Source organism: Cupressus sempervirens, chromosome 5 (genome assembly GCF_028749045.1).
Source record: "Cupressus sempervirens isolate cs-2001-9-10 chromosome 5, ASM2874904v1, whole genome shotgun sequence".
In the NCBI taxonomy this organism is placed as follows: Eukaryota; Viridiplantae; Streptophyta; class Pinopsida; order Cupressales; family Cupressaceae; genus Cupressus; species Cupressus sempervirens.
The window spans coordinates 361,848,659-361,920,747 of NC_143122.1; positions in this window are offsets into that span (position 1 = coordinate 361,848,659).

A 72,089-nucleotide genomic window follows, 5' to 3' on the forward strand; every position below is an offset into this window, starting at 1 on the left:
AGTTTTCTCTAAATGCATTTATGTCATGGCTTTTTGAATATATTTGATTTCAAAGTGTCTTTAAAGCTTTGATTCTTGCTTTCTCAGGCTTCATTCTCCTTGTAACGCTGCATGCAAATGGACTTTGTGTCATTTGTTACTTATTTTCTTTTAGTCATCCAATTTTCCACGTCTACTTTGTATTTACGAGTAGATTTCTGATATCCTTTCGTGCTTTCTGGTAGAATTACCCACATTTAATTCATTGAATATCTTGTACGAGGAGTTGTACCCGATAAAAATTTAGAAGAAGGTTATTAATCCATGATAACCTATCCAACTGTTGGTGTTAGCTTGTCCTTCCACTTGGGCATTTAGGGTTGGATTTACATACATGTATTTCCTCAAGGGACAATCTATTCACTAATAGATAGTTAAAATGTTTAGATGTTAGTTACTTTTATTATTTTGTATAGTTAGTATTAATTTAAGTTATTAATATTATGTTAGTTTAGGATTTCTTTAGTTAGTCTTTATTTAAATTAGTTTTGAGTAATTTAATTTGTATGCAAATAATATTAGCATAATTTAATATTAGAATTTATTTGTAGTTTTAGAATTAAGTGTTGTTAGTATTTAATAATTTTAGGTTTTTTTTAGTATTAAGTAAAGTTTTAAAATTAGTCAGTTTTGTGTTTAGTAATTTAGTCCATACATTTTAAATATAAATTAATTAGTATATGATAATGTTAGAATTTATTTTAGTGTTTGTTATTTTGAATTTTGGAATTAAATAAAGTTAATAGTAGAGATTAATTAATTTGTTTATTTGAATGTAGTGATCTTATTGTTCTAAATTGTAAGTTAGTGTTATCTTATTTTTAAAACATTTGAGTTTAGTAGTGGTTATAAAGTTAAGTTAGAATTATGACATATTTTAATATGTAGATTTAAGCTATGATTAGTTAATTTATTTAATTTTAAAATTATTAGATTATTAGATTAAACTCAGAGTTTTGAATAGACAACTAAACTCAAATTTATATCTAATAATGTAGACAAGTTGTGTGTTAAAATATGATAGATGTTAGATGATGTAATTGGTTTAATTAATTGATTGGTATTATGTGTTGGGTCTAGTATTCTATTTTCTTGTGAGTGAAACATTTTAAAGGTTTATAACAGTAATAACGAGCTAGATCTTTTAATTAATTTAATTTGGATTTTTTAAATTAATTAAGTGGTTAAACAATGAAATTTTAAATTTAACGATCTACTCCTACATTTTGACTTTAAACTTAAATGGAAATGTTAGGACATTGTTAGGGTAATTGTGTTGTTGTCTTGCATTGTACCTATGTCTTAACTGAATTAAACTAATCAACTTAGTGAATTTAATTATTATGGCTTTTGAAAAAAAAAATTGTGTGTTTTTGCCCTTGTATTTTGGGCATGACATTAAACATGTTTCCATTAGAGAATTCTTTAATCATGTCTTCCTAATATCTAATTTCATTCATCTATTAGGAAATTTCCTTCCTTCTACTTAGTGACTGCTTCAGTGTGTCTTTCATCTTATTATTTTGATTCATGGCAATCCTTAGCTCCTTTCTAATTCTCAATGGTTTTTTCAAGCTTATACCTCTCCATGGTTTAGATCTTTTCTCTTAGGTGGTAAAACCCTTGGTAAGAGAACTATGCTCTTATACTAGATGTTATTTTATTAGGAAAGATAGGATGTCAAGAGGGGGTGAATAAGTATCCTATAAAACTTTGTCCTTAAAAAAATTAGTGATACCCTTGTCTCTTCTACAACTCGGTAAACTCTAATCACACAATACTCGTAAATGAAATAACTTTATCTAATCTAATTCTCCATCAACCATGTAAACCATAAGCATAAACTCATAACATATAACACATGTATTTTGTCACACATAAACCCTTGGTTAGAGGGAAAACTGTAGTGGAGATGGTACCCACAAATCCATCGCTACTATAGTAAGAGGGTGTCTTGTTAGGTCTAAATGTCTTTTTCACTTCTAATGACTTACTTTGTTAAGAGCATACAATTAGATATACTAAGATTTACCTTCTTCAAGGATTTTATAACTCTATGCCAATTGTGTACTCGATTAAGATATTTTACATAAGATTGACAAGTCTACCTTGTGAAAGGATTTGGACTACTTCAATGGTAAGAAATTAAAACAAAACAATATATATGATAGAAACTTACGTTTCTTGATCAGATCTCTTTTATGTGTAATTGTTTATCACCTAACTGTGAATGATCTTCAATCACTTTCAACTTTTCTTGAATCTCTAATTTGTAATATACTTGACTATTCTCTTCTGTTACGAATCTCTTCTCAACAGTAGTAGTATCCCTCTTTTTCACTTCAACAAGAACTTTAAAATGGTTCCTTATAGGTCCTTTTATAGTTTTCTTTTGCCTCTTTAATCTATGACCTATTTAGAGTTTAGGAACTCTCTAGAATATATCACTAATCAAAATCAACAATCTAGAATAATTTGTGTTCCATACTTTTCCTTTCTAATTTTTTCATTAGCCTTCTTTACCTTGAAATCACAAATTAATCAATGCAAATTCTTTGTCAAATATTTTTAAATATTTGTCTCTATTTAAGGGAATCATGTTTCCTACTTGGTATAATCATTACACATAGTTTTTAGTGTCAATTAAAACATTCAAATGTCCTTTGTACTACTCAATAAATGCTTTGTTCCTTCTCAAAAGATACATTGTCATCGGTGATAACTTTACTTAGTTATATCTGACTTGCTTAGTAATATCTCTACTTGTTGGATATGATAAGTATTGAGCTTGAGTTTAACAATAAACTCATTCATCTCCTCCTTCATTTCTTAGGAATTATAGGAACTCCATTACTATGATCACTGACTAACATTTTCACTTCTTCTTTACCCTTTTTGACACTAATTGGCAATTTGAGTATATATGGGAGTAACACACTTGTCATTTGAGTGAATTTTTATGTGCCTAAAATTTTCGAGCATGTTTCTTTGAGTACAAGTATGTTATGTTGATCTAGTCCTTAGTTTTTGGCAAGCCCATTGATTGGAACAAACCCTTCAATATTTTTTTAATTAAATTTTTTTCTACAATTGTCAATTCTTTTGACCTAGACATAATAAAGTTTGGTATGTCCTCTCTAATGAAGTCTTATGGTTCATTTGGAAGAAAAGAAAAGAAATTCAAGAACCTAAGAGGGACCTTACTAGGTTTTCTAAAATGACCTATCTACTTATCATGTCTTAGGTATTGGTTGTTCTAGAAATCCTAAAGATCATATCTATGATTCTTTTGTAGGAAGGAGCTATGTTAGTCTACAAAGTAGACACCAAGTATGCTTGCTATTTCAAAACCTATAGTGTTATGCTTGAAGAAAAGGAACAAGAAGGTCTAAGATAGTCTGTAGCTAAAGAAAATATCAATGTGGCTGAATAGAACAAGGAGATACTAGAAAACTAGACCCCAAATGCTCCTAACTAGAAGGAATTATTCAAAGACCTCCTCTTGAACCACTAGTCAATGCAAGTGAAGCAGATTGCAGAAATAATATCATTTGAGCTTAGTACTAATTTGGATAGGATAATCATTTTCACTTTGGATGCCATAAATATTGTGATCTAATTTGAAAACTTCATGTATATTTTTCAAAGTTAGATATTTTGAACACTAATTGATGATGTTTAATAGTAGATGTACTTTATAGATTTTTTTGAACCTTTGAGATATTTTATAGTTTTTTCTTGATATTTAATATATATAAAAAAAGTGAAATATTTTGTATAATGCCCAAAGTAGATCAATAATAGTTTGTAGAAGTGTTGGTAAGTGATCATTGGTTTAAGGAATACATGTTTTCATTTATGCCAACATATCTTGTTAGCAATGATCACTTGGTTAGTTGATTTATTTTGTTGGAGATTAAACATAAAAATGCATAAGTCCAGAGTAGGAAACTGGGATACAGACAAATATTTTTGGTTAGCAACCACAATAATGATATCAAATATTGATACAAATTCTGAAATTTGGAATACATTGTTTATACATTCTTCAGGTGTGGTTGGATATAATAATATGATAATTGGTATGATTTTTTATTGAGGAAAGTGAAACTAGCACACTATAATAGGTGTTAATAATAGTTTTATGTAATCAAGAAAATTGGCCTAGGAAATTGACTTGATTGGATAATTTAATTATTTGGAAATCTAGGGATGACATTAGATAACATGACATTATTTTTCTTATTGGAGTTTGTGTTACACCTTTTTTGGAAGGATTTGCAAGTTAACTGAATAAAGAATGTTAAAGGATATAAAATAATATCTTATTTTATATGTGAGAATGGAATATGATGTGATATGTGTGAGCCTATATATTGGATCAAATCATATGTGATCTTCATTGCAGACTAATCAAGAATTGTGATGGCAAGTATAGTCATTTTCTATTGTAATACTTTTATTGTAATTGGATAGTGAGCCCAGAAGGTGGTTGAACATTCATTCTTGAACTTGTATGCTCTTCTTTTTCTATCAACTTGTAAGAGGGTTGCAAGCCTCTGAAAATCTCTACTCCTCTAACAAGGACTCATTTACTAATAATATGTAACAACTTTGAACTATATAATACCTCTTAATAGAGAACTTTTATATTAGTGATAGTTGTGGGTACCACCACCATTGGGGTTTTCCCTTGGCCAAGGTTTCCTTGAAGATAAATCATAGTTTTATGAATTCTTTATTTTTCTATGTTTTAATTTCATGTATTGTTATATGTGGATTCTTATATTTAAGTGAAAAAGTAATTAATTAGTTAGAGAGTGTTAAAAAAATAATTCACCTCACTCCCCTCTCAATGTTGCTATATCCTAAACATGGATATTGGAGCCAATTTCCTCAAAAGAATTCTTGCAACTTGAGTAGGTCTTGATGGATGCAAGAAGCTTACAAAGTGATTTTATGTAGCACTTGAATATTTGGATAGAGAAAATATAGAAAAGTAAATATTGAAATAAAGCTAAAGGATGCCCAATATGATATCAAGAAACTCAATGACTAGATTGAGATTTCAAGAGTAAATAAGAAAGAGCTTTCTTAGAAGATGAATGATCCTAAATCAAAAGATAATAAGTCATATCTAGTTGATAAAATTGAAAAGAATAATTAGTCCCTTAAGCATGAGTTTGAGATCATGTCAATTTAGATGGACAAGGAGATTGAAGATGGAAAGATACAAAGAGAAAAGCATGAATAAAATATAATAAAGAAGATAAAAATTATTTCAGTAATATGAACAATAAAATTGGACAAGCAAGAGTGGAACTTGAATATTCAATATCTAACTACTAGGAACTTGATAAGTATACCAACATTGTCAAGGGAAAGCTTTCCATCTTGAAAATATTTCCTCAAGAAGTGATAAACTCAATGGGGGATTGCAATAGTAGAAACCTAAGGGTGTCATGGCTAGAATTGGATACCATGATGGTAAAATTTATAAAGAAGAAAAGGAAATATCAATGCAAGATCATATTTTGACGAGCATTCAAAATGAAGAACCTAAAGTGTAGATGAAAAAGATTTAGGGAAGATATTATGCATGCAACAAATATGGACACATGAAGAAAGACTGTAAAGATAATATTTATACTAAGTCTTCGATACCATGATGGTAAAATTTCTAAAGAAGAAAATGAGAGATCAATGCAAGATAATATTTAGACAAGCATTTAGAATGAATAACCTAAAGGGTAGATGAAAAAGATCTAGGGAAGATATTATGCATGCAACAAATATGGACACATGAAGAAAGACTATAAAGATAATATTGATACTAAGCCTTTTACCAGTTATTATTTCAATGGTTTTCTTTATGAGAATAAGTCACATGAATGCAAAGATAGATCTAATTAGAGGACAGCTAGAAGGAAAAAAACAAAGATCTAATGAGAGATTTAATACATGAAGACCTATTCAAAACAATAATGTTATAGCTACTAGATTTACATATTTTCAAATGAAATAATTTTGGACACATTTATAGAGATTGAGAATTATAAGTAAATCAAAATGGACCAAAGTATGGGAATTTAGTTGTTACATGTTATAAGTGTAATAATCTAGGGCTTGCAACTAGATGGTGTAGATTTAATGGATATGTGAACATTGTAAGGATGCATAATATTGGAATGAATAATTATAATGGAAGAATGAATAATAATGTTAATCAAAAAAATCATGAGAGCATCAATATGAATTTTGGGAAAGAAAAAAATGGTCAAAATGAGAAAGTGTGGAGGGAAAGAGATAACAATATTATATCAAATGGGAGAGAATCTATGTTAAGCACTAAACTCTCTTCATCAAACTAATTGGCTATCATAGCCTTAGGGGAACATATTGTACAAAGATTATCCAGCCCCCCAAATTCATAACATTGAGTAGTACAAGCTTGCATTAAGTTGTATCAAGATACAAAAACTTTATATCTCTAATCACAAACCTTGATGTTGTGATATGAGATGTCTCTATGAGGTTTTAAGGATATTGTTTCTGTAGCAGTTTTTGTTTCTTGAATACAACCCAATGTATTAATTATAAAAGAAATTACAAGTATTTATCATGTAAAGTAGAGTCGTTCTTCATCATTTATGTTTCCATAAATAGAGAATAGTGATTTGAGCATTAGTGCAAGAGATTTCAGAAGGCTTTGTGAAAATCCTATAATTATGACATAATAGGTATTCTATTTATCATATGATCTTTGTTTGAAGCTGTTATAAGTTATTTTTGGGTTAATAGAGGATCGACACTCTACAAAAATGTGATTAAAAGGAGAGAACACAAGATCACTTTAAGAAAAATTCATTTAAGTCCATGGAGGACATCTTTGAGGGAGTGTTTTTACAAACCTTCAATGACTTCATGTAGATGATATAAAGGCATACATACACTCTAAGTATGAGACCATAATAAATGTAGAGATTTGGAATGATTTATAAGATGAGTAACCCTAAACATAATGCAAGGAATGAACTTTGAGGAATTTGATGAGTTTGAATGGGTAAATTTTGTGTTAAGGAGAATTCATGATCAATTATTTTGTCTAGGAGATCAACCTATTAAAAGAAACAAGGAATTTATCCATTTGGTCACTAGATTTGACAATAATGGAATCCTACTACAACTAAGTTAGTGAAGGAAGAAGTGGAAAAGAAAATTGGATCCAAATGGATTAAGTGACCGATAGCCTTCATAGATATTAGACAACAAGATGTACAACTAATTTCTGAGATTTTGGGTTACAATGTACACTATAGTAGTAGACATAACTATGTATCAATAGGATTTATACATACATCTTACAAAATAGTTGTTGAACACAAGCATTTTGATATTTATGAGATCCTGAGACTATAGTTTTTGGAGAACATAAGGAGGATAAAGCATGATAAGTCAAGATTCTTTAGATTTGGTTTTTTGATACTTCATTTATTTTTCCACCTAATTTAAAAGTTTTCTAATATGAACACTACAATATTTGGGGTCAAATTACGATGGTAGAGTAATTTATGGTGATTTTTGTAGGAGTTGATAAAATTCAACTCCACAGTCACCAAGATCACCTACATGCAAAATAGCCAGTCAAAGGGAAACCAAGAAGGAAGAGGTGGAGCTTGGAAAAACCCTAAACAGACATGAGAGAGAACACATTGCAAAATAATGAAATTGTATTTACAATGGAAATGAGATGAGAAAATACAACGAGAGAGCTCAAATATAAAGGCCTCATGAAAGCTTGTAGAATAAGCTGGAAAGTGGTAGAAGATAAGGTTGACAACTAAGCATCCACAAAAAGGTGGAATATGCTAGAAGGGAACAAACTCATGTGTTGTCAACAACTCATCACTACATGCATTAAATACTAAATATTAAATAAATTCATTAACCTAAGTAAGCTTAAGTAAATAGAATAAATAATTAATTATTTACTCTAACACCCCCCCTTAAGTACAACTTAGGGGAATGCCTTAAGCTTGAAAAAACTAAGATGAAATGTAGAATGGGTCCTGGCAATGAGGCCATGTTAGCTACCCATGTACAATGCAAAGAGATGCAACCTCTGTAAATAGGGAAAGAGAGAAAACCATGTGGGAAAAACCCTCCCCCAAAAAGAGGTAAGAACCTAGTGAAGAACTAAAGAAGCCTCCAACTAGGGAATGTCTCCATAAAATGTGAACAAGAAGTGATCATGAAGAGCATCACTGAAGCATGAAGAAGCCACAAAATTTTCCATTAGAAAGAAACTACTCATATGAAGAACCTCCATGGAAGAAGAAGGCATGAACTGAGCATGTTTATATGGTAGATGATCTATCTCACCAAAATGCATAGGTAGCCAGCCACTACAATCACCTCATATATAGGATCAACCATTGAATACATAGCTCACACTATCAAACCATCGAACCACAAATGCATTAGAACAACAACATAACCCCCCCCCTTTATGCAGATGGGGTGAGATGATAGGCAACTAAGAAGGTGGGCCAAAATCTTCTGCAGACAAGACCAAGAATGACGAGAGAGAAAGAGGTGCAAACACCTATAAAGACATAGTCACAATGATGTACCATGGGGCTAATGTCATGGAAAAGACACTCACTTGTCAAAGGGAGAAGGTCTAAAATAGAAAATAGCTATCCCCCCCATGGTGCTTTATAAAAATAGTGCATGTACAACTATCTCAAAAATAATGTTCATGAACCCAAAATGCAAAAGTGGCACTTTATCTTAGTGCGTATAAAAAAGAGGTTACAAATGATGTCTACAATGATCAAAAAAAGAAAAAAGCTAACTCAAAAGATAGGACAGCCCAAAAAAAAGAAACCATGCCAGGAAAATGATCCTAAGACCTAAAACACCCAAGATATCCACCATAGAGAAAAAATGCCAAAAACATGATAGAAAGAGCATGGGCTAGAATCTAAGGAAAAAGACCACCTTTCCTGAAAAGGTGACAAAACTAGCTTTCCAAAAATATGACATAAAAAACTAACATGGGACATAAACGATAAGCTTGTCGGAGTCAAAAAAGGAACTTTGGACTTCAACTAAAAAAATTGGCAACAAAATTGCATCAAAACCTAAAAATACCTACACCAATGCCTCTATCTTAGAACTAGCTTTCTAGTGCTTCTTTCAGATCGAAAAAATACATCAGTATGCTCAAGTTATGGCCAAAAAATTGAAGGTAGGTCAAAAAAGACCCTAGAGAGGTGCAAGAGGATGATGCAAGATGATGTCATGCTAACATCAGCAAATAGGTACATTAAATTTGATGGCTTGTGGCTTGTCAAGGCAAAAAGATGCCATGTGGCAGCCACATGGATGCCACATGGTAGACAAGTTGACGTGGCAGGGGCCACATGGCAACCCTACCATGTGTCAGACATAAACTCGCTCAAAAATTTGTTGACTATACAAAAGACTGCTAAGCAGTGCTGATTGGGCTAGAGTGGAGTGTAAGTTGAAGTCTTGTGGTAGGTTGGTTGCAGAACTCGATCATAATCGACAAAAATAGTGGTTGAGCAGCAGAATGGAGAAGAGTCACCGATGGAGTTGAGCATGGGGGCAACAGGAAGGCTGAGGCGATGCCCAAGGTAGCATTGCCTATTGCAGCCACTATGGGCCACGTGCGGGTGGCACAATGGTGGCCCTGTGGTGGAATAGTTGTGGCGTTCGTGTTATATATATATATATATATATATATATATATATGGGTATGTGCAGGATCATGGTGTACCAAACTATGGCCTTAAGTGGTAGTGAAAAATCAGCAAATCAGGGTTATGTCAACTTGACACATAATTTTAAAGTGGTTCTAGACTTTATATCAAAAAGTTGTAAGAAAATAATCTGTAGGAAATTGAATCTAGTTTCTAAAATACAAGGCCTTATGTAGAGAAAAAAATATTTGATTGGTCAAAAGTTTGGATTTTAATGCAGTACTACAAAAATTTTAGGGCGAAAATAAAAAGTAGGTGTATGTCTGACCACCTTAATCATAATGAAATGATAATATTTTTAAATATAATTTTAGATATAAAAAGTAGACTCATGCCTAGATGTGACGCATATTTTTGAGAATTTTTATTCCAAATAAATAATTAATTATGAATTTTCTACTATACTATTTTTAGAATTAAAAAACTCCCGTGTCTGACCACCTTAACTAGTTCAAAAAGAATCAAAATTAAGTTTTTTTTTTTTTTTCTTATACTAGTTGAAGCATAGAATGTGATGCATCTTTTGGATTTCAAAAATCTTATACGGTTTGAAAGTTATAGCTATTTTTCAACCAGTATGTCAATCAGCACTTTGTAGCTAACTCCATTAGAAAATAAGTAATAATTACTTACTGAACTCGTAATTTGACAAACCTTACATTTATGAAAGCTAAGAACATTCTTAAGAAACCCTTTTCATTACATCAAATTTTGGTTTAAAAAAAGTCGTCAGCTACATGCTTGAAGTAAAAAACACATAAGAACATGCAAAAAACACATTTTCGAGATGTTTTAAAGATGACCATATAAGGTTGGTATCGAAAGATATAGTAGGAATTATAAAGGTATTAATTGTTTTCATTTAGTATCAGGATAGGTGGGAAAAAAGTTGGAATAGATTTTGAAATTCTTTGAGGCATTTCAGAACTACATATTTTTCAGATTGCCACTTTTTGGCACACCATGATCCTGCACATACCCATATATATATATATATATATATATATATATATATATATATATATATATATATATATATATATATATATATATATATATATATATATATATATATATATATATATATATATATATATATATATATATAATTTTATTTTATTTTTGTGCTTTGCATCTGTACGATCTGTACGGAAGGCCCTGAAATGAAATTTTTTTTACCTCTCGGAGCCCTATCTCCAAAATTGACAAGTTTTATATGAATCCTGATGACAAACAACCTTCTGAATCCAATGGTAGCATCTATTTGGGTCCAAAGTGCTCCCAAAAAAATTTTTTCCCCTAGATTGAAGAAAAATGCACAAACAAACTAGGGTTTGTTTCTCCAAATCGTGGCTTCAAAAATCCTTCAACGAAGCAGCAACAGGGAGGCTCTGATACCATGTAGGAGTTGATGAAATTCAACTCCACAGTCACCAAGATCACCTACATGCAAAATAACCTATCAAAGGGAAACCAAGAAGGAAGAGGTGGAGCTTGGAAAAACCCTAAACGAACATGAGAGAGAACATATTACAAAATAATGAAATTGTATTTTCAATGGAAATGAGATGAGAAAATACAATGAGAGAGCCCAAATATAAAGGCCTCATGGAAGCTTGTAGAACAAGCTGGAAAGTGGTAGAAGATAAGGTTGACAACTAAGCATCCACAAAAAAGTGGAATATGCTAGAAGGGAACAAACTCCCGTGTTGTCAACAACTCATCACTACATGCATTAAATACTAAATATTAAATAAATGCATTAACCTAAGTAAGCTTTAATAAATAGAATAATTAATTAATTATTTACTCTAACAATTTTCATGTTTTTTTTTGCAATTGTCCCTGACGTCATCGCAATACTATTGTTGGCATCACAATTACTACACCCACATAATTATAAACAAAAAAAAATAAAACATGACATAAATCATTATGCATTTGATCAACTATGATATTGGAGAGATACAAATCAAAGATGCTAGTGGAAAGCTGCAAAGTGTGGAGATAAGTTGGATCAATGCCCTATTTTCCATGCCCATTCCCTTGAAGGTCTTGTTGTGCCCTTGATCTACCATTACCTTGTTGTGCATGTGCCCTTGTCTATTTTATTAGGTATTTTTGTGTTTATTAGATATTCAATTCATTCTGGTTTTTGTTTAGGTATTAGATAGACTAGGTATTAGATAGCTCGTAGTTTATTTAGGCTATTCAACTCATTTTGCAAGGGATGTAGCATTTATGTTTGGAATCTCAACAAAGAAATGTGATAAACATGTTATTTACGACATTATTATTTCTTCTATATGTTTACTTTGTCTGTATGTTCCTATTTATCAATATGCATATATTTTAAATTTGACTATATCATTTATTGACATGAATGTTCTTGTTTTAACAAATCTACAAAATATGTTTGAGCATATTGTTCTCTAAGTTATGAATTTGTACTGTATGGAGAATGGAGATCTTAAATACTAATAGTGATAGGGTCAAATAATTTTTTAAAAAATGACAAACATTAATATTAATAGTGAGAGTTAAATTTATAAAATATATTTATATTGATCTTATATAGTTTGAGGATAATTTGATCACTAGGTTTAATGTCATTGGAGAGATTGTGGATCATTGAAAATATAAAGAATTTTAAAATCTAAGATTGATGCAATTAATAAGTAGAGCATGAAGTTATGAGGACAAAACCTATGATATAGTTGCAATGTCCACTTGTTTAGAATCTTGCCACCAAACATCCAACTAATGTCTACTTATTTAGAATCTTTCCACCAAACATCAAATAAAGCTTTTATAGATAGAAGCTCCCATCAATTATATATAAAGAACAACAATGATTCCTTTGCATGATTCTTTTAAGTTATATCATTATAAAAGATCAAAGATATTATGATTTGTTGAGATTAATTGTTATTTTATATGTCAAGATTGAGTAGACTCAAACCTAAGACCTCTTGAGAGGCTCACAAGCTACCATTGTGCTATAGGCTCTTGCCTAATAATTTTTTTTTTTTGTTAATATGATTTTCTTTTATTTTTACTTATAACTACTTTGATTTTATCCTATTGATTTGATCCCTTTCAAGTTAACTTCTTTTCCTCAATACAACTATTGAAGTTATATTGTAAATTTAGGAGGATTTATTATTCTTATTCATTTTTAGAAGCCTCTTCACTACATACTTCTTGTTTCTAAATTCAAGTTCCTTTCACATTCCTATAAACATAGTTTAGAACTATCAAGGTATAGGAGGTAGTAACCATGACTGCCCTAAAAAAATTATAATACTTGAGAAATTGGTCATTTAGGGAAACCTTATCTTTTTTACCATGTATATTAGTAATGGAGGTATAAATTATTAGCTTTGACCTATTCATACCTAAGGATGCTTGGAATATTCTACAAAAATGTTGTAGTCAAAGCCAATTGTATATATAGCTCTAGATTAGTTGTGGAAGAAACCTCATCTCCAAGCATTGAGGCAAAAAGAAGTGATACAACTGCCACTGTGCCCACTACTATATCCTTGGATGTTCCCAACATTGCATATACTAGAGGAGGAACAGAACTAGAATCTATACAAGCATTAAATTCCTTGACTAAATTAAATTGGGACTCTCAAAATATTATATAATTTTTTATAACATTCCTTGCAATGATATGTTATTGGAGTAGAGAAATCAGTTCAACAAATAGGTTGTCTAGATTATCTCCAAGCGAGAACATAAGTCTAATTATCGTAAAGTAAATTTAAACCATGAATAACCTTATGGAAGTCAAACATCATAGTCAGCTAAACCATGGCAAATTGGACAATATAACTTTTTTTAAAAGATGATACAACTAAAAAAATATAAATGTCTATAATAAAACTAATTATTAGAGCCACTTTTCAAGTACGCCGAATTATCTATCTAGCTTTATATTTAGAGATGATATAGCAACTAGCTTCACAATTTGAACTAGGGAAACATAGAGTCTTAGATCATAAGACAACAACATTAATTTTGATGCTTGAGATATAAAATTCTACTTTCTTTGAACAAGGAAAAATAGACTTCCAAAAGGCAAACAAAAAAGTTACTTAATTATTGGATCATGGCAGTTTATTAACTTAAGTCTAAAATGGTCTCCTTTGATAGTATCTTGGGCTCTTCATTAATTATATTTTTTTGCATGTGACCATGTCTATTTATTTATACTTATAGATTACATCTCAGATAGGAGTGAATTCCTCTAAAGACTAGGATAGTCATTGGGACTGGTGTACTAATGTGGGTTTACATATTGCAGTTATACAAGAATAAGCATCTCTAGTAGTTAGTTTAGTTTAAGGACTAGTGTTTAGTTTAGTTTAAAGACCAACATGAGAACGTCAATTGAGATCAAGAACTTTAGTTGAATTCATTTAGAACATATATCTACTTTCTAAGAGAAATCTAGAGTAATATAATGTCTATTAATTTGTTTGAGGACTTAGCCATAGTCTTCATACAACCTACCTTAATTGCAAATTTTTCCAATCCTGAAACTGAAAGCCAAAATATTCCATAGAATTTAAATGGATTTCACAAAGATTGAAAGTTAAAAAAGAGTAGACCTACTTTCATAAATTAATTTGGTGAGAGGGGAATGTGGATATTAATGTGGGGTTAGTGATTAAATTATAGAGAAAAAGAACTTAATAGAATAATACTAACATGGTCCCATCAAGGGAGGCAAATTAAAAATATTTGCATAGCTTATGCCTTGAATCAATCATGGTAAACAAATACATTTAGCATACTTAAATTGAGAAACACAAGCACTCTAAGACACTCACACAAAAATATCTAATGATTCTATGAATGATCTGCACATTGAAAATATCCACAAATAGTTTATACAACAATTGAATCGAATAAGACCTTACTCACGAATACAAGAAGGAATCAAATAGTTTATTTTCTCAAATGATCAAATGTGTGAGGGGATATGAATTGGAGGAAGATATTCCAAATAAGTAATCAATATAAACTGTGATTTGTGTTGATGTGGTAGATGGAGATATAAATAGAGCATATTTATAGGGGTGGGATGCGATCATTGGGTGAGAAATGTGACGAATAAAGAGTGATAAAATAGATAATTCTTTGTGTTTGATCACACTCTATGATTAGTAAGAAAGAGTGCTTAAGAAGAAGAAAAATGAAAAATGAAATTATTTGTAGTTATCATTTGTTTATTGCACACATTGTATATAGTGTTTACACAAAATACATTTCATCTTTATATCAATTTTTCCAACTTGCTTATTGGGATTCACAAAAAAAATGTATATTTACAACAAAAAGAGCTCAAATGATACTGTATGGTCAAATTGTGTTTATATGTCAAGTGCCTTGCAGTTCATAGGCACATTTTAATGCAATTGACTAAAGAAATACATGGCAATTTTAATGCAGTTCAGTGAAGAAATACCTTGTTCAATAATTCTACCATCCTCAAAATCATATGTGCAAATATAAAAATGAAGCACAACATGTCCAATATTTTTGTAGATATACACATTAATTACACCACTTTTTTCTTTCAAAATCATGTGTAGATAAAAATATTAAGTACGACATGTCCAATATTTTTACAGATATACACATTAATTACATCAATTTTTTCTTTCAAAACCATATGTGCACATATAAACATTAAGTTCAAAATGTCTAATATTTTTGTAGATATACATATTAATTACACCAATTTTTTCTTTGAAAACCATATATGCTGATATAAACATTAAGTACAATCTATCCAATTTTTCTACAGACATAAACATTATGTACACCAAATGTTTCTTTCAAAATTGGCTCAATAAGGGTACAAGAATAAGGTATTCTTGTAAAGAAGGATCATGTTAGATAATACAAGGAAATTTGATCAAAATAGGGATACAATCATTAGATTGTTGTCTAACTTTCAAAGAGAAGGTGATGACAAATGTTATTGTCCTTGCAAGAGTTATATTAGCTTAAAGACAAGAAGAATCAAAATTGAAATAGCTAAGAGACATTGTAGGGAGAATGGTCACATAGAAGGGGGTTGATTATCATCCATTGGTAAGTTGTTTGTTATATTATTTTTGCAATTAATATACATATGAATCATAGGATGAGGGTTTGATTATCACATTGAAGGGGGGTTTTATTATCATCATTTTTATATACATTGATCTCCCTATTAGGTTTAAACCACAGACAAAAATAAAAATTACATGTAAATATAAACATTATCATAAATTAATAGATCACACAAAAAAGAACACAAGACACAAATTTAATGTGGTTCACCCTATCCCTAGGCTACATCCACCAAAAAACAAGTCTGATATTATTACGATCTAGTAATTATAGTCTGATTACAATCTGTAATCCCTTACACCTCAATACTACTGCAAGAACCAATTTTCGCATCACCTTATAAATATAATCCCTAACCCTAAGCCCTTTTATACAAGTATTAAACTGCTTGAGGGTTATAATTAATAATTACATGTTGGCGCAACATTTAGATAAAATAGGGCCCAAAAAAAAAGAGAATTTATGAAGTATGTACAATACTTTCCTGATTAATCACCACAATCTAACACTCCCCATTGTAGTACATGATATAGAGCACCACATCTTGAAGGAACATGGAGGTGTTAATATGGAGAAACATGGAGGTGTAAATATGGAGGAACATGGAGGTGTGAGTATTGAAGGAGAAGATCATGACCCCGTGGAAGATGATGATCATGCACCAAAAAACAAACTTGAGATGATGGTACAAATGCATTGATCCATGACACATTTGGTACTGGTGTTGTTGCTACTAAAGATGATAATTATTATTATGGTGAGGATGGCATTGAGGTCATCCATGATATACCTCTACTTGAGAAGGAAAATATGGCCCTTTATGATGGATCCCAATCAACTCTTCTCTCTATTGTATTATTATTGGTGAATTTGAAGGTTATGAATAGTACAACCCTTTACGATGGATCCTAATCAATTATTCTCTCTATTGTATTATTGTTGGTGAATTTGAAGGCCATTTCTTATAATGATGTATATGAAAAACCTTAGCATACATGACATTATTATGTTGGATAAACCATTCATAACCTTCAAAGGGTCGTACAAGTGAGCAAGAATATTTGATGGTACCAAGAATTATGTGTCACCATTTGTTACCACCATCAAATGTTCTCACTTACTTGTACCAAGAATTATGTGTCACTATGAAACATATTGGAATATGGTATCAAGCAATAGATGCTTGATCATGTTATTTATCATAAAGAACACAAAAATACAATAGAATGCCCTGAATGTCATACAAGAAGATATCAAGATGATCAAGTGAGAAAAAATGTGTCTCATAAGGTTCTTCATTACATCCCCATTATTCCATGTCTTAAATGATTATTCAAGTGTAGTAGCTTGGCACAATTTATGGATTACTAGGCACACAATAAAAGTTGAAATGACATTATTCAAATGTTTACAGATGGTTCAACATTTATGGACATAGAGTAAAAGTGGCTACACTTAAAGGAAGAACCTCAAAATCTTAGGCTTTCTCTGGCAATTGACAGTGTCAATTCATTTGGAGAGATGAGATGTGTTTACTTAGCATGACCTATTTTTGTTATCAACAATAACCTTCCTCCATGGATGTCAATAAAGAGGGAGCATATTATGTTGGCAATGATTATTCTAGGTATTTTATTATTTTATTGTTATCTACACGTAATTATAATCCTTGGAGTGAAATAACAACAATACTTAAATCTGATTTGTTCATTCAACTAAGCAAGTACCAAGTGAAAGATATGAATTTATATATTATGCCTCTTATCGATGAGTTGCTAGTGTTATAGAATGGTTTCACTATGTATAATATCTCTAGACCAATTGGACAAAAATAATTTTAATTCCATGCAATGCTTGTGTGGACAATTCATGATGCCCCAAGGTTAACATATTTATGTGGTATGTTATGCTGAAATCTAGTTGTATGCAATAACATTAATTCCAAAAATGAACATATTTAATCCAAATATATCATTATCTTGTAGGCCTTGAAACAAAGAGTAAAATTACATGTCCAATGTGTGGTTCAAATATGAAATATCGTCATTCCAAAAGTTTAAGAAAGTAGTTATTTACTGAGTATAGGCACTTCCTCTACAAAAATCATTACTATCAAAGTGTCAAAAAATATCTTTTCAATGGGAAAGAAGAGACTACATCAAACCCATGAAGAATGACATCTCTCCTATGATAGTTGAAATATAATAGAATTTGAGGTAGTACTACTCTGCCTAATTTTTTACGTTTGGAAATTATATATTTTGATTGTGTTTTGCTAGCTAATTGTGTAATTGATAATTGTGAAGGTCATCAAGGCATCACCGACCACCTTCCAAAGGGACTAAAATATTATCCCTAAGAATTTAGTAGGATTTCCTACTACGATTAGCTACAAATTTTGTATTTGTTTGATACTTTGTATATTGGAAAGAATGTAACATAGACACCATGGAAAATATTGGATGGAAGGCATGATAAAGAAAAACTTGCCAAGATTTGTAGTGACATTCATGATTCCAATCATGTAATGAAAAATATCATTGAATCAAATAGAAATGGACAACAGATTAATGCAAGTGCCCTTCCTTGGTTATTAATGGAGCAGCAAAATAATGCCATAAAAGAAGTCATACAAATAAATTTGATTTCCTATGAGTAAAAGCACAAGTTGATGTCACCTTTTGTAAAGAAAAAGGATCTTGGAATGTAGATTGTCCAACTTAAACAACATAAAAATGGTATTTGTGCTTAGAGTTTGAAATTGGATTAATTTTATGTCTATACTTTTCTTAATGTTTTTAATGAAGAATTTATTCAGTTTTTTAAATTTTGAAGTGCCTTTTTCAACTATGAAAGATATAGGGTGTAGCACCCGTCAAAAAAGTATATGCAAATCATCATTTTTCCTCTAATTTGAAAATATATTATAGATGACATGTATAGCTAGGGACCATAAAAATAAATATTGGTTTTTTATGTATGTTTTATTTTCTATAAGTTCTCAAGTTTGACCTTATCAAAAACTCGTAGCTTTTACTTCCCATTAAAACTTCCCTATTAAATCTATACCTTTTTGAAAAAAAAAAAAACATATTCTTGAAGATGACTCTCTCCTCTAGAGAAAACTATAAATTTTAAATTTTTTTGATATGATTTATTATTATTTTTTAATTTTGAGTGAACGTCTTCTCAAATGTTAAAATACATACTTATAATATTTTTAAATTATAACATATTATAACTAATAAAAACACTATAAAATTTATATAATGATGATATTGATGCTGAAATCTATAAAAGGGCATTTCTAGTTTTTAAAAAAAGTTAAGTTTTGATAGAGAAATGAGATTTGACCAAAAAAAGGTTTATAGATCCTAAAAGGTAACACAGATCCATGCTTTTACCCCTACAAGATTTGTTGTGAATATAAGTGTGAATATAAGCAATTTCATATCAAAGAAAGTAAATTCATGATTGCAATACCTTTATCAAGGTAAGTTAAGGTATTTTATATTTACAATATATTTGTGAAACTACATTCACTTTTCATTGTATTGTGTTAGAAAAGAATGAAATGATCAGTTGATAATTATTTCCATATGTGCTAACCATATCACTCCTAGAAAACTTCAAAAATAATATCAAACAAGTGATATATGATCTTGGAAAATATATGAGATAAGAAATGATATTTGTTCAATATATCAAACAAGTAATATATTGTAAAGTCTCGTATTTATATGCTTTTGTGTCTTGAATCCCTTGTAGGTGGTTGTCATCTAAGGAATTCCAAAGAAGATATAAAAAATTGGAAGAAAATAATTTTTCTACTAATGTGTAAAATGAAAAAGTGTTGACCTTCAACTTTTTCAATGCACAATAACACTACATCATACACCAAGTTGAGGAGATTGAATTGTCTGGACCTATATAGTCTAGGTCAATGTGGATGGTTGAGAGACACTTGAAATTTTTGAAGGGTTTGGTTTGACAAAGAGCATGTCCTAAGGATTATATGGTTGAAGGATATATGGAATACTAGATGGTGGTGTATGTTACTCAATATCTTCTTAATCTTGCAGCAAAGACCCATATAGATTGCACTTGGGATCTCGACTCCATTAAAAAATTTGAAGGGGAGTACTTAGTGAGGAATGGTAGATTTAGGAAAGTGAAAGGTAATAAATTATGAGATGTTATTGTAGTCAATTAATTCTTAATATTAAAAATAAATTTGTAGTAAGTCATCTATTTCCTTGTGTATAGTTGTTGAAGAGTGATATGCAAAACATTTGTTTATTACAAATAATCAAGATTGGATGATGATATAGATTGAATGATGTCAACATTTTGGACATATATTAAAATGAGAATCCATGTCTTCATTGGTTATGCAAGCTCATTGTAATGGAGATTCCAATGTTAAACAAAATGAAATAGATTTAGCATATGGTTTAAGAGATCATCAAGTACTTATAAGTTTGTTAATCAATTGTATGTTTTTGAACTTGTGATGCAATAATGTATACATGTTTGACATTATTGTAGGTAAAACACCACAAGGATATGTTATGAAATGGTTATAAATTTTCCATAAAAAAATTTGATGACACAAAGAGAAATTGTGATTCAGAGATAAATGCAATCTTCCAACTGACCAATATTTCATCTAGAAATGACTTACATCCTTGAGAATCTCAAAATTAATACTATGAAATTTTGGTTGATATACTTGATTTTGACTTTAATTCCTTCAAATTAGTTATCTTCGTCATCAAATGGTATAGACTACAATTCAATCAAAATGACACTAATAGAACTATTATTGAGCATGAGAATGGATTTCCAATGATTAATACAATGTTGTTTGAGCTAGTTGGGGATGAGCTCTATGTTCTTCAAAGAAAATGTGAGTAGGTATTTTAATAATAAATTCCACATGAACTGAGTTGTACATTTGTTTCTATACATGATCCAAGAGGAAGGCTAATAAAGTATAATGTGATGGAAGAAGTGGATCACAATTGGGAGTTAGTTGATGATGCTTTTGATGCAAATAATGTCACTACTAATCATGATGATGATGCTTATACTAATCATGATGAGTGATGATGATGATGATGATGATGATGACTATGATGACCAAGATAGTGGTGGTTATGATGTCAATGAAAATGATGAGATGTATGAAGAACAATATCAATGATGGGGGGTTTTGATTATCAATAACAAGAACACAATGTATAGTTATGTGATCAATTCCAATGCTATTCAATATTGAGTTATTGATAGATCAATGATTAAATTGATTAACTTTTCATGTACCTTTTACTATTTATAATTCATATGTATATGTATCATGAATTTTTGAGCTAACATAAGACAATTGATTTACATATGCAAAAAGTCAAAGCCCTTTCATGAGCATCCCACACAATCTCATGGATCATTAGGTATAAGTCAATACACCCCATAGAGGTTAACTTTTACCATTTGTAAAATATCTCTCTCATTGTCACCTACCTCTTTATTTCATGGAGTGCAAGTACCATTGAATAGGTATTTGTTAGATGTCTTCCTCAAGTGAGGAAAATATAGAAATGGAAGAATACAGTGAGGCAATTAGTATGTCTAAATCAAGGAGATCAACTCGAGGTCAAAATATCAAAAAGAAATTCAATAAGCGCATAAAAATTTTCCTTGCTCAAGGGGGTTCATGTTCTTATGATGATGAGAGTGGAGGTGACTTTAATATTCCCTTTAGGTACAAACATCTACAGAAACAATGGTTCCCGATGAATGTCCTCCAATAAACATTGAATTTTATATTAGAGAAAGGATATATTGCATAGCACTATCATCATTACATGGTTTGGGCCTATTTTCCATGGATGACATAAAGGTCTCTTACAACAAGGTTGTTGAATTGATGGAGTATGTCAAACCTTTCTATGATTATAGTAGTTGGATGTAGATTGTTTGATATAAAAAAAGTATGTGTAGGTATGCACTCACAAAAAATTATACAAAATAAATTTGTTATGAAAAAAAGTTAAAATAGTAGCTATATACATTGACAAAAGGCCAAAAGCATCATGGAATATTGTAGGTTTTATAAATATTACATGACCTACATCAACTAAGAAGTGACCCAATTGCATATTTGAGGTGCACGAGGGAAATTGTGTATTTGTATGTGCAATAAAATCAATATGTGGAGGCAAAGTGATTCTTAGTATTACAATTTGAATCGCATAGATACAAACAAAGCCACTATCATGAGCGAGGTGGTATGTACTACGTACATATAAAATAAACTCCAATCAATGAATCCAACACACAATTATTTTTATTTTTATTTTTTTGCTAACTCAAAATAATAACACATATTTTAAGATGTCTCAATGATTTTTTGAAATACAGGGCTATAGTTTGGATCGATAGCCATAGGATACACATGACAGTGATGGTTCTCATGGGACTTCTTCTTCCCAACAAGTAAAACTCATTATTGTTGTACAAATTAGATATAAGAAATATGTTTATGCATATTTTTTATTATGTTTTATTCTTCACTACTATTTTGAAACTATTTTAAATATAGCACTAATAATATTGTTCTCACAAATGAATGTTGATCATGAAAAGGGAAAGGAAAAAGTAATCCTTGAGGAGCCATGTGATGAGCAAGATGAATTCATGATTGATTTTGTGTTAGCCACTAATCCTATGGTTGTAATGTAAAAGTTGCTTCGTGATTTATCAAGATGATTAAAGAAATTGGCATCAATTCAATCCCAGACTCCTAAAATACAATACAAGGAGGATGAGTTGATGCACCTAGTTGAGACATATATAGTAAGTATTAATATCATTTTTAATTATAAAAAAATTTCAATAATGTATTTTATAGTATAGTCTTTTATTTATTTCATTAAATAAAATGCATATGTGTTATTTTTGTAGAGGATGCTGAAAAGGTTCAAGGGCAATGACCTAGAGAATGATACTTCAAGTGGTTCAAGTACATCACATTTTCTATCCTACAGTTGTGTTTTGCTCAAACAATATTTTTTTAATAGTTCTAACAATCTCATTTTTCAATTCCTAGCATTGGTTCTATATTCACTATGTTGCTTGCTACAAGTAACGAAACCAAAGAGGTAATGCCAATTGCAATGTCGACAACATGTAGCATGGCCACATATTTAATGGTAGTGCCTATTAGTAAGTAGATTACTCTTTTTCTCTCTCATTTTTCATGTGTTTATTTCACTTGAACTATTATTTATTAGGGGGAATTTTCTAATATTAGATTCATTTTATGCAGGAAGCAATGAGGACATTCTTGGGTGTACCTGTGTTAGATGTATAAGAACACTAAAGAATTGTGAACAATTTCTCGTGAGCAATGAAGATGGTCTTCCCCTTAGAGTAGCCAAACTTCCAGGTACTTTAAAGATTGATCCTTTCTTTTACTATACAATCTTATGCTCATAATAAAATGCACTATCATTCCCCTACAATAACTAATAATCCCATTATTATTTTGTGAGGCCTCGCCCTGACCCATCGTAGCATAGTGATACATTATTATTATTTTGATACTCACGACTTGAGATGTCGAGACATTATTTGATGCTTTGAACATAGTATATTATTTCATGTTGTGTGATGTTACTTTCTGATATGTGATGTTTGTCATTTAATGTTTTATGTATATGTATGTTGATGAAATAGGTAAATGTAGGATTAACACTTTGATTAAGAGATTTTAATGGTTAAGAATTGAGTAGGATGAGAGAAACCCTGACTGATTTATAGATGTATGTTTTAATTTATGTGATTTCTTGATACGTATCTACATATGTGCATGTGATTTTATGAGACTATTGATGTGTGCAATGAGTGTGCAGGATATAATAGTCGAGAAACTTGACGGAGGAACGAAACTAATCCCTATGTGCCATTTGTAGAAACCTTGTTTTTCGTAACTTAATTTTATTCTGAGATGTATAAATGTATCTTTTCGTGATCAGTAAATGATAATGTTCTTAACTGTGTTCTTATAGTGTCTCTTGACACTCGTGATATTTCATAAGCATTCCAGTGTGCTAGCTAGGGTTAGCTATGTAACCTTTGGACCCAAGTTATATTAAGTTAGTGTCTTTTTGTTAATTTTCTTCTTAATCGAGTTTAGTCACCCCTAATCCAGATTAGTGCTTAATTTGCATTTTTTTTTAGAGTTGTTAGATGGTCCTAAATATTTCCTAGCTTTTGTTTGGTTCCAAATCTATTCCTAAGGTTATTAAACATGAAATATTTATACCCAAGGGGTATGGGTATGGGTTGGAGGAATTTTCCAACCCCTAAGCCCCTTTTATTGACTTTTGAGGTCACTCAAAAAGTCTATTTTTGACTTTGTGTGAAAATTGCAAGTGGTTACCATGAGTTGCATCACCTCAACTCCACTTAGTGGTTAACCTTAGGATGGGTTGAGTTAGAAAATTATAGAATTGTAGGTGAGTGGAGGAAGTTATTATTTTTTTTTTTGTGGTTGAATTTGGATCTTATTTAGAGGCCCTTCTTGGAGTAGTTTTGGTTGTTAACAAATCCCTACTTTTAGAGAGGAGTCTTGGAAGATTGAAGGCAAGGAAGGGAAAGCTCTACTCGAATTGTTCATTTACCATTACCTCTTTGTGAAGGTAGGAGTTCTTCATCTCCCTTGTTCATATTTTTATGCTTGTTTCATGCTTAAATGCTATGGTGTTGTTATTTGGATTTTTGTATGTATGTTGGGTATGTTGGGAAGGATTGAAACCATGTTTCTTGAATGCTTTTCTTTCATGTTTATGTTTGAATTTTGAAGTTTTCTTGTATGGTTGTTTTGGTATTACTCACCCTTGGATAGGGTAGAAGTGACCAATTTTGGGAAAGGTCTTTTTAGTTGGACTCCAACAAGGGTAGAGTCTCTTCTTAGGATGAGAAGAGAGAGAGAGGGTAAGGTGTTATGGGCCCCTACCTATCAACACAAACTTCGTATGAGTTTGGCATGTTAAAATGAAAGAATAGAAGTTCTTGGTTTATAGCCCTGATTGGGCATCTATTTTGGTGTTGTGTCTGACTTCTCCTATTGGAAGAATCCACCTTTCCCTAGTATTGATTCATTGTGAATCCTATTGTGAAAACCTAGTATGAATATGCATGTTTCATTTTCCTTTTGGTCATGCTTGTTGACACCTAATCAGATTATGTTCTCTTCACAATTCTTAGAAATGTGTTGCAAAAATTGATATGGAACCCTTGATGAGGGTCATGAAGGAAATTCAATTAAATTGTTGTAAATTTTGGGGTTGGAATCCTACGTAATTTATATTTCAAAACTTTTTTGTAATGGCAAAGACGTCGAATTTTCTTCCTGATTCTTTCTCGGCTGAGCCCTTGAATCAGGTTTGCTAATAAAATGGTGATTGAGTAATATTGCTTATCATGAGATTTAATCGTAATTTTCATTTATATGGATGCACATCAAAAATAGGATGGAAATGATGTTGATTCAATTAGGCAAAAATTTCAAGTTTCTTTATATGTTGAAAAAAAAAATTATGTTATGAATGAATGTTCAGTTTTCGTGATTATTGGAATTAAATCAATTCTCGCATTGTGGTTTAAATGGATAGTTAAATCTCTTGGTTTATTTAGTTGCAAGAAGTCCTATTAGATTTACTTAAAAATAATAATAATAATCCCCTCTTTGTTATTAAATCAACTTGAAAATTTATACTTAGAAAAATAAAGACCCAAAAAAAAAATGTCCCAAGAGAGTAAAAAATCTCTGGTTTTTGTATGGGAAAAGAATTATTACCTCTTTGGTAACAGAGAATCTAAAAGATTCTATTATTATCTTTTTAGCTTTATTATATTATATTTAAAATTAAAAAAAAAAAAAAAAAAAAACAAAACATCAAAAAAGAAAAGAAAATATAATTAAACTAAATATCCTAAGACTTACCTAATAAACTTTATCACTTAATGCTTTACCCCTTAGTCTTTATCCACCCCTACATACTCCCTAGGAGTTGATTGGCAAGTGTCATCATGATGAGATGACATCACCCTGGCATCTCTCTCACTCTGGCCGATGCAAGTGTTTGAGGGCAAGTAGTTGCCTAAAATTTTGCATTATGTCAAACTCCACATTTACCTTTTTTCATGGAAGGAGGCACTGTTTTTATGGATTGTCCTTGTACTACCCATGTACCTTGACCAAGTTTTCTTGGGCTACATTTTGTAGACCTTGGACCACGTGGAGAAGTTTGGGAATCTGCCCCAAGCTTGTTTGGAAAGAAAGTTTAGGTGGGAAACGGAATCCACTTGTCAAGTGGGTTAGTTTAGTTTAGTTTTTTCATAATAGTAATATTAATAAAGTTTCCTTTTAGTATTAAGCCTAGCTATGTCATTTTATAGTTTTGGCATTAGTTGATAAAGTATAGTTAGTGTTAGTTAGTGGTATTAGTTATTAGTGAGCTTTTATGGTTAGTTTATATCTTTATCAAGGTTTACAAGTTAGATAGATTAGTATATGTTAAAGTTAGGTTTTATTTAAATTTAGTCACTTTATTGTTGTATGTAGTTAGATCATATTTAAATATAGTTAGTTGTTATTTAATTGAATTTAAGTTTAATAAGATTTAGTTGATATTATTTGGAGTAGAATTAGTTAGTAAGTATTTTATTTAAGATGTTTTAGATTTTCGTTTTTGTTTTGTAAAGTTAGTTTATGTTTTTAGTTAGTGTTCTAAATATTTATTTAAATCTAATTTTGTTAGTTTTAATCGAGAATTGGTTAATAATTGTTAAAATTAGATTCTAATTAAAGCAATTTAAATTAAGTATAATTATGTAGTAACATAACAAATGTCAATATCATTTTAATAACGAAAGTTCAAATCTTAATGATGTATTCCTCCACAAGTTTATAAACTTAAGATGAAATGTAGAGACCCTTTACTTAAACTGTGATCATAACCATATCGAACTTAGAGCATTTTAATTATTAATTTAAAAAAAATTGTCTATTTTTTGCCCTCGTATTTTGGGCATGACATTTTGGTATCAGAGTCCATGTTTCAACACTAGGAACCTTAAACCATTATGCTTCTGAAAACTTAAAACTAAACATTAAATTGTGTAGGATGCCTCCTGTTACTCAAAGCAACCGATGAGGCAGAGGTCATAGGGTGAGAGGTGGTAGAGTAGGACAGGGGGATGGACCACCTCCACCACCACCAAACCTAAACCAAGACATTATAGATGCACTTCAGACTTTGATCGATGTAGTTCAGTAGAGAGTAGTACCTATAGTTCAGCCATGTCAGTAGGTTCCAGTAGTGGAAGCAGAGGGACCCAGAGGAGGCAGAACCAGAGTTAGAGAGAGAACTAGGAGTCCCTCACCGAGATAGATAGAGGGTCAAGGTGACCATGGGGGAGAGTCAATACACCAGAGAGGACCCCCACTTGACAAACCTCCTAGACATATAGGAGATGATATCTGGGAATTGATTCAACTTGGGCCAGCATTATTTATCTATTCCACTGAGGGGACACTAGGAGAGGCATGGTTATAGAGCCTATAGTGGTGATTTGGATTACGCCCTCATAGGAGTAATCTAAAGGCATGCCTAATAGTCCATCAGTTGAGAGGAGATGCCTCCAATTGGTGGCATTAGGAGGAGACCATAGGAGGAGTGAGGATGGATACCCTCACATAGGAGTCTTTCTTAGAGAGATTCCAAGAGAGGTACTTGTCAGAGCATTTTTGAAAGAAGTAGATAGAGGAATTTCATTCTCTTTATCAAAGAGGTCTTATAGTAGCTCAGTACAAGAGCAAGTTTCTCGAGCTCCTTCCTTATGTGGAATACATGAAGGATGAGAAACTACGGGTGCATCATTTTATCATGGGTCTAAATTTCTCACTTCAGGGTCTAGTTTAGATGGCCTTCCCTACCACCTTCAGATAGGTAGTGGAGATAGCACTAGTTGCAGAGGATACTCGAGGTAGATAGGAATCACAAGATCGATCTCAGAATCGAAACTCTACCAACCAGAAACCCCCTTGGAAAGGGAATTAGAACTATACACCAGGGTCCTCTAAGGGCCAATAGTCTTAGTAGCAGTAGTAGGAACCCTCATAGGGTTACCAAGGCTGGGAGCCCAAGCAGTGGCAGTTACAGTAGGATCAGAAAGTACATACCCCATAGCCATAGTCAGTGCAGACTCATCAGTCTTCCAGGGGTGGATACAATGGGTCTAGCAGGTCAGGAGGCCCACAGCAATCTGGCTCATAGGATGCACGATCTTATACCTGAGGACCATGCTACACTTATGGTGGCATGGGTCACATAGCTAGAGAGTGTCCATAGGGACAGTCATCGAGTGCTCAGATAGGGGCTTTTTCAGAGCTAACAGTTGGAGACATAGGCAGGTCCCATAGAGTTTTTGCAGTGGTTGACAACCGCTAGATTGAGCATTAGGCTACAGTTATTGAGGCTACAAGTGGATTTGGTCAGCCAGTTAGTGCTAGAGCCTATTCGTATTATTTCCCAATAGACCCTAGCACTTCGAGGCTGAGAGCTGGACCAGGTTAGGGTCCAGTGAGATTATTATGATGAGGTCACAGCTTCATGGGAGGATGCAGCATGGATGTCATCTTAGTACCCTTATCTTTTTGATGAACTCCAGGAGGAAGTTCATGCCTAGTGGGGGACGATGTGAGGCCTCGCCCCGGTCCATCCTAGCATAGTGATACATTATTATTATTTCGATACTCATGACTCCAGATGTCGAGACATTATTTGATGCTTTGAACATAGTATATTATTTCACGTTGTGTGATGTTACTTTCTGATATGTGATGTTCATCATTTAATGTCTTATGTATATGTATGTTGATGAAATAAGTAAATTTAGGATTAACACTTTGATTAAGAGGTTTTAATGGTTAAGAATTGAGTAGGATGAGAGAAACCCTGACTGATTTATAGATGTATGGTTTAATTTATGTGATTTCGTGATACGTATATACACATGTGCATGTGATTTTATGGGAGTACTGATGTGTGCAATGAGTGTGCAGGATATTTTAGTCGAGAAACCTGACGAAGGAACTAAACTGATCCCTATGTGCCATTTGTAGAAACCTTGTTGTTTGTAACTTAATTTTATTCTGAGATGTATAAATGTATCTTTTTGTGATCAGTAAATGTTAATGTTCTTAACTATGTTCTTATAGTGTCTCTTGACACTCATAAAATTTCATAAGCATTCCAGTGTGCTAGCTAGGGTTAGTTGTGTAACCTTTGGACCCAAGTTAGATTAAGTTAGTGTCTTTTTGTTAATTTTCTTCTTAATCAAGTTTAGTCACCCCTAATCTAGATTAGTTCTTAATCTCCATTTTTTTTAGAGTTGTTAGATGGTCGTAAAAATTTCCTAGCTTTTGTTTGGTTCCAAATCTATTCCTAAGGTTTTAAAACATGAAATATTTATACCCAAGGGGTATGGGTATGGGTTGGGGGCATTTTCCAACCCCTAAGCCCCTTTTATTAACTTTTGAGGTCACTCAAAAAGTCTATTTTTGCCTTTGTGCGAAAATTGCAAGTGGTTACCATGAGTTGCATCACCTCAACTCCACTTAGTGGTTAACCTTAGGATGGGTTGAGTTAGAAACTTCTAGAATTGGAGGAAGTTATTATTATTATTTTTTTGGTTGAATTTGGATCTTATTTAGAGGCCCTTCTTGGAGTATATCTCTACTTTTAGAGAGGAGTCTTGGAAGATTGAAGGCAAGGAAGGGAAAGCTCTACTCAAATTGTTCATTTACCATTACCTCTTTGTGAAGGTAGGAGTTCTTCATCTCCCTTGTTCAGATTTTTGTGCTTGTTTCATGCTTAAATGCTATGGCGTTGTTATTTGGATGCTTGTATGTATGTTGGGTATGTTGCGAAGGATTGAAACCATGTTTCTTGAATGCTTTTCTTTCATGTTTATGTTTGAATTTTGAAGTTTTCTTGTATGGGTGTTTTGGTATTACTCACCCTTGGATAGGACAGAAGTGACCAATTTTGGGAAAGGTCTTTTTAGTTGGACTCTAACAAGTGTAGAGTCTCTTCTCAAGACGAGAAGAGGGAGAGAGGGTAGGGTGTTAGTGGCCCCTACCTGTCAACGCAAACCTCGTATGAGTTTGGCATGTTAAAATGGAAGAACGAAAGTTCTTGGTTTATAGCTCTGATTGGGCATCTATTTTGGTGTTGTGTCTAACTTCTCCTATTGGAAGAATCCACCTTTCCCTAGTATTGATTCATTGTGAATCCTATTGTGAAAACCTAGTATGAATATGCATGTTTGATTTGCCTTTTGGTCATCCTTGTTGACACCTGATCAGATTCTATTCTCTCCACGATTCTTAGAAATGCGTTGTAGAAATTGATATGGAACCCTTGATGAGGGTCATGAAGGAAATTCAATTAAATTGTTGTAAATTTTGGGATTGGAATCCTATTTAATTTATATTTTAAAACTTTATTGTAATGGCAATGACGTTGAGTTTTCTTCCTAATTCTTTCCCGGCTGAGCCCTTGAATCAGGTTTGCCAATAAAATGGTGATTGAGTAATATTGCTTATCATGAGATTTAATCATAATTTTAAGTTATATGGATACACATCAAAAATAGGATGGAAATGATGTTGATTCAATTAGGCAAAAATTTCAAGTTTTCTTATATGTTGAAAAAAAAAATATATGTTATGAATGAATGTTCAATTTTCGTGATTATTGGAATTAAATCAATTCTTGCATTATGGTTTAAATGGATAATTGAATCTCTTGATTTATTTAGTTGCAAGAAGTCCTATTAGATTTACTTAAAAATAATAATAATAGTCCCCTCTTGGTTATTAAATCAACTTGAAAATTTATATTTAGAAAAATAAAGACCCAAAAAAAAAACTGTCCAAGAGAGTAAAAACTCTCTAGTTTTTGTATGGGAAAAGAATTATTGCCTCTTTGGTAATAGAGAATCTAAAAGATTCCCTTATTATCCTTTTAGCTTTATTGAATATTATATTTAAAATTAAAATAATAATTTAAAAAAACATCAAAAAAGAAAAGAAAATATAATTAAACTAAATATCCTAAGACTTACCTAATAAACTTTATCACTTAATGCTTTACCCCTTAGTCTTTATCCACCCCTACACACTCCCTAGATGTTGATTGGCAAGTGTCATCATGATGAGATGATGTCACCTTGCCATATCTCTCACTTTGGCCGATGGAGTGTTTGAGGGCAAGTGGTTGTCTAAAATTTTGCATTATGTCAAACTCCACATTTACCTTTTTCCATGGAAGGAGGCGCCATGTTTATGGATTGTCCTTGTACTGCCCACGTACCTTGACCACGTCTGCTTGAGCTACATTTTGCAGACCTTGGACCACGTGGAGAAGTTTGGGAATCCACCCCATGCTTATTTGGAAAGAGAGTTTAGGTGGGAAAGGGAATCCACTTGTCAAGTGGGCTAGTTTAGTTTAGTTTTGTCATAATAGTAATATTAATAAAGTTTCCTTTTAGTATTAAGCCTAGCTATGTCATTTTATAGTTTTCGCATTAGTTGATAAAGTATAGTTAGTGTTAGTTAGTAGTATTAGTTATTAGTGAGCTTTTATTATTAGTTTATATCGTTATCAAGGTTTACAAGTTAGATAGATTAGTATATGTTAAAGTTACGTTTTATTTAAATTTAGTCACTTTATTGTTGTATATAGTTAGATCATATTTAAATATAGTTAGTTGTTATTTAATTGAGTTTAAGTTTAATAAGATTTAGTTGATATTATTTGGAGTAGAATTAGTTAGTAAGTATTTTATTTAAGATGTTTTAGATTTTCATTTCTGTTTTGTAAAGTTAGTTTATGTTTTTAGTTAGTGTTCTAAATATTTATTTAAATCTAATTTTGTTAGTTTTAATCGAGAATTGATTAGTAATTGTTAAAATTAGATTCTAATTAAAGCAATTTAAATTAAGTATAATTATTTAGTAACGTAACAAATGTCAATATCATTTTAATAACAAAAGTTCAAATCTTAATGATGTATTCCTCCACAAGTTTATAAACTTAAGATGAAATGTAGAGACCCTTTACTTAAACTGTGATCATAACCATATCGGACTTAGAGCATTTTAATTATTAATTTTTTTAAAAAGTGTGTTTTTTTCCCTCGTAGTTTGGGCATGACATTTTGATATCAGAGCCTGTGTTTCAATACTAGGAACCTTAAACCATTACACTTTTGAAAACTTAAAACTAAACAATAATTTGTGTAGGATGCCTCCTGTTACTCGAAGCAACCGACGAGGTAGAGGTCGTAGGGCAAGAGGTGGTAGAGTATGACAATGTAATGTCCTCACTTTAACATATAAATTAAATAATTAATAAGTATTATTTATTAATATTAATATTAAAATAATAATATTTTATAAATAATATTATATTATAATCATGTAATAATATCATATTATATTGTATTATAATGGTAATCTGAAAATATAAATCTAATACAAGAATAATGATATTATCATTATGATATATTTTAATATAGTAATACTATATTAATACAATATAATATAAATATAGTTAATATTATAATAATTAAGATATGATTTAATATAGAAACACTATTAATAGAAAGTATTATAATATAATAATATATATAATTGATATATTATTAAAATAATATATGTTATAATATAGTAATTACAATAGTATACATAATGATATTAATTAATTTAACTAAGTAAATATATAATTAATTATATTATCATTAATATGGTTAATATTAATGAAAGGACATGACTATTTCAAATGTGTGTGTGTATATATATATATATAGAAGATCAAATATTGAGAGGGGTGTCATATATCAAATATTATAAAAAATTTATTCAAATTGAAAAAAGATAATGAAATCTATACAAATCAAAGAAAATATGATGCAAAGGATACAAATAAGAGATCCAGTCAAAAATAAACAATGGACCCCCAAATCGGGTTCATTACAAATGGTATCAGAGACTCAGATCCTACCAGCCTGTGATATAGATATTAAAACTATTTTTTTGCATTGAAGCACATTTGGACATTTGACGATCTGAGAGAGTGAATTTGTGGAAAGCGTAGTCAAAAAAGATCACCAAAGACATTAATTCTTTAAGAACGATGAGATTTTGATACAAATCACTTGGTCAAAGATGGCAATCAAACTAATGACACTAAGCCTACAAAAGAAGATGATACTAGAGTATGTGTGCAAGACGAAAGCATATATGTTGGTTTCCCATGTCATTACACATCAAGAGTATAGTATTCCTATAGTGTGTATTTCAGCAACAATTGTTTTGGGATACGGGTAGATACCTACTGTGTACTAAATTGTGAAGCGGCATTTTTTGTTCATAACCATGTTTGATAATTTTTTTTAAAGAACAAAGCACAATATAATTGAACTTAAGTAAAATAGTGATACCCTTTCAGAAGTTAAATAATTGTGTTTGCTGGCCATTGACTGGCGAAGACTATTTATTTTGGCTTTCGAATACAAAAGTTGCAGAGCATTATTATGGAAGAAGTATATTAAGTACAATGTTATCGAGCCAATTTATATTTTAACGTGAGTTTTGTAGTGAGAAGTTGCTATTTTTTGGAGAATAATACAGAAGTTGAACAATATTACTGGAGTAATATTACCATAAAATAATCTTTATGTAACATAGAAGGATTTTATTCAGCATAACGATATTACATTCAACATTCTTAAGCATTGATATTGCAAACCAACAAATGAATTAGAGGAAATAGTTTATTCAGACGTTATACTAGCAAGATCATACAAGACAAGAGGCTCCAACTCAGCACTACTATGTACGATTATTTTTGGAATCATTCCTATGTACATTTAACAACATTAAATATATTGGGACCTCATCATTCTAGGTCGACTATATTAGCAAATCCATATTCCTTGTGATTAAGAGAAGGCAATAGCATTTTTGTCTCAATCACTTGCACCCCTATATTATGATGATTACTCTATCATTCATAGAATTTAGGAGGAGCTTTCTCAACATTGAAATGTAAACAAAGATTTATAAATACAATGGTACTACAGTGGTCGCTCTTGAGTAGTTGAGGATTATATTATGTGGAGAATTAACAGTGGCAAATTGTTTTTATATGATGTTTTGGATAACCTGTCAGAACCGTGGTGTATTACACCATTTTCTCAAGTTTAATTGTAAAAAGTTATAAATTAAAAATCAGTGACTCATGACTAAAAAGAGTTAAAGTTAGTCTCATCACCAAAATACCTGAGCACGGTGTAAAAGGAAGGAGCACATTAAAATGAAATGCTATAATAACAAACATACGAAGGACCAAAACTAGCAGGGAGTAGATTTAAATAGGGCTGACTGCTGTTAAAATATATTCACTCCAAGAGTTATATATTCAATGTTTGAGTGCCAAAATAGAAATCAGTGAATCAAACTTAAACACAATGCATGACATTCATAGAGTACTCCATAGTGAAAGGAACAAGATACTCTCAAACCAAATCCAGTGAAAGCCCACAAAGCATCAATGGAGATCCATAGGCCAAGCCTGATGTGCCTTGAGTGCGAGCCCTCACATTGCTTTACCAAAGACATTTTTGTTTTTCTTTGAGTCTCAAGAAAGATCAATCTCTACTACTACCATGTGGTGATTAAGTTGAAAGGTGGTGCCTACGTCAGATAACAATGAAAGGAAATCACATTATTCGGTCAAAGGAATTACACAAGATAAGAAATTTACCATAGCAAAAAAGTATGTGCTCATATGAATGACTTCTAAACATATTTTATGATTGATAGCACATATTGAGCATGTAAAAGGTATATTGAAGGACAACATATAAGGATCAAACTAAAGGGAGATTTTAAGTGGGATAAGTACAAAGATAAAAGAGTTTATACTTGATATAGAGAAAGAGAATCATCAAACTTCATAGGGAGCCTTGAAGTCAAGAAGATAAATCTAACAATAAAGAATCAACTATATACTAGTTATAGATATTGTAATAGTCCAAAACATTGGGACATTACATATGATCGAGTCTTTCAATACATCAACTAAGAAGTAAGATTTGAAGAAGCCATCAAATAATAAAGTGTAGAGACACATATCATCACTCATAATACATCCAAAGAAGATATTTTTACCTTCCTATTAAATGAAATGAAAAGTGAAGGTATTAAATGAAATGGAAAGTAAAGGTATTACATGAAATAGAGAGTGAAGGTAAGTATGATTATTTATTTATAATTTTACTCAATGTTAATGATAATATTAATTGGAACAAAATTCTAATAATATTATTAGGTATATGAAATAATTCATTATGGTCAGTATTGAATATATAGGTGTTATTTCATGTAATAAGAATAAGTCAATTATATTGGTTGATGATAGTGATGACATTTTTATTTCATATATTCAAGAGAGGAGTCTAATAACAAATTTTATTAATGTAAGAGGATAAATTGATGTGCAACAATCTCTTAAGAATCTAGGTGATTATAGATTTGGAAATTGATCACCTTAGAAAATAATGTGTTAAAACATAGAATAAAAATATATACTTAGAAGATTGAATGTTTATATGCATATATGTTCAAAGTATATATTTTGGATTTCTCTCTATGTTTTAATTGAATGGTCTTCTATTATTTGAATATTCTATTAGTGTCTCTCTTATTTCATCTATTATAAGAGCCTATGTGCCTTGATCCTTTCCTTTGAGAATGTTCGTGCAGGAAAAAGTAAAAAGAAACACCAATTGCAAGGCAAGTTATGTGAGCATACAGGCTCGAGTACACATTACATGACCCTATAATAGTAGAGTACCAAAGTACTAATTGGTACATATAAGGTACATTGACTCATTGAATTATATTAAAAATTTTATTAATGGTAATAAGGTATGGTAATGAGGTAAGTTTATATCTTCTTCATATGTTTTATTAAGAGATAATTGTTAGTGTCTTTCTTATTATTGACACATTTGTTATTGTGAAAAATATTGAATAATCTATCAATGATTCTAGTTACAAAATAAAAAGAATATATGAAAATGAAAAAAATGAAAAATATATATATATGAAAAATGAAAAAAAAATGAAATATAAATAAATGTTGATTTAAGGAAAACATAGTAATTAGAATACATTTCAATTATAGTACAAAGATTCTATCTGTTGTCCAAAATTACGTAATCTTCGATAGGGAGTTGGTGGGGGGAAAGGCAAAGTAATTTCGAGCACTTTTTGGATACACTTAGAGCTTGTTTCACATGCCCTTTGCACCGTCATTCTACCATCAAGATGATCGTAACAAGGAGAGAGAAAGTTGCTTGTGTACTATAAGAAGAAATATTTCAAATGAACTAAGTAAATTAAATTTAATACTCATCTTCTCATTCACATTATGATATCCTAAGGTAGGGAGTTGGTGGAGGGAGAGGCAGAGTAATTTCGAGCACTTGTCGGATATGCTTGGAGCTTGTTTCACGCACCCTCTGCACCGTAAATCTACCATCTTATGATGATCATAATAAGGAGAGAGAGAAAGATTCCTTCCAAAGGATTATGTAAATAAGAAAAAGGAACCCTACCACTTTCCTATGGAGTCTGCAATTAGGAGAGAACACCCCATTGTAGTGCTAGTTAAGGGAAAGATAGTAATGGCTCCTTTTCACAAGAATCTTTCTAGCCAAACAAGCAATCCACTAAGTAGACCACCTCGTGTGGATGCCTAACACCTACCACCAGGGCCAAGGGGGCTAAAGTTTCGCTCGTGGGCTTAGTATGGAACTAGCTTGGATTAACTAATTATTATTCAATTTTTTTTGAAGTTTATATATATTTATATGCATGTACTGATGCTTATTTTGTGGTTGCAGGGTTCATAAGCCTAATGAAGAAGTATAGATATTGCACATTGTTAATTTTAGGATCTAATCAAAGTTATGTATGATGTGTCTACATCATGTATGCTTCGAGTCTTCATCTGTCTACATCTTGTCTACTTTGTGTTTTCATTCATTAAAGATGTATGTGTTATAAACCTTCTAGGCCTTTCATAAGAAAATATGTTTTATATCTATGGCAAAGCTTGTGTATAAAAGATTTTGCTTGAGGGCAAGCAAATTCGAGAGGGGAGGACTGTAATGTCCCCACTTTAACATATAAATTAAATAATTAATAAGTATTATTTATTAATATTAATATTAAAATAATAATATTTTATAAATAATATTATATTATAATCATGTAATAATATCATATTATAATGGTAATCTGAAAATATAAATCTAATACAAGAATAATGATATTATCATTATGATATATTTTAATATAGTAATACTATATTAATACAATATAATATAAATATAGTTGATATTATAATAATTAAGATATGATTTAATATAGAAACACTATTAATACAAAGTATTATAATATAATAATATATATAATTGATATATTATTAAAATAATATATGTTATAATATAGTAATTACAATAGTATACATAATGATATTAATTAATTTAACTAAGTAAATATATAATTAATTATATTATCATTAATATGATTAATATTAATGAAAGGACATGACTATTTCAAATGTACATATATATATAGAATATCAATTATCGAGAGGGGTGTCATATATCAAATATTATAAAATTTTATTCAGATTGAAAAAAGATAATGAAATCTATACAAATCAGAAAAAATATGATGCAAAGGATACAAATAAGAGATCTAGTCAAAAATAAACAATGGACCCCCAAATCGGGTTCATTACAGATAAGGGGATGGACCACCTCCACTACCACCACCACCTCCACCACCATCAAACTCGAACAAGGACATTATAGATGCACTTCAGACTTTGATCGGTGTAGATTAGCAAAGAGTAGTACCTGTAGTTCAGCCAGGTCAGCAGATTCCAGTAGTGGAAGCAAAGGGACCCAGAGGAGGTGGAACCAGAGTCAGAGAGAGAACTAGGAGTCCCCTGCCAAGATAGATAGAGTGTCAGGGTGAGCATGAGGGAGAGTCACTACACTAGAGAGGGCCCGCACTTGACATACCTCCTAGACATATAGGAGATGATATCAGGGAATTGATACGACTTTAGCCACCATTATTTACTGGTTCCACTGAGGGGACAGTAGCAGAGGCATGGTTACAGAGCGTACAATAGTGCTTTAGATTATGCCCTTATGGGAGTATGCCTAGCAGTCCATCAGTTGAGAGGAGATGCCTCCAATTGGTGGTATCAGGAGGAGACTATAGGAGGAGTGAGGATGGATACCCTCACATGGGAGTCTTTCTTAGAGAGATACTGGGGGAGGTACTTGTCAGAGCATTTCCAATAGAAGCAGATAGAGGAATTTCATTCTCTTTATCAGAGAGGTCTTATAGTAGCTCAGTACGAGAGCAAGTTTCTTGAGCTCCTTCCTTATGTGGAATACATGAAGGACAAGAAATTGCAGGTGCATCATTTTATCATGGTTCTGAATTTCTCACTTTAGAGTCCAGTTCGAATGGCCTTCCCTACCACCTTCAGACAGGTAGTGGAGATAGCAAAGGATACCCGAGGTAGATAGGAATCACAGGATTAGTCCTAGAACTGAAACTCTACATCGCAGAAACCCCCTTGGAAAGGGAATTAGAACTATACACCAGGGTCCTCTAAGGGCCAATACTCTCAGGAGTAGTAGCAGGAACAATCACAGGGTTACCAGGGCTGTGAGCCCAAGCAATGGCAGCTAAAGTAGGATCAAAAAGTACATACCCCACAGCCACAGTCAGTGCAGACTCATCAGCCTTCCAGGGGTGGATACAGTGGGTCGGTTAGGAGGCCAACAATAGTCTGGATCATAGGATGCATGATCTTATACCTGAGGACCATGCTACACTTATGGTGGCATGGGTCACATAGCTAGAGAGTGTCCATAGGGACAGTCATCCAGTGGTCAGATAGGGGCTTTTCCAGAGCCAAAAATTGGAGACATGGGCAGGTCCCATAGAGTTTTTCCAATGGTTGACAACCACCAGACTGAGCATCAAGCTACAGTTATCGAGGCTACAATTGGATTTCGTTGGTCAGTTAGTGCTAGAGTCTATCCATATTATTGCCCAACGGACCCTAGCACTTCGAGGCCGAGAGCTAGACCAGGTTAGGGTCCAGTGGGATTGTTACAATGAGGTCACAGCTTCATGGGAGGATGTAGCACGGATGCAATCTTAGTACCCTTATCTTTTTGATAAACTCCAGGAGGAAGTTCATGCCTAGTGGGGGAGGATGTGACGCCTTGCCTCGACCCATCCTAGCATAGTGATACATTATTATTATTTTGATACTCATGACTCGAGATGTCGAGACATTATCTGATGCTTTGAACATAGTATATTATTTCATGTTGTGTGATGTTACTTTTTGATATCTAATGTTCTTCATTTAATGTTTTATGTATATGTATGTTGATGAAATAAGTAAATGTAGGATTAACACTTTGATTAAGAGATTTTAATGGTTAAGAATTGAGTAGGATGAGAGAAACCCTAATTGATTTATAGATGTATGTGATTTCTTCATACATATCTACATATGTGCATGTGATTTTATGAGACTACTGATGTGTGCAATGAGTGTGCAAGATATTTTAGCCGAGAAACCTGACAGAGGAACGAAACTAATCCCTATGTGCCATTTGTAGAAACCTTGTTGTTCGTAACTTAATTTTATTGTGAGATCTATAAATGTATCTTTTTGTGATCAGTAAATGTTAATGTTCTTAATTGTGTTCTTATAGTGTCTCTTGACACTCATGAAATTTCTTAAGCATTCCGGTGTGCTAGCTAGGGTTAGCTGTGTAACCTTTGGACCCAAGTCAGATTAAATTAGTGTCTTTTTGTTAATTTGCTTCTTAATCGAGTTTAGTCACCCCTAATCCGGATTAGTGCTTAATCTGCATTTTTTTTAAGAGTTGTTAGATGGTCCTAAATATTTCCTAGCTTTTGTTTGGTTCCAAATCTATTCCTAAGATTTTTTAACATGAAATATTTATACCTAAGGGGTATGGGTATGGGTTGGGGGCATTTTCCAACCCCTAAGCCCCTTTTATTGACTTTTGAGGTCACTCAAAAAGTCTAGTCTTGCTTTTGTGCAAAAATTTTAAGTGGTTACCATGAGTTGCATCACCTCAACTCCACTTAGTGGTTAACCTTAGGATGGGTTGAGTTAGAAACTTCTAGAATTGTAGGTGAGTGGAGGAAGTTATTGTTTTTTTTGGTTGTTGAATTTGGATCTTATTTAGAGGCCCTTCTTGGAGTAGTTTTGGTTGTTAACCAATCTCTACTTTTAGAGAGGAGTCTTGGAAGATTGAAGGCAAGGAAGGGAAAGCTCTACTCAAATTGTTCATTTACCATTATCTCTTTGTGAAGGTAGGAGTTCTTCATCTCCCTTGATCAGATTTTTATGCTTGCTTCATGCTTAAATGCTATGGTGTTGTTATTTGGATGCTTGTATGTATGTTGGGTATGTTGGGAAGGATTGAAACCATGTTTCTTGAATGCTTTTCTTTCATGTTTATGTTTGAATTTTGAAGTTTTCTTGTATGGGTGTTTTGGTATTACTCACCCTTGGATAGGGCAAAAGTGACCAATTTTGGGAAAGGTCTTTTTAGTTGGACTCCAACAAGTGTAGAGTCTCTTCTCAGGATGAGAAGAGGGAGTGAGGGTAGGGTTTTATGGGCCCCTACCTTTCAGCACAAACCTCATATGAGTTTGGCATGTTAAAATGGAAGAACGAAAGTTTTTGGTTTATAGCTCTGATTAGGCATCTATTTTGGTGTTGTGTCTGACTTCTCCTATTGGAAGAATCCATCTTTCCCTAGTATTGATTCATTTTGAATCCTATTTTGAAAACCTAGTATGAATATGCATGTTTGATTTGCCTTTTGGTCATGCTTGTTGACACCTGATCAGATTCTGTTCTCTCCATGGTTCTTAGAAATGTGTTGCAGAAATTGATATGGAATTCTTGATGAGGGTCATGAAGGAAATTCAATTAAATTTTTGTAAATTTTGGGATTGGAATCCTATGTAAATTTTATTTCAAAACTTTTTTGTAATGACAACGACGCCGGGTTTTCTTCCTAATTCTTACCCGATTGAGCCCTTGAATCAAGTTTGCCAATAAAATAGTGAATGAGTAATATTGCTTATCATGAGATTTAATCATAATTTTCAGTTATATGGATGCACATCAAAAATAGGATGGAAATGATGTTGATTCAATTAGGCAAAAATTTCAAGTTTCCTTATATGTTGAGAACAAAAAAATTATGTTATGAATGAATGTTCAATTTTCGTGATTATTGGAATTAAATCAATTCTTGCATTGTGGTTTAAATGGATAATTAAATCTCTTGGTTTGTTTAGTTGCAAGAAGTCCTATTAGATTTACTTAATAATAATAATAATAATCCCTTCTTGGTTATTAAATCAATTTGAAAATTTATACTTAGAAAAATAAAGACCCAAAAAAAAATGTCCTAAGAGAGTAAAATCTCTCTAGTTTTTGTATGGGAAAAGAATTATTACCTCTTTGGTAACAGAGAATCTAAAAGATTCCCTTATTATCCTTTTAGATTTATTGAATATTATATTTAAAATTTTAAAAAAAAATTTTAAAAAAATCAAGAAAGAAAAGAAAATATAATTAAACTAAATATCCTAAGACTTACCTAATAAACTTTATCACTTAATGCTTTACCCCTTAGTCTTTATCCACCCCTACATACTCCCTAGGCATTGATTGGCAAGTGTCATCATGATGAGATGACATCACCCTACCATTTCTCTCACTCTGGCTGATGTAGGTGTTTGAGGGCAAGTGGTTGCCTAGAATTTTGCATTATGTCAAACTCCATATTTACCTTTTTCCATGGAAGGAGGCAATGTTTTTATGGATTGTCCTTGTACTGCCCACGTACCTTGACCAAGTCTGCTTGGGCTGCATTTTGCAGACCTTGGACCACGTGGGGGAGTTTGGGAATTTTCCCCAGGCTTGTTTGGAAAGAGAGTTTAGGTGGGAAAGGGAATCCACTTGTCAAGTGGGTTAGTTTAGTTTAGTTTTTTCATAATAGTAATATTAATAAAGTTTCCTTTTAGTATTAAGCCTAGCTATGTCATTTTATAGTTTTGGCATTAGTTGATAAAGTATAGTTGGTGTTAGTTAGTAGTATTAGTTATTATTGAGCTTTATTGTTAGTTTATATCTTTATCGAGGTTTACAAGTTAGATAGATTAGTATATGTTAAAGTTAGGTTTTATTTAAATTTAGTCACTTTATTGTTGTATGTAGCTAGATCATATTTAAATATAGTTAGTTGTTATTGAATATAATTTAAGTTTAATAAGATTTAGTTGATATTATTTGGAGTATAATTAGTTAGTAAGTATTTTATTTAAGATGTTTTAGATTTTCATTTTTGTTTTGTAAAGTTAGTTTATGTTTTTAGTTAGTGTTCTAAATATTTATTTAAATCTAATTTTGTTAGTTTTAATCAAGAATTGGTTAGTAATTTTTAAAATTATATTCTAATTAAAGAAATTTAAATTAAGTATAATTATGTAGTAACGTAACAAATGTTGATATCATTTTAATAATGAAAGTTCAAATCTTAACGATGTATTCCTCCACAAGTTTATAACTTAAGATGAAATGTAGAGACCATTTACTTAAACTGTGATCATAACCATATCAGACTTAGAGCATTTTAATTATTAATTTAAAAAATTTGTGTATTTTTTGCCCTTGTAGTTTGGGCATGACATATTTTGTAGGGAATAATTTATTCTATGAAAAACTTAATGATGAATGTTTGCACATATTTGGGCCGACCATATGCATTGTGTATCATATTTTAATTTCATTACTAGATCATGTTTCCTCCAATCAATTTCTTCAAGTAAATTAAAAGGTAGCTTCAATTCATTAATGAATCTATCAATTTTTTCTTTTCTTAAAAGGTATAATTTACAAACTAAAGAGTTAAAGGATAAATTCATTGATGCCATGACAACACTTTTTGGACCCCAACATCTTTCAAAGACTTGGGCTCATTGAGAAAGTGGGCCAAGATTTGAAGTATATTAGGTACAACTATAGGACACAAATGAAAAAAAAACCCTTGTTATGAGTGTCCCCCCTATATTCCTATTATTAAGTGGGGAAATCTTAAAAAGGATGCCACTAAGGAAAAAGCAATACATGATGGATAAATAGTACCACCTGAGGAAAGAAGGTATGCCATAATATTAAGAATGAATTATGTACTACTTACTCTTAATACTTCTGTGATCTAACATATTTCACACTTCACATAGGTTGCCTAAGACATCAAAGTCAATAGAAGTAAGAAAATAGAAGCACGAGTAGTATAAGATTAGGTCGAGTAGATATTCAAAATTTACTACACGAATTATAAGTATAAATAAATGAAAAATTATATGAAAATATTTATAAATTGTAAACAATTTTGTCTTTGATGAAATTGATTACTAAAAAAATCATGATACTAAAAAAAAGTTAGGCCTTGGAGTTTTTTTTTTTAAAACTAAAGAGGACAAGAAATTAGCCTATAGACAAGGCTATACAGTTGTGGTTGAATGAATCCAAGTAATGAGTGCACAAGGTTCTTCTATTGGATCTAACAATGAGGTAAAATAAGTCAATTGATTTTAATATCAAATTGAATAATTTAGCAATTAATGTATTTGATATTAAGTTCAAAAAATAAAAGTCATTATATTTGTTTTAAGGAAACAATAATTATATATTTGTTTAAAACTTTAAAGTGAATATTATTTATATGTATCAAAATGAATGATTAACGTTTCTCAGTATTTTTCTTGTATTTATATGTATATATTATTGATAATGCACTAATTATTTACATTTGATTATAGCCTGCCAATCCTGATACACTAGTCAAGCACCATGGAGGCGTTGATTCAAATGTGCATTATAGTACTAAAGGTATATATTTTCTATTCAATTTTTTATTTCTAAATTATTAATACAAGTAAACATTTTAAATTTAATTTGGTGTAGTAATACAAATTTAACGATAATATGTATTGGGATTAAGAAAACATCTTGTATTATAGTTGTAGGGGATGTAGAGGTTCTTCCTAATGAGCGTGTTGAGGTTCAAGATGGTGGGCAAGATGATGTGGTTGGACAAGGTAAAGAGCGCTACAATGTTCTTTAAATTATTTAAAGTCTCAAAAAATTTAAATTTAACCTTTTTATTTGTTATTGCAGAGGATACACCTTTGCAAAGGACAGTGAGATCATGTCCATGGGTGAGAAGAAATATCGATGACAGCATGGATATGCCTCTACAACAATATAGGGAATGACAAAAAAGAAAAAAAGAAAAAATAAATTATTTTCATTTATGTAAGTTATTTGATAATGAGTGATGTTTATGTCTAGATGTTTTATTTATGTTCTATTGAATGTTCATTTGAATGTTCTAATGAATCTTATGTTTTAATGTTAATGTGAATGTTCTAATGAAACTTGTGTGTTAATGAATGTTATGATATGATAATTCAAGAATGTTACATTTTATTAATTTAATAAATGATTGTAGATGTTAAAGGGAAATTTAGATGTTACGTGGGCAGAGGGGGTGGGGCCAAATGAGCTACCACCTTCATGTGGTTGGCCCTGATCAGTAGAGAATATTAAACTTGATTGCATGATAATTAACTATGTAAATCTCTTGATTTTAGGCAATGCAGAAGGAGTCCATAGTTCAATATGTAGTCTCAACTCATATGCTTACAACATCAAGTGGAGCTGAAAAATGTAATAGGTTTTCATTTTTGTTAGAGGTCTTTAATTAGGTATTTTGAGTTATAGACCATCATGAACATTGTAACTTTGACTCTTATAGGCAAAGGTAATGTCCTCATCATGTAAACAAATCAAGACTTTCTATGTGAGCTGGCTTGTTGAGGACATTCTCTCATCCATAGAAATTAGAGTTATAATGCTAATTGTAGTGCCTGCCCCTGGTTCGCATTTTGTTATCATTGCTAAACTCTTTTAGAGCTAGTTTCATGTTGATGATTAGTAACATTACTATGAGATTATCATATATTGTGCTATGGATTCAGTTGATATGTGATGAGATTACTTAGACTCTACATTTCATGTATGCATGATGATCATTACATTGCTTTCATTTATTAATGATGATTAGTAAGATGATTTATTATCATATGTGTTTTCTTATGGATACTTACCCCATACTTGCATGTGTATGGTGTGCGTGTTTGCTTTGTGTGTGTGCTTTTGTATGGTGTGTCTGTTGTGGTCATGATTTTCTATGGATGCTTTTTCAGATGCTCATGGAGATTTGATGATTCTTATCTTGGAGATTTGATGATTCTTCTTATATGGATTTTTGATGTTGTTATCATGGTTATTTGATGATTATTTTTATGGATTATCTTTTGGATTTTCTTTACAGTCGCTTGTATAGGACTGTGGTGATTTATGATTCCATGAGCTTAGGGTAGGTAATTTACTTGTAGTGTCGGGAAGTGGCTTGCAATGGGGACCGGGGCCCTAAGCGGCTGCCAGGGTAACTCATTGTAAGTTTTGTTAATAAGTGATAACATTTACACACTAAATGGGGATTAAATGAACCTAAAAAGATAATTGTTTTGGTTCTCGCCCATGCCTTGAGCACTTGTATAGGCTAGGATGGGAGTAGTGAGAACGCATGGTTGCGACAGTGCATTCCGTAGTATGCCTCATCAGTATGAGAGGATACTAGTGACCGCATGAGATTAGTATGGATCCGTGGAGTTTAGCTAACTGCCAGGGTAACTTGTACATGATAATTGTGATGACACTTTCCTACTTGCATAGTAGGTTTCCTACATGTCATTGTGTGCCTCTGGGAATTAGATGTCAATTTTGTGTGATGGAACCTTTGAGTTAGTATACTTTTAAGATTCCTAGACTTCTAGAGATTTGTGCTATGTGTTTTTGGATAGCTTGTATGGGACTTGAGATTATCTCCTCAGCACGGTGGGAGTGGACCACTTAGGTACCACATAGTTGGGTGGTAGTGTATTTTCCACTCTTATCATTTGAGATCCATTCGAGACACCGTGGCTGGAGTATTCTTGATTGGTATTTATCTTCATTATGTTCTTGGATCATTATGATAGATGATATACCTTGTGATGGATGTATTTGCTGGTATGTTCCTTACATTGATGATTTGCATATGTTAGATGATGGTAAACTATGCTTTACTTTACATGTTAGTAGGATGTTTTAGGAGTGACATTCCTACTATGATAATATCGATGATCTCTTCGGTGCTTTGGAATGTTACACATGGAGGGATGGCTAGGATCCACGATGGTCTAATGATGTTATTTATGGTTGGGAGGAACCGTGCACTTAGTTTATTTTGTTTGATCTTTATGATGGATGTATATGTCTTCTATGATGATGTATCATGTGATTATCTCTACTTTGATGTATCATGGATTGGAATATGATGATGTACCTTATTTCACATATGTATATTCTTTTAAGCCTTCATACCCTGTGATATGTACAGTGGATGATTGAGCATTTGGAAATGTAATGTATGAACATTGGACTTATCATTATTATTCATGTGGATGTTGTACTAGATGGATTCATGTATGTTAGTTAGTTTAGATGTAACTCAACGTTAAGGGATTCTTAAAGAATGAAATCAGTTGTGTATGTTATGTTTACTTTTAGATGGACATTGCTATTGCTTCCGTTATTATGTACAAGTTATATGTGGTATTTACTTTCATGTTAAAAAAAAAAAAAAAAAAAAAAAAAAGGTTACCAAACTTAGTGAAATTCTAGGTTAATTCTTTGGATCCCTTGGCAGGGCATTACATTAATGATGATCTATAATTTCAAAAACTTAAAAGACCTATTAAATAAATGTAAAAGTGGTGTTTTTTTTCAGCTCCATCTATTTTCCATACATATAGAATGTAGCTACACATGCATTCTCAATTCAGAGTGGCATTCACAAGTTTATCAAATCAAATATTATGCCATTTGCATCTACAATTTTACATTAGAAAGTTTAGTTAATTACTAGGTTATTGGTATCCCTTCCTTCTACCAAGTTATAAAGTTGCATCCATCATTATTATGATGGATACCCTAGCCCTCACAATTTATGATAGTAAAATTCTAACGGTCATCTGATGGGAGACAATTTGTTGTTATATCACAATTATAACAACAGACCATCACAATTGTGAGGCTTTGTCATCACAATTTGGGTCCAAATGTAGTAGTGGAATCATCCTACATGGAGAAAGGACATTCATATTAATCAATTAATAACAAAAAATTATTGAATGCAAGATAAGAAAATGATTGATAATCATTTATTTGAAATATTTAAAGGTTTTTAAAGAGAAAATAAATAAAGAGTGAGGATTCCTAGGAACATTATTATATAAATGCCATGTTTTCTATAATTGAGATAGACACCACTTGTATGAAGTTTAACCAAGGGTTTAATGGATATCCCCTATGAGTTTTGAAGTTGACCCATTTATTGTTGTACAACAAGTCAATGTAATTCTCACATAAAACAAAGATCTAAATATAGAGAGATGGGGAACTTATGAGTGAAAGTACAATACATACATACATAAAAGATCTTATTGAAGGCTCTAAGAAGAAGAAGATTGAGAAAATTATAGAATATGAAGGCATTTCTAAGGCACGGGTGAATGCTTTTAGAAAGAAGAGAAAGGAAGCAAGAAAAGAAGAGATTGTTGCATCTATTGTAGAGGAACATATTTAATGCATAACAAATTATGTGTAACCAATTGAGGTACCTAATTTACCATTAGAGGTGGTCTCCATTATTGAGGTTACCTATATATCTTAGAGAGCTACAAGGAAATCATCTAGATTTACTCCATTAGCTAGGGTTGAGAAATTACATGAAGAACTAATAGCAAGATCTTCTAGGACTCCAAGATCCAAGGCCAAGGCTAAGGATCCTATTCCAAAGAAGACTGAGGTACTAGAGAAGGAAAATGAACCATCCACAACTACAAAAATTGTAAGACCCCTCCTCATATGTACAAATTTAAATATGAATTTCTTTGTTAAATCCTTTATAGGAAATTTGAATGGATATATAAGCATGACAAGACAATGGTATTGGAAAATGTTGTTGTCCTTGCTCGAAACCATGTATAGGACATTATGATAAATTATGGCTATCTTATGTATAATGATTTGATGATTGTTGCAATTATATAATTTAATGCTTATCCTCTTATGAATCATTAGAAAATTGAGGACAAAGATTATCAACTCACTAGAAGTGCCCTTAAGTAGCTTAATTTTAAATATTAAATGTGTGTTACAATGTGTAAAGGTTGTTAGGGTATTATGTACAAGAGGTTATACTTTTGTATTGGGATGAGTTATTTGGTTGTTCGAAACTATGGTTTGAATCACAAACATTGCATGTGTTCTCTAGGATACATCTACATAACTAGGTGATAAAAAGTTAATGGACTTAAATGATAAAGATGATGGAAAAAATTAAGGGCTTTATGGTTTAGGTGTTTTAATTGAAATTGATATCATTTGATACATTCATGTGTTGAAACCGTATGATTCAAGACTTGCTACATTCTTTGATTGCTAAAACATTGATCTGTACTAATGATGTTATGTGGTGTTGATATTATTTATGATACCTTGATGATCATTTTATACATATTCAGATAAGTTCATTGAAAGGAAATTTTAGATGTTAAAGGGTAAATCCAATCATGTAAGGTTGTTATATTTAATCAATGTCTAGAAATGGGAAAATTTTATTAAAATGACATTGAGTATGTAAATTCAGCTTATATATAAATGTGATTTTTATCAAACTACTAATATTTAAATTGAGTGCACAGGAAAGTTTACATTGGAAATGATTAGAGAATCAATAACTAATCCTATGTGCAAACTATAAAACCAAGGTTGAGTCTAATGAAGAGATTCAAACCTCGTTGTCAAGAAATTTAATTCATGATCATAATCTTGTGTGTATATATTAGGTTGTTTCATTATATAATTAGTGACATTTCAGATGTTATGTAATGTGATTTTATAGTGTCACTTCAAACTTTTCATGTTTATGTGTAAATGACATGTCTACTAGGGTTAGTAATGTATCCCTTAACCTAACTAACTTATTAGGAGCCTAATTAACACCCCACTCCCCTCTGCCTTATTAGAGATACTTGTAAAGTCTCACCAAATAGTTCATTTGAATTCAAATTTTCTTGTCACTTCTAGAGGCCAAAAAGTAGTCCTAGGGGGCCAAATTTAGTGAAATATAAGTGCCTAAGTGTTATGGGTATGGGTTGGGGACCTTTTTAACACTACTATAACCTCCTATTGGCTTTGGTGACCCTCTAAATATTCCACTTTCCTCATGTTGCGAAAATTGAGTGAACCCTTGAACTTTCCCAAACCCACACTCCTTCCCAATCTTGTATTTATGATAAGGGACATGTTGATGGCCAAAGGACTTAGAGTCAATTTCAAATTTATTGCTTGTAGGTGGGTTGGATTTGGAGGCCTTTTTAGAGGCCCTTGGATAAGTTAGTGGGTGTTCACCCACTCTCTATCTGTATAGACATTAAGGATTTGGATTTGGAGCAAGAAAGGGGATTGGGCTCTTCTCAAACATCATTTTTTCATAATACTTTGGAAGGTTGGTGATCTCCATTGCAGTGGAATCTTGTTCTTGCTTTGAAAATATATTTGTATGTGCTTTTATTCTCTTGCATATGTGGATTGTATATATTGTGGTATTGTAATGTGGGAAATGAGATTTAGGTTTTTATTTTATTCTTGTTTTTGTTCATATTTTGATTTTTTTTTTAGGGAATGGTGAAGGGAGTAATGGTATTGCTCACCCTTGGATAGGGAAAAAGTGCCCAAATTTGGGGGAAGGGGTTAGTTGGACTCCATGGAAGTATAGAGTCTCTTCTCATGGAGAGAAGAGGGAAGAAATGCAAGGTGTATAAGCCCTTGCATGCTAATTTTATTAATCTTGTTTTGGGTGAGATAAGGATAAGAAAGTATGGAACTTGTATTGTGAATTCTAGCCTTGGAAGAGGCATGTTTCTTGTATGTTCCACATTTGGTATCTCCTAAATAGTATTCTACCTTCACCCCTTTGTTATGGGTTCAAGGTGAAACCCATCTTGTATGCCTTGGATGGATGTTATTGTTGTGTTGTATTATTGTGGTTTGGACTTGATTGTCACATGTTGGTTATTGCTTATCCTCACTCGGTGGGTGGTCTCCTTGAGGCATAGGTTGGGAGGTGAGCTCTCCATAGTTTTATTTATGTGTATTTTCATATTAGTATAGGTTCAATTTGATGGAGAAAACTTGTATTGGATTTCTTGATGGTGTTCTTGAGCCACTTGTGTTAGAGACCTCCATTGTCACTCCTTCTTGTTAGATCTTGCATTCATGTATTGAAGGAAGGAGTTGTAATTGATGATGATTTATGAAATGGATTCAAGATTATAGATTTCATATTCACTTATAAGAAAGAGTTCACTTCATGAGGAAATATACATAGTATTGTTGTAATATTACTCTTGTGACTCCATTTTTATTCTTTCTTTTAGATGTAATGACAAAAAAAGAAGAGAAACACAATAGCTACATGTTGAATTTACTCTTCATCCATATCCTTGTAATTGAATTTAAAATTGAAAAGGAAAGATTAATATTAGCATGCTCATGGATTTTTCATGAAGATATTAAATCAAAATATAGATAAGATCCTAGGGATTCATGATTAATTCAATACTAAATTTGATACATGCATTTCATTGATCATTTTAATTTGATAGAATGGACTCCTTAGATAAGTTTTTATTTTAGTTCAAGAAGACCTCTATTGTAACATGATAAGTAATCCTATATCCTTGTAATTGAATTTAAAATTGAAAAGGAAAGATTAATATTAGCATGCTCATGGATTTTTCATGAAGGTATTAAATCAAAATATAGATAAGATCCTAGGGATTCATGATTAATTCAATACTAAATTTGATACATGCATTTCATTGATCATTTTAATTTGATAGAATAGACTCCTTAGATAAGTTTTTATTTTAGTTCAAGAAGACCTCTATTGTAACATGATAAGTAATCCTACTTTAGTATTCACTTGCAAGTTCATAATAGGGGAAGGGAAACTAATCAACCTTTCTTCATCAGAAAAAAGGGGAAACTAATACATTTAGTCCATGGATCTCCTAGTTGTTGAATTGATTATCTAAATCCCTTGAAATTAAATGGTGCATAAAAAATTGATATTATCTTTATACTTTTCTCAATACTTACAAATCTAAAAGTTCATGTTAATACTTCATAGGGAAGGAAATAAAGGAAACCAAAGAAACTCCACAAAATGCATATTCCCCATACATTTTCTAGGAGAGCACAATTGCTCTCTAAAAAATGTATGGTAAAATATTATTGCCTTCAAAATTGGAACCATAGAGAATATTCTCTGAGATTTCCTCCCCTCCCCCCACCAAAAAAAAAGAATATATCAGAAGAGTAAAAGAAATAAACTTGGGATAAAAAAATTATTAGGCACTCATTGCCCTAGCCCCCCTTTCACTTTTTTAAATTTTGAGTTGGAAAGGAAGTATGGATGGGACAACACATGGCCCCGCTCTCCCCTCCATACTTGAAGTGCATCTCCAATTTTGGGTTTAGGCAAGTTATTAGGTGGGCGACATGTGTTTGTTTGAAATGAAACTTGGAGGGAACCCTTACTTGGTGTGGGTCTCTCCCTACACCACTTCCCTTCCTTTCCCAACCACTCCAATTTGGGCCTTTTGTGTTAACTCTACCCCCAAGTTTTGACCTCCTTGGGAGTGCTTCCCCATGTCTTAAAGTGGTCTACACACCTTGGGTAATGCCTTGTGGCATTCAAAAGAGTTTAAAGCAAGTTGTCCACTTTCCATGTGTAGGTATAAGGAAAGGGAATTAATAGGGTTATTAAGGTAAGACTTGGATGTTGATAGGTGCTCATGTTCTATTTAGGTAGAAATTAATTTTAGGTTAGTGTTATGTTTAGATAGTATTTTATTATTGATGGATAATATTAATTTTAGTAAATCAGTTTTAGCACTTATGTATATGGTGGTTTATAGATAGCATTTTGTAATAGTTAGAAAGGAGTAAGAAAAGGTAATTGAGTTAGGAATCAATGTTAAGAGCTTTGTGTTTAGAAATTTACATGTGTAATTAATTTTTATTAGGGTTACTTATTTAATTTTATTTAGAGTTGTATATTGGTAAAGTTGAAAAGGGGAAATGAAGTGTTAGAGGGTGGTTATTATTCAATAGTGTTAGGAAATTTTAAATTAGCTTGAAATTTGAATATAACTAGTGTTGGATCATAGTTTTGTAAACATGTTATAGATACTGTAATGTTATTAGGACAATATCTTGCAAACAATAATAATTAAGTATATGGGGATTAAGTTAGTTATTTGATTGATAGTAGATGTTAGTGTGAGTCATAAGAATTGTCTAGATAACTTGTTAGGATGATTCAATTTATGTTAAAGATGAATGGTATGGTGTAAATGATTTAATTATAAATATTTAATGCTTTAAGTAGTTCTAATAGGCTATGTTAATAACTAGGATCAAGTATTAATATAATGATAGGTTAACTTTTAAGTGCAAAATTAGTTCTTCTACTGGATTGAACAAGTATAATGAAATGAAGGTAAGGTATCAAATAAAACCTATTGTAACTTATGTTAGAGATCGAATGAAATGATGTGTAACTCCTATGGTTGGGTAAGGTCTATTAAACATTAATCAGGGTTAAAACCCTAAATGTGACAAAGAAGAAGTGTGTTTCCCACGTCCCTCATGATAGAAGGTGAAACTTGTGATTCTAACTCTACTAAGACTATGATGTAGGAGCATCCTAGGTTTCCTTTTAATCCTACTAATTTTGTTCATTCTGGTAGTTACCACTAAGTTCAAAGTGTTAACTAAGTTTATAGTGTTAATCGAGTTTAGTATTAACCAATAGTGTTAACCAAGTTTGCAGTGTTAACTGAGTTTATTGTTAACCAATTTTAATGGTAACTAGCAGTGTTAACCAAGTTTCAATAGTGTTAACCAAGTTTCTATAGTGTTAACCAAATTCTAGTAGTGTTAACCAATTCCCTATAGTGTTAACCAAGTTCTAGTGTTGACCAAGTGTTCCTTTATGTGTCGAGTGGACCTGATATTTATTGATGCTTAGTTCCTTCTTTGATCAAGTTTTTCTATGACTAGTTCTTAGTTCAAGAAAACTTATGTATTTAATTTGGATCATGAATTTAATGATAGGATCTTGTCTTGGGATGAGTGTAGACCATTTTAAGGTTGGCCTTTCTACTATGTAATGATTTAGAATCTTTAGTAGGTCATTTTGGCAAGCATAAATAGAGGTAATTGGTTTAGGTTAGAGAGGGAGTAGAGAGCTCAAAGTAGATGTTTTTGGAAAATTGAATTTCAAGTTGGATCATAGATCTTGTAGTTGTAGTTTGTATTTGGTCATAGCCCAAAAGGCCTTATATTTGGTCATGTATGTTGATAATTTGATGATTCAATAAAAATGTTTTGTTCTTTCTCTCCTCGGTGTTGTTCTTTGTGTGTTTTCTTCTATTGTGTTTACTTGGCAAGTTATTTGGATAGTTAGGTGTGTCTTTGGTGCTAGTTGTTCATATCCCTTCTTGTGTCAAGTAGTATCAAAGATTGAGGTTTATCCTTGTGGAGATTGGATCATGTAGAACCCTGAGTTGGATTTGGTTGTAGGGTGGAAGATCTACAGATTTGACCTACAACTTGTAGAGGGTTACGATCTTGTAGAAACCTATTTGTAAAGATGGTTTGAGGTAAAGGAAATGTTGACACTTCTATTATGGACACATTGAGACAAATTGCAGGTAGATTAGGTGTTGTGGAGACAACCCAGCAGAGAGGAGGACATTTTGATGATGTGAGTGATGATGAAGCAATAGCACCAAACACTAATCTAGAACCTGAGGAAGATCAAGATGAGGAAATATTGTTGAGAATATTGTCAATTGTACATTCAAATCCTATTGTAGAAGTTGTTCCTTATGATGGAAAATTGGACACAAAGGTTGTGTTGGACTAGATCACTGATATGGAGAGGTTCTTTGAGTTTGAAAACACTCCTAATAATATAAAGGTGAAAATTTAAGTCACTAGGTTGAAAGGTCATGCCTCACTATGGCAAGAGCATTTGCAAACTTATAGACAAAGAAGAGGAAAGGAGAAGATCAGGACTTTGCTGAAAATGGTGGCTGAAAATAGCAAACAAGGTAAAGAAGAAGTTGCTTCCTACTGATTACCAAGTTATCTTGCTAAGAAAGATTCAAAATGTGAGACAAAAGGACATGGAAATTTTATAGATTGGACATCAAATCTAGAGATGTGGATGATGAGGTTGAGAAAGTTGCAATGTATCTAAATGGATTGAGTTACAGAATTCAAGATGAGATAAGATTTGTGAAATTGGAAACTATGGAAGAATCGTACCAATATGCCTTGAAAGCTGAGGAGATCTTCACAAAGAAGCATGAACAAAGAAAAAGAGGTAGAGGTGGTAGATTCCAAAGAGGCATAGGTAGATCTTATGGAGTAAGTGATGAATCTGACAATCCTATGCAAAATAAGGGCAAATTTGAATGGAAAAATGATGACAAAGGCAACATCAAATAGAAAGGTGGTAATTCTTACTGAGTAGGTAATAGTTCTTGCCAACGAAGAGGTAATTCTTATTCTAGAGGTGGTTTTTGTGGTAATTATTTTAGATTTTTCAAAGAAGGGCATAGATTCTTTGAGTGTAGATACTCTGGTGAGAATGAAAAAAGTTTAAAATAAATACTATGATTTAAGTAGATCTTGAGGGTTCACCATGTGGACCCTAAGTTGGAGAAAATATGATGGTCAAAAGAAATTTGTGTAATAAGGGAATTGATGAGGAACCTATCCTAAGGAGAAGTCTTTTCAAGACTATATGTAAGATGGCTAGAAAATGCTGAAAAGTGATCATTGACGATGGAAGTTCAACAAATTTGGCATCAGAGGAGCTCATTACAAAATTGCAAATTGCAGAGGGTGAAGAATTCTAAACCTTATCATGTTTCATGGATTAGAGATGATCATAAGATAATGGTAAGTGAACAATGTGTTATGAATTTCAAGATTGCAAATTACTTTGACGAAGTTCTATGCAATGATATGCCTATGGATTGTTGTTATATTCTGTTGGGTAGACCTTGGAAATATGATAAATATATTATGCATGATGGAAGATTGAGTCAATATACTCTTTGGGTGAATGGAAGAAAGCAAGTATTGTTTCTCTGATTGAAATTCTAGATGAGGCTAATTGCACTATTGTTTGAGTTCATGTGATCAATGGGAAGGAATTTGAAAAGGAAATGAATAAGAATATTTTAAAAATTCCCATAATTCCTTGAAGACTAAATTGTGCTAGTAGTAACTGAGTGACAAAAAATAGTGATGATTAAGTGGCAGATAGTAGTAACTGAGTGTTAAAGGATAGTAGTAACCAAGTGAGAGCAAAAAATGCAAGCTTGCTTAATGAGTATAAATAAATTGTTATAGAGGATATACATGATGGTTTACCACCAATAAGAAGTATAAGTTATTGTATGGATCTAATGCCTTTTGGTTTGTCTAATGCACCTAGTACTTTCATGAGGTTGATGAATGGAGTATTAAAGAGATTCTTGGGTAAGCTTTTCATTGTTTATTTGGATGATATTATGATATTTAGTAAGAATAAGGAAGAAAATATTGATCATGTTATATAAGTATTACAGAGATTGAAAGAGGAGAAGTTGTTGATTAACTTGAAAATTTGTTCCTTTATGCAAGAGGTTATTATGTATTATGGATTTTGTATTTCAACTGATGGTTTGAGAATGGATCCTAAGAAGGTTAAAGAAATTTTGGTATGGCCTACACCTGAGAATGTGGGTGAGGTAAGATCATTTCATGGTTTGGCTAGTTTCTATAGAAAGTTTATAAAGAATTTTAGTTATGTTTGCAATGCTATGACTAAGACAATGAGAGGAGATCATAAAGATTTTAAGTGGACACATGGAGCTGATAAAAGTTTTAAGACTTTGAAAAAAAAAGGTTGTTGAGTTACCTTTATTAGCTCTTCCTAGTTTCAATAAGTTATTTCAAGTTGAATGTGATGCAAGTGGTGATGCAATATGAGTTATTGAGTCAAGAAGGTTTCTTTCTTTAGTGAAAAGTTAAATTATGCTAAAAGAAAGTATTTTGTGTATGATCAAGAATTTTATGTTATTTTTCAATCCTTGAAGAAATAGAAATATTATTTGATTCCTAAGGAGTTTGTGTTGTATACTAATCATTAAGCTTTATAGTATTTGGGAAGTCAACATAAGTTAAATCAGGGACATATGAAGTGGCTTGAGTACTTGTAGAGTTTCACATTTGTGATCAAGCATAAGAGTGGAGCTACTAACTAAGTTGTTGATGCATTGAGAAAAAGATGTTCTTTGTTGATCAAGAAGAAGGTTCAAGTTCTTGGTTTTGATGAAATGAAGGAATTATATGATATTGACCCTATTTTTTTGGCTCATGGAGAGAGTGCAGAGCACCAAGTCTATCAAATCAACTGAGTAAGTATGATGAGTATTTCATTCAAGAATGTATGTTGCTCAAATGAATTTATTTTTGTATATCAAGAAGTTCTATGAGAGGTAATTTCAGTAAGGAAAAGCATTGTGGTGGTTTGGTTGGACATTTTGGAATTGATAAGACATTGAATTTGCTAAAGGATAAGTATTATTGGCCAATAATGTATAAGGATGTCCATAATTTTGTAAGGAATTGTGGAATTTTTCAAGTTGAAAAAGGAGTAAGTTGGAATACTGGATTGTATACACCTATTTATGTTCCTAAGAAACCTTGGAGTGGCATTAGTATGGACTTTCTTCTTGGATTACCTAAGACAACAAGAGGGTATGATTCCATATTTGTTGTTATGGATAGATTTTCTAAAATGGCACATTTCATACCGTGTAAGAAGACATTAGATGTTGTGCATGCTGCTGAGATTTTATTCAAAGAGAGTGTTAGATTACATGGATAACCAAAAAGTACTATTTCTGACAAAGACAATAAGTTTGTTGGTTCTTTTTGGAGGACTTTGTGGAAGAAGATGGATATTGAGTTTAAGTTTAGTTCTACATTCGATCCACAAATAGATGGACAAATAGAGGTTGTGAATAGAAGCTTGGGAAATTTGTTGAGATGTTTAGTTGGAGATAAGCTAAGTAATTGAGATATGATATTGACACGAGTTGAGTTTGCATTTAATAATTTTGTGAATAGGAGTACAAGGAAAAAAACTTTTGAGATTGTTACTAGAATAGAACCTAGAGGAATATCATAGTTTGAGGATGTTTTTGGTGAATAGAAGAGAAGTGTTGAAGGGGAAGAATTTGTGGGTTTTAAGAAGTCTTTGCATGAGGAAGTGAAGTTGAAGTTGGAACAAATTAATCAGAAGTATAAGGAAAATGCTGATAAGTGTAGGAGACATCATCTTTTTGAAGTTGGTGATGAGGTGAAGTTCATTTGAAGAAAGAAAGATTTCCTATTGGAACATACACTAAACTAAAAATGAATAAGTTTGGATCTTGTAAGATCTTGAGGAAGTTTGACAATTGTAATGCTTATGAAGTTAAGTTACCTGATGACATGGATATATCTCTTGTATTCAATGTTGTTGATTTGTATAAGTATCATGAGTTAGATGGACATTATTTTATTAGATTATTACCCTAAGAATAAGATTGAAGAGCTTGAATAGATATTGGCTTAGAGAATTGGTAAAAACACAAGAGGAAAAGATTATTATGAATATTTGGTGAAGTGGAAGAATAGACTAGTTGAAGATGTGACATGGATTTCTCAATCTAAGTTGGATTCAACTTAGGTTGTGACATCTTAATGATTTAGGATAATCATTTTTTTCAACCCCATTTGTCTTGTGCAAGAGTATCCTAGGTTGCTTTGCAATCTTGCTCATTTTGTTTATTCTAGAAATTATCACTGAGTTTGTAGTGTTGACCAAGTTTGCAATGTTAACCAAGTTTAGTTTTAACCAAGTTTACAGTGTTAACCTAGTTCATTGTTAACTAATTTTAGTGTTAACTAGATTTGAATAGTGTTAACCAAGTTCTAGTAGTGTTAACCAAGTTTCAACAATGTTAACCAAGCTCTAGCAATGTTAACCAAGTTCCAGTGTTGAAGGACTATTCCTTCATGTGCTAAGTGAACCTAATATTTGTTGATGCTCAGTTCCTTCTTTGACAAAGTTTGCATGTGATTGGTTCTTAGTTTGAGCCAACTTGTGTATTTAATTTGGATCATGTATTTAATGATAAGATCCTATCCTAGGATGAGTGTAGACCATTTCAAAGTTGGCATTTCGATTATGTAATGATCTAGAATCTTTTGTAAGATATTTTGATAAGTATAAATAGAGGTAATTGGTTTAGGTTAAAGATGGACTTAGAGAGTTTAGAGAAGATATTTCTAGAAAAGTGAATTTGGAGTTGGATTGTAGATCTTGAAGTTGTATTTTGTATATGACCATAACCTAGAAGGAATTATCATTTGGCATGTATGTTGATAATTTGATGAATCAATAAAAGTGTTTTATTCTCTCTCTCTCTCCTTGGTGTTGTGTTCTATGTTTTCTTCCATTTTTTTACTTAGCAAGGTGTTTGGATAGTTAGTTGTGACTTAACCCTAGTTGTTCATTCCCTCCTTGTGTCAGACTATAACTAACTATCTCGAGTTCATCTTAGAACTTGGAAACTATAGATACCACTTGAATGTGGGGTCATACCTTCATAATCATGAACCTTCTATTAATAAATCAAACTAAATCAACCTAAACTAAGAGCTCCTGTAGCACTATGATTTATGGTTTTGAACCAGTGCAATTTTTTTGGTATTGACTCTACATCCTTATGAAATGTAATTGAAGTTCAAATGGTTTCTTAACTCTTGAAACTAGATCAAATTCCTTTATGAGTACTTAAAATTACCCTTACCCTAATCAAGGTTTTATAAGAGGCTAAAACCCCAGAAATCTTTGAACCAATCATGCAGCCTCATAACTCAAAACTAACTTTATCGTTTCATCATCTTTCTACAATGTATTCAATGCTAGTATGTATTAGACATATTTTTTATTACCTTTTAAAAAATTGGTGTGTTTTTGCCTTGATTTTTGGGCATGACAGCAATAAAACCATTAGAAATAAAAGAGAAGGTTTATTAGAAGAATAAATGAAAACCAAATATGAAGAAGATAATTTAGATAATTAAAAATATGGGAAGAATTAGTCTATTGAAGAAGTATTTCCATATGTATGAGGTAGATGATTATAGATTGTTATAAGATTATTTCATTAATTACTTGTTGATTTTTAAGAGAAATTGGATAGAAATCCAAGGAAGTGTACCAGATGATTTATTTGAGAGATTAGATGCGAGAAGGTGGAGAGCTTTAGAAGAAGATCAAAGACTTAGGAAAAAAATATTTCATGACCTATGTTCTCTAATTACTTTTGAGGAGATGAAAAATATCTTGAAAAGGCCTAAGGATAAATGTGGTCAAAGATGAGAATTATCAAAATCATGGTAGGGAAGTATGAAGAGATTGGAGATGAGTTAAAAAAAAATCTATATCTAAATTCATAATGGAGATTGATTACAAAGGCATGATATTACCTATTCCTAAGTGCATACATATCAAATACAAAATTGTTACACCTACTAAAGAAGAAGACAAATTTAAACACTTCTTTAGTATGATTAAACTACCCAACTTATTCTTGCCAGCTATACCTATCACATTGGAACCTTCTAAGGAGGATAATGAGAAGGGGGACATCATAGGAAACTTTATTGTTAATGAAGAAATCAATGAAATTATGTTAGAAGCCAAAGATATGGAAGATGAGATAGTAGAAGAGAAAAATCAGGGGAATGAGAAGGAAAAGAAACAGAAAGAAGACATTATGACTACATATGAGATCGGTCATGTGATCAAAGAAGGTAAACCTTAAATGATCATAATTGATTAATAAGATCAAAGTGAGGTTTAGGTGGAACACTCTTCACTCAAGAAAGTTGAGATTAGAATTGATCCTACTAATAAGGATAATATTACTACTAGAACATATATAATAGTGAGGCAGGTGGAAAGTCTCATAAAGAATCCCACTATATCAATTGGAAAATCATTTTTGGAAAGTGTTTTGATTAAGGAACCAAGTATGGACAAGGAAGGAGAATTAGAGACATGTGAAGAAGGCCAACTCATGAGGATCCATAATGGTCTTTTCTAAGTCAAATGAGAGATCATAAAAGAAAAAAAGAAGGAAATGGTACTCAGCAAGGAACTTGACAAGTTCAATATAATATTAACCATACCAATGACTTTCCAAGGCAATGACATTGATATGGTATTAGAGCCTAAGTTTCTACACTAGGAATTCTGCGCATATTGTGCACTGCTAGATAAAAATTAGTAAAATTGGCAACAAGATTAAACAAAATAACTTGTCATCAGAAAACTTAGACAACATAGTTTGGACAACAAAAAATTGGGAAACAATAGATTTTTTTTTTTTTAAATGAAACTTTCATTTGTAACTTTAGGAATCTTTTTTTGGTGACTATACAATTTATCTTTGTTATTGTATACCTTATAAATAGAATTATTCTTGATTAAGTAAGTATGATCAACCTTATTTCTTATGCACTTGGTTATGTGACATTGATTTCGACTTGATGCTTAGATTCATGCACATTGTTTAGATTTTATTGTTTATTGCATACAATTTTTGTGTGGGTGTAATTAAAAAACATAAAAAGATATAGTTAATTGTGAAATTAGTAGTTAATTCATAGTATTTTCATTTATGTCAAATGCATCATGCAAAATTAAAATAATACATTACTTATTGTGAATTATGCATTTATAGTGTTGGGTGTGGGTCTTATCCTAGTAGGTCCATTGGGTCAAGGTCTTAAGTCCCCAATGGGGTTATGTATAACTTTCATAAGAGAACCATTTGACATATGATATACTAGTAAAATTTGATAAAAGGGAGTTAGAAATATTGTTTTATATGCACCATGTTGATTTTCATGTATTAACAAATTCAAGCATTATAATAATAGCATGGAATGATTGCTAGTAAATTGGGCTCATAAATGCATGGAATGACATGAAAGATATTTTTAATAGTCAGTAATGTCCACCTTTTCATTTTTTTTAAAGTGCATTCTCTAACACATCTAGTATACTAGACCCGTAGATGTCATGAAGTAGTTATTCCTAGAGTCTGAATACCACAAGTCACCTTGTTATGTGAAAACATGTTCTAATAGAAATTTATATTTTATTATTTATATTTTTTTTGTGTTGTGAGTGGGATTTTTGAACATTTTTATGCTTGGAATAGTCACTGTTAGCTTAAAGAATAAATTTGACAACTGAGTGTCAATACACTTAACCAAGATCAAGAATAGGTGCCGAGTGCAATAGATGCCGAGTAAAGTGTAAATGCCGAGTAAAGTGTAGGTGCCGAGTAAAGTGTAAATGTCGAGTGAAGATCAGGTGCCTAGTAAAGTTTAGATGCCGAGTAACACAATTTTGTGTAAGTGCCGAGTAACTCAGTAGGATAGCATGTGCCGAGAAACATAAATATTTTAGGAGCCGACTAATCCAGGATATCAGCATAAGAGTTTGGAATCGCACAAACTATGATGAAAACAGTCTTTACAACTGACATAAGGAAATCTCGAAGGATTTAATGATCAGATCGAATCTTTTATATTTTCTATGTAATTTGCATGCAGCCAATAAGAAAAATGATAAAGGCATGCAACCAATCAGCAAAAGATAAGTATTAAGTGGAAATGAAGATTGAATATGGATCGTAGATCCAGACCTAACCATAAATCCTCGAATGTCTTTATAAGGAAGACGATATCTCATAGAGAAGACATGATAGAGAAGGAGATGATGAAGATGATGATATAGAGGAGAAGATATAGAGTGGTTGATATACTATTTTCAGAAGCGAAAGATTTCAGATTACAAAGGATCAAGATCAGACGAAGCAGAACAGAGCTAGCATTCAGCAATCAAGGATTGTAAACTATCAGGTTTATTTTACCTAATACTTTCTAGCCATTGTATTAGCATGGAAATCCTATGGTGATAGGTTAGCTTAACATCTATTTTATTGATCCTAGAGATAGGTGATTAAATCCTTTAATAGGGTGACACTTCATGTTAAGTGTTTGTAAATCTTCTAACCAGGTCACTATTGACACAGTGTAAAGCCTTTAATAGGGCAGGCCTTTAACAGGGCAAACCATCAGAAGTGGTTAAACAATATTGCTGTAGTAATTTTTGTGGCTATCATCCCCACCCCAGTTTTACCTTCTTATTCCTGGAGGGTTTCTGGGTTACCAATTTCAGGTGTTATGTGATATTGATGCATGTGTTAGTTTCATGTTTACTTAATGTATTTACATGCATGCAATTTATTTCCACATAAAAGTTTTATAGGACAAATTTTAGTACTTTTGATTCACCCCCCCCCCCCTCTCATAAGTACTTCTTCCACATTTGAATATTCCAACAATTGGTATCAGAGAGTTACCAGGTTCTCATAAAGAAAAGTTTAACAGCTTGGAGGAAAAGATCTAGAGATGGAAGCTTTCAAACTTGGAAAGATCATTGAAAATCAAGTGATAGATGTGCAACTTGCTCTGCATAGCTTGGAGGAATTTAGAATCAATTTGAGAAACTCATTAAAAAAAAGGAAAGATCTAGCCATAGCTGAGAATGATATACACTACAAGGAAATTGATACCACCAACATATTTTCCAACGGAGATACCAAAGAGTTTGATGCAGCAATAGCAGAACTGATGGAGAAAAACAAAATTCAAGCAGAAGAGATTAGATCTCTCAAGATGGAACATGAATCATAGGCCATAATGATATGTGAAATTACAAAACAAAAGAAAAGAGCAGTTGATGATAAGGTCATGATGGAAAATGACAAAAGGAATCTTGCAAACAGACTTGAAGAAAAATGTACTGAACTGACAAGGATCTCAAACATGCAGATGGATACACTTGCTCAAATGATGAACCTTCATCATGAACTCAATGTGAAGGACATTGAGATCTCTACTCTGAAGATGCAGAATGAACAAATGTAGAATGAATTGAATAGAGAAAAAGAGGTAGCAGAAAATCTCAACAAGTCAAGTGAAGCCATCAAGTATTTTGAACAATTGCTGAAAACTCCAAGATCTGCCCATGATACATCAGGACTTGGTTACAATAGCACTGAAGTTGGAGAATCATCAAAAAGTGTTGAAAAAAGAAGTGAAAAAGGTAAGAATACTAAACCCACTTGTCATTATTGTAATAAGAAGGGACATACTGCTAATGTGTGCAAGAGCAGAAGATTCAATCAACCAAACACACCCAAGAGTAAGAGTTTCTGTCACAAGTGCAACATGCAAGGACATATGACACAAGATTACAGATCCAATTTCACAAGGACTCAGAGATTTGATGGACATTGTTATAATTGCAATAAGTATGGACATAGGGCATTTGAATGCAGATCAAAACCTATGTGGACATCAAATCAACCAGCAAAAATAGAAGGAAAAGAAAGTCATCATCATTGGGATTACAATCCTAGGTACAGTTGTCATTATTGTCAATAATATGGACATACACCGCAGAACTGCATAAGAACACATTTCAAAGGGAACTACAAAAATGGTTGAACCAAACCACATGTTTCAGTTGTCTGAAAACTAGCCATATCAGCAAAAACTGTCCTACAAGATCAAAGGCACCCAAGTCTGAAGAGAATAAAGGCAAAGAAAAGATTGACATTGAAAAGATAAGGGGGCAAAGGAACAAGACTTGGAAAAAGAGAGATGAGTGCAATACATCAAGTGAAGGGATCACTTCACCCAATGGGTCAAGTGATCACACTTCATCAAACTAAGCATGAGAAGTGTATGGGACTGATATACAAAGTTATATCAAACATCAGTCCCAAGACAAAGAAGCAATTCAAAGTATAAATCTACATGAAACAAGATGTCAAGACGAAAACTAAATGTTGATGCCGAGCTACCTTTGGATATCGAGTCAAAACTCAAAACAGATGCCAAGCTCCCAACAGCGACCGAGCTGATAACCGATGCCGAGTTAAAAAAAAAAAAACTCTAATGGAAGCCGAGTAAAAAGGAAATTTAGTAGACGCCGAGTTAGGTTGAAATTTCTTCAGAAGTTGAGTTGGTAGTTGAGCATTTAATGCAATGAAATTAGGGTATATTATCATGATTTCAATCAGTTTTTTGCATCACGATCAAGAAGCAAAGTCGAAAAAGGAGCGAAGAAGATCAAGAAAAGTTTAGAAGCAATTCATGAAAGATTCCAACAATGATCTTGTCGATTCAAGGTATTTCTCTTAAGTGCCAAGCTACGTAGGTCTCACAAACTTGTTTGAATTATAAAACCCTAGTTTGGAAAACAATGGCATCTGGGTCAGGAACCACCAAGGGTTTAGAAAGCCATGAAGTTCATTTGGTCAGCAAAAAAGTAAAACAACTTGAATTTAAGCCCATACCTGAAGTAGCATACAAGAACGATCCTGCAGGTGCATTATCAGTTATTCCGGATAAAGTTGTTATGGTAGAAGATGTTCGCAGATGCTACAATTGTAAAATTGGTGCCATAGGAGACTTAGAAATTCATAATGCATATGATAAATTATGTGAAAACAAAGTACTGAAAAATGAGTTTTTCATTGTAGAAAGAAAAGGATTAACCAAAACCCTAGCATTTTTTACTGTCTTCAAAACAGAATGGGTATGGATAGTCTTGAGCCGAATACATAACGAAGCTTTTTGGTTAGAGTCAGGGCCAGTAAAATTCACCAAGAAAATTGTTCATAGGGTTACTGGTATTCCAACTCTAGATCGGCCAAAGACCCTGTGAAGTGACAAAAGGGAAGTAATTGAGAGAAATACAGGTGCAAAATGGAACAATAGAGGGATGACTATCGACACAGTCACTGATCCTCTACTAGACTTTGCTATAAGAATTATTTCACACAAATTCTATCAATCAAGAAGATTAAATAGTGTACCTTGTATAGCAGTTGATGTTGCATACAAGATAATAAAAAGGGATCACACTTATGATCTGGCAAAGCTCATGTTTCAACAGATTAATGAAAATCTGGGAGCTATAAGGAAGAGCAAAGGAGCTCAATGTAAATTTGGATCAGTTTTGATATGTATGTTTTTCTATCTGATGAAAGAATTTCCTTCTATAGGGAAAGTTAAATGGAATCCAGACAAAACAATTGTTGAACAAATTAATGGATACATTGAACAGATGGGTGAAAATTTTGATGCCCAAATGACTGGTTATTTTGAGGACTTCAAAAAGTCCATGAAACAAAGAATGAGAATTCCAGTTTCAATGACTGAGAAATATGAAAAAGATATTTGCTTTCTTGTAGATATAGATTATACTTATGTGCAAGCAGTTATACCTAGAATAAGATGGCTTAGGCCACTAGGATATGAACTTGATGTTGATCAAGCCTCTGCAGCAATAACAACCTTACTTGCAGAAGAAGTAGACAAAATGCAAAAATCTTTGGAACTTATGATGTTGTCAAATCAAAGATAATAACAGAGTTGAAGACTGCTTCAGCAGTAAAGAAGAAAGAGAAAATGGTAAGACAAATCAAAAGAAAGTTTGGTGTAGAAGAAGAAGGGACAATAGAAGAAGAAGGAGATGACATTAAAAAGGAAGAAGAAGTCATTGAAGAAGAAGAAGACAAACTTCAGGATCAGACTCAAGGGTCAGAAGGAGACAAAGAGGAAAGTGGTGAGGTTGAAGTAGCCAAGGAAAAACCAGTCAAGAAAAAGACCACAACTCCATCTGCTCCTAAATCCAAGGGGAGGAAAGTAGCTGCCCCAGCACCAAAAAGACCAACCACAAGGGCCACAACTCAAAAAGAAAAAGAAGAGGCTAAAGGGAAGAAGAAAGACTCAAAGAAGACTGTTGCTGAGTCAAAGAAGAGGAAGTTCATTCCCCAGCCTAAAACAGATGAGGAGGAAACAAAGTTAGAAGACAACAGTCAATCTCAAGAGGTAAGACAAATACCCCAGATTGATGTTGATAAATTATGTACAGAAATTAGAAATAATGATTTGAAAGGATTAAAGAATTTGAATTTTTCTAAGCTCACCAAAGGAGAGAAAAATAAATTAGAGGAGTCTGTGTATGCTATGATGGCTGAATATAAGCACACACCTCTAGAATTAGATGACTCTATGCCGAGAGAACTGTATACAATCATAGAGGATAAATGGAATTTTTGTTTACAAATGGAAAAAGAAATAAGGGAGTCAACATTGGCAAGATTTTTGCCTAATTTGACTAGAGATCAAATAATAAATGCCATAAAAAGGCATAATAATAGATTCACTCCCAAGTATAGAGCATTCAGTATTCTACAGAATAAAATTGAAGAGGTAGTGACCAAATCCACAAGATTGTGGAAAATAGTTTACAAGAAGATTGAAGATGTATATAATGAGGAATATAAGGCAGAAGCAATTGCCAAGATAAAAGAAAAGGGAGCATCAGAAATAAAAGAGAAGAAACTAGTGGAGAAGGAGAGTAAAGGAGAAAAGGAAGGAGAGGCACTCAATGAGGAGAAAGAGGAAGAGAAAGATACAGCTAAGCCACAAGATCAAAGTATGCAAGACATACAGGTATCTCCTCCTAGTCCTCCTCATGCCACCATCACACCTACAGATTTCATAAAAATAAAGGATGTTACAAAAATTTTATTTCAAAACATCAATCCATTAACTGCAGAGGATTTGGAAATCCTTGACCAATCATCTTTAGTAGAAAAATTAAGTTCAAATCCTATATTGGTCAGTGTTGATGAATTAAAAAATCCAAAAGTCAAAGCAAAAGCAAGGGTAAAAGTACAAATGCCACCTTTGATCACACAAACTACTGGTATTCTATTCCTTCCACCACCACCTTCACCAAGTATAAGTATTGATACACTCCAAGTGCCAAGTACAGCAGTAGGGGAAACAAAAGAAAAATCTGAACAGCCACCAAGTTCAACCCCATCTAGCATTCAAAAAGGGGATACTCAAGCTGAAGAAAAAGAGACACAGAAAAAGGAGGAGACTGTAATACAAACACTGGTTGCATTACCCAAATCTGGGACTCCAACACAAACTCTTCAGCAGCCGAGCACAGATGGATTACAGCTGAAAAATTAGAACACCAGGCTCAAGTTCATCAAAAGCAGTCAGGAGACTTCACTATGGAGTTCCTGAGCTTGATGAAGAAATTAAAATCCCATATTATGAATCTAGCACTCTTACAGAAGAAAAGATTAATGAAATTCAAAGTGCACTAGACAAAAGAAGGAGACAAGAAGCACTAAGAAAGGAATACAAGCATAAGTGTACATTGAATGAAATTAAGGACATATTCACGGAAGCTTTTTGCTTACAATCTCCAGATGAGTCAAGACCAATCATGGAACAACTTTCTAATATAGTTGACCAGGTGACTAATGAAGATCGGGAAAAAAATGTAAAATTACTTGAATGGTCAGAAAAGAAGTTCCAAGGAAAAGTAAACTGTAAAATATCCAGTGATATAGCACTAGCACAAGAAGAACTAGCAAAGAAAGTTACAACAGTTAAAATTGTACTAGGAAACATCTTTTCCCTATACAACAAGTTGTGTGATTTTTCAACATTCACACAAGACACTAGCCAGAAAATACTAAGTTTGGAAAGCAATCTGAAAACTTCTAGTATGCAACTCCCTACAGATCTAGCTCAAAGTGAGAAGCATTTTGTCCAATCACTTCACACACAAAGAGAGCTAGCCGTTTTGGCAGCAGAGGAGGCAACTACAAAAGCCAAATTGATACAAATGCAATCATCAATTACTCCTCATTTGGGATTACTTCATAAGGAGCAAATAAATGTAGAGACAGTCCTCAGGAAAGACCCCAATCTTTCTTCATTTGATGGACTTGTACACCTAGTAGCAGAGATTGCCATCCAGCATAAGACATTAGATGTCGCATTAGCAAATTGGGATGCAGCTCTGAAGATACTCCTTGAAGTAAATAGCACATTTTTGGCCAAATATGGCATTTCATTGTAAAGACCCTTGACATAAGTGTCAAAAAAGGGGGAGAATAAGTAATTAAAGAAAGAAGTTGAGTACAGGAATGAAATGATAAGTATAATAAAAGGGGGAGTAAGTATAATAAAAGGGGGAGATAGCAGAGATAGCCAATTTTGAAATTTTGACAGGGAGATAGCAGAGATAAGCAAATTTTGGGAAGCAAATTTTGAATGAAGGATTAATTACTGAGTCACATGGCTTAAGTGTTTTTTCCACTCATGTCAAAGGGGAAGATTGTTAGCTTAAAGAATAAATTTGACAAATGAGTTTCAATACACTTAAACAAGATCAAGAATAGGTGTCGAGTGCAATAGATGCCGAGTAAAGTGTAGGTGCCGAGTAAAGTGTAAATGCCGAGTGAATATCAGGTGCCTAGTAAAGTTTAGATGCCAAGTAACACAGTTTTGTGTAAGTTCCGAGTAACTCAGTAGAACAGCATGTGTCGAGCAACAGAAATATTTCAGGAGCCGACTAATCCAGGATATCAGCATAAGAGTTTGGAATCGCACAAACTATGATGAAAACAGTCTTTACAACCGACATAAGGAAATCTCGAAGGATTTAATGATCAAATCGAATCTTTTATATTTCCTATGTAATTTGCATGCAGCCAATAAGAAAAATGATAAAGGCATGCAACCAATCAGCAAAAGATAAGTATTAAGCGGAAATGAAGATTGAATATGGATCGTAGATCTAGACATAACCCTAAATCCTTGAATGTCTTTATAAGGAAGATGATATCTCATAGAGAAGACATGATAGAGAAGGAGATGATGAAGATGATGATATAGAGGAGAAGATATAGAGTGGTTGATATACTATTTTCAGAAGCAAAAGATTTCAGATCACAAAGGATCAAGATCAGATGAAGCAGAACAGAGCCAGCATTCAGCAATCAAGGATTGTAAACTATCAGGTTCATTTTACCTAATACTTTCTAGCCATTGTATTAGCATGGAAATCCTATGGTGATAGGTTAGCTTAACAGCTATTTCATTGATCCTAGAGATAGGTGATTAAATCCTTTAACAGGGTGACGCTTCATGTTAAGTGTTTGTAAATCCTCTAACCAGGTCACTATTGACACAGTGTAAAGCCTTTAACAGGGCAGGCCTTTAACAGGGCAAACCATTAGAAGTGGTTAAACAATATTGCTGCAGTAATTTTTGTGGGTATCATCCTCACCCCAGTTTTACCTTCTTTTTCCTGGAGGGTTTCTGGGTTACCAATTTTAGGTGTTATGTGTTATTGATGCATGTGTTAGTTTCATGTTTACTTAATGTATTTACATGCATGCAATTTATTTCCACATAAAAGTTTTATAGGACAAATTTTAGCACTTTTGATTCACCCCCCTCGCCAACCCCTCATAAGTACTCTTTCCACATTTGAATATTCCAACAATCACCTTACTCTTTTTTTCACTATCTATTTTGTGGCATTGGTCACACTTGATTTATAATTGAAAATCACTTTAGTGTTCTTTTTATTTACTTCTGAACTTGTTATTTACCCACTTGGGTCATTCTTTTGAGTTCTATAGTGACTATCTAAATGTTTGATATTGTTGGCCCTGTTATGTGACAAGTATTTTTTATATCATGTTCATCAAGGACATTTAATAGTATGTGTAAGGGAGAACACTATGAGATAGTATTATGACTTCATGAAGCAAGGAAAGCCATTTGGATCACATAGGCTACATTAGTGCCACATTAACTATGAATCATTGAATGTTGTATTAACTAGGATTGCATAGGATTATTAACTTATTATTCAATGTAACATTAAATTTTGGATGTCTATTATGATGCTCATTGAATGAAAATCTAATCCACTTAAAAAATTGTTAAAGGAAGTATATTTGATCAATGCGATTTTTTATTTATGATTTAACAAGAATCATATCGCTCTTAGTGATTGGATGTGTAGACTTAGTAAGTTGGATTGTATTAATTTCCTATTTGACCCTTTGGTATGTGTAAGAATTTGACTTAGGAAAAAATTTAGCTAGGAACTAAGAACTCAAACACAAGCACAATTGTAGACTAGAAAGAGAGAGTATGATCAGAATGATGATATATTCATTCAATATCCATTGAGAGTACATTATGAGTGCCTATATATAAAGGCCTCTGGAGAGCTTCCAGAATGCATAGAAGTTAGTAACATGATAAGTCATACAACCATACACATGTCCACCAGATATGGGTTATCCTTCATTAAGCATGGAAGTAAGTGCAATGAGTGAGGATAAGCTTACAATGGTGTAGCATGCAAATCAGTGGTGTAGACAACATGTGCTAAAAAGGGAGTGTGAATAACTATGTTTTCTACATGACAACTCAGTGAATGATGCAAACTCTAGTGTTGTAGACACCATGTGCTGAAATAGAGTTGCATACTTTTGTGTTGTCAACATGACAACTCGTGAGAGTACACAAACTCCTAAGTGTCTCACCTAAATAAATAATAAAATAATGCATTAACTTAAGTAAACTTAAGTGTAAATAGTAAATACTTATTTACATCAACACCCCCCCTTAAGTGCAACTTAGGGGAATGCCCTTAAGCTTACAAAAACCAAGATGCAATAGATGATGGGTCCTAGTTACTAGGCCATGTTAGGTACCCATGTACATAATGAAATGCAATCTCTGATAAAGCAGAGAAAGAGGGAAAACCTCATGGAAAAAACCCTCCCCTAAAAAGAGAGATGAAAAACACACGATGTATGGATGGATGGAGTAATCAAGACCCCCCATTATGACATACATCCAATATATACATAATAAAAAAATTAGAAGACGAAGAGAGACAAGATGGGCTCCCCAAAAAAAAAAAGCTGACCAATGACTACTTCGATGAAGAAGTTGATCCAATACTATAGAATGGTGTTCCTCCCCTTAGGAAGAAACAAGGCCAATGGTACAAAGAGATTCTTCCACTATTCATGGAAAAAATCCCATAGGTAATTAATGTCTCTAGAACTTGCTCAACTGGTTGAAGAACTTGTCTCAAAGAACTGTCTATCTGCTCAACTGATGAAGAACCCTTCTACAACTACAAATCATAAGTCTCCACAATCACTTCAACTTGTGTTGATTGATCATGTAGAGAATGAACAAGAGGGTTGAATGGAGCCCTCATGACAACTAAAGAAGGTGTTACAACATCAAGAAGAAGAGGCAGATCATCAATACTATCCCCCAAATCTATCACTGATGTTGGCCCTGGAAAAGTGGATGTACCCTAGTATGTTGGACCTATCACTGTGGTGATATATGCATGTGGACTAAATTGATGGAGTGACCTCTCACTGGAACTGTCAATAGGACCCCACATGTCTAAATCTGTTGAAGCACTATCACTGGTGTCACTATTAGT